This window comes from Artemia sp. Qi Xiang Cuo, chromosome 2 (assembly GCF_049724085.1).
Source record: "Artemia sp. Qi Xiang Cuo chromosome 2, ASM4972408v1, whole genome shotgun sequence".
NCBI classification, from domain to species: Eukaryota; Metazoa; Arthropoda; class Branchiopoda; order Anostraca; family Artemiidae; genus Artemia; species Artemia sp. Qi Xiang Cuo.
In genome coordinates this window covers 53,454,863-53,526,951 of record NC_142795.1, presented here as the reverse complement: position 1 = coordinate 53,526,951, position 72,089 = coordinate 53,454,863, and positions in this window count along the sequence as shown.

Sequence of the window (72,089 nt, the reverse complement as noted above, 5' to 3'; positions counted from 1 at the left end):
ATCATCATTACCCACCAGTATGCAAAAAGGTAGCGGACATTACGCTACGTGTTTGCGTTCAAAATCGTTGAAGTTTTGAAACATCTTTATGGAAATACTGGTGAAGTGGGAAGTTTAAGTTCCGCCACCACACTTTCTAAAGTCACTAGTGTTGGCACCAAAAGTGCGAAAGAGTATCTGCAAAATGAACCAAGTTATACTCTACATCGAAATCACAGGGTTCGTGGTAATCATTATAGAAAAACTAAAGCCTTTTCCAACTGCATATAATGCAAGCTGATCCCTTAACTCTAGATGAGATTCAAAGGCGTCACAATACACCCTACAAATATATTCTACTTGCAATCAGTTTCTTTTGTCGCTATGCACATTGGAACTTGGGCCGAACAGTATTGAAGCAAACTAAACTTCAAATAGTATCTATATCCTAGCCTTTGATATTCCCTTTGATTCCCTGAGTACCAGAAGGGTGAATTGAAAGTAATCAATAATTATTTCAAGTTAATGAAGAAACCGAGAAGCCTCTGGGATCAAACACGTAAGAGCTAGGAGAGTAAATTTCAAGCGAAAAATCTTTTTTTTACAAGCTAGGCAGTAAACTGGCCCCTAGAATCAGCTCAGCCGTTAAATTAGATAGTATATCCGAATTCTCGACCAAACTTTCCGGGATACCAAGGATATACTTGCTTGGGAATTTCTAGAGGGAGCATGGAAAACTAGACTTGGTTCAAACACACTTTCTATAGGCAACTAGGTGTTCCGGAGTCATAGAACAAGAACAGTTTCAAACTGGTAAAAAAAAAATCTAGTTTAAATCCGACACACCCATACTTTAATCAGATGTTGTAAGCGTGAGGCTAAGCAGAAGATTGATGATATTTATACAAAAATCATAGCAAAGAACGAACTCTACTCCATATTAACTAAAATAATCCATTGACAAGATAACTTGAAACATTCATATTTTTAAAGTTGCTTCTCTAAGGCATATTATAATAAGGATCAGTCTAGTTTATCATAAATGCAGATTATTTAAGTTTCATCGGTATCATGGCTTCAGAGATGGCTGAAACCTAGTAAAGAGCAAACCATTACAAATATTGGGTGTATCTAGCTGCCTGATTGTCTGAAGTTCGTTTCTTACTATTCCAACTAAGACAAACCCATAGAATTTTTTCCTTTTTGTGATTTTTATATTAATCAGGGTCGCAGCCGTAGCAAGAAACCTAGTAAAAGACAATCACTTCCCATTGTAAAATTTACAAAAGCCCATAACTCCTAAAAATAGTGTCAAATCAAAACAATAAGTATACAATTAGAACCGTTTTATTCGAAACCTCTATGTAGGAAACTTACCATCCATGGCTTGAAAAACAAGAAAAATCTATTGGCTTGAGAATTGTATAAAGGATCGGCATAGTTAATTATTCTAACAAAAATTCAGAGAATGTTGAGAGGAGTGCTGATCTAAATCAATTCAAATTGTTTGCATATGGGGTGTAACAAGGGTCTATTACTGGGATCTAGTAAGGAAAAAAACCCGGCACATAGTAACTAAAAGCAAATATAATACAATCCGGGTTGCAGCGGTAATTAGAAAATTAGTAAGTGACAATCACGTCCTATAGTAAAAAATTAAATAGCCCAAAGCTCTTAAAAAGAGATATAAGTCTAAATCGACCCATATAATACCTTTGCATGAGTAATGCTCAATAAGAGACTGAACGTGTGTCAACTGGAATATAAAAACAGGTTGGAGCAGTAGCTTGCAACCTAGTAAGAGACGATTACGTCCCATACTAAGAAATAGAATTGCCCTTGGTTCCTAAAAATAGAGTCAGATAAAAAAAAGTACACTATTAGAACCGCATTGACCATTAACCCTTTATAGGAAACTTACCGTCTCTCGGCTTGAACAGCAAGCTAAATCTGTTGGCTTGAAAACACGAAAAGTGGGTGCAACCACGATATTCTGCATCGAAGGCATCTTTTTTTGTTTTTTTTTCCTCAAGAACCAGCAGGGCACTGGAACATCATAGAAAGTTGTTTAATTGCTCATTTGAAAGGAAGTTGATTCATTTAAAAACCTTTTGCAATTGATAAAAATAATTTTCAAAGTACAATTTTTTTTAAGAAACACTGCATTTTTGTATAACACTGGAGTAGCATATGCGATTAGCATCATCTTGCATACAAATATAAAAATAGTATTTATAACATTGTAAAAAGCGTTTAGATATAGTTGTGTGAAATATAGTAATTTTTTAAGGGTTTTAACAAAAATCTGATTTGTCATTTGAAACTAGAATAATTCCTGAGAATTTTAGATTAAATAATTTTATTTCATCTCTCAGTTCAAAGTTATAATTAAGTCCTGGAGCCAAATTTTTTTCGGCTTAAATCCTAATATGAAAATCTCCATGGCAAAAATTTCAAATAAATCTTTTTTTATTTTAGTTCTCAGTTCAGAATCGCTATATTAATTATGTAAACTGCAAAAATATTTATGGTGTCTCCGCATCAACTTTAATTTTTTAATTCAAACTAGAAAAATACCTGAAAATTATAAAATATATTTTTTTATTGAATGAATCGAAACGTCATTTTGTGGGTGGAAATTTACTTTAAAAAGATAAGGTCTCAAGTTAACAAAATAAAAGAAAAAAACGAGAATCAGTTCCAAGCAGTCCAAATATACACGTAAAAAAAATACTACCACATAAAAATAGAGATTACTTCCTGAAATATCAGAGAATATATAAGAAAAAGTCTATTTAAAAAAGATAAAAAGGCCTCTAAAAGGAGTAAAGCTCTAGTACATGCGAGGATGGTTACTACTAAGTTGTCTTGTAATCCAGCTTTTAATAGAAAATATGACAGATCAAGGTTGCAGTGGTAGCTAGCCACCTAGAAAGAGACGATCACGTCTTAAGTAAGAAGTGAAATAGCCTATAACTCCTAAAAATAGAGTCAGATAAAAAAATGTATACTATTAGAACCACGTTGTGCAATACTCTTATATAGGAAACTATCCGTTCCCTTGGCTTGAACAACAAGGAAAATTTATTGGCTTGAAAAACACGAAACGTGACTAAAACCACGATACTCAGCATCGAGGGCATCTTTTTATAACTGGAAATATTTATGGTGTCTCAGCATTAATTTTAATATTTTAACTAAACTAGAAAAACACCTGAAAATTTTGAAATATTTCTTTTTATTGAATGAATCGATATGTCATTTTGTGGGTGGAAATTTACATTGAAAATATTTGGTCTCAAGTGAACAAAAAAAAAACGAGAATAGTATCAGAGCCAAGAAATACAAATATACGCGAAAAGAAAACACTACCACACAAAAATAGAGATAACATCCTGAAATATTAGAGAATATATAAGAAAATTCCATTTAAAAGAGATAAAAAGGCCACCGAAAGGAATAAAGTTCGAGCACACGTGAGGATGGTTACTATTAAGTTGTCTTTTGATCCAGCTTTTAACAAAATGAAATATGACAAATCCGGGTTGCAGTGGTATTGTAGCTGGCAACCTAGAAAGAGACGATCACGTCTTCAACTAAAAATTGAAATAGCCTATAACTCCAAAAACAGAGTCAGATAAAAAAAAAGAGCACACTATTAGAACCACGTTGTTCAATACTACTACATAGGAAACTAACCGTCCCCTTGGCTTGAACAACAAGGGAAATTTATTGGCTTGAAAAACACGAAACGTGGCTAAAACCACAATATTCTGCATCGAGGGCATCTTTTCTGTTTCTTTTTGTAGCTAGTGGGGCACTGGAACATTATAGAGAGCTGTTTAATGGCTCATTTTAAAGGATATTGACGTATTTAATAACCTTTTGTAATTAACAAATTAAATAAAATTATATTTTTACGAAAAACTGCATTTTTGTATAACACTTGAGTAGCAAATGTCATTAACATCATCTTGCATTCGCAGATCAAAATAGTATGATCAATATTATGAAAAGAATTTAGATATAGTTGTATAAAATGCAGTAATTTTCTTAGGGTTTTAACAAAAACTCTGACAATTGAAACTATAATAATTCCCGAAAAATTTACATAAAATAGTTTTATTTCGACTCTCAGTTCAAAGTTATAATTGTTTTCTGGAGCCAAGTTTTTTTCGCTTAACTTCAAATAAATGAATATACACATGATAATCAAAAACATGCTTATCTTTTGACAAGATAATATAAGAAAAACATTTTTTCAAAATTTTTTTCCCTGTTAGTCTTTGTAGCATTATCATGGTGTCAGTTCCTGGTGCAATAATTTTATATAAAAGATCGGTATAGTTAACTATAAATGGGGATTTTGTAGTTTTCATCGGTATAATGTCTGTACAGATTGTTGAAACCTAGTAAAGAATAAACCATGGTACTACATTCTTTACCGAATGGCCATGATTGCAGGTGAACTAAAGGATCGGTAAGGTGAACTATAAATGGGGATTATGTAAGTTTCATCAATATCACGGCCGTAGAGATTGCTGAAACCTAGTAAAGAATAAACCATGGCACTAATTGGATACGGGTTGCATCGGTAGCTAGCAACCTAGTAAGAGACGATCGGTTGCCGTACTAAGAAATAAAATTGCCCATAACTGTTAAAAGTAATGTCATATAAAGACAGATAATACACTATTAGAAACACCTTGTCCGATACCTCCAGCTCCTTGGCTTGAACAACAAAGAAAATCTACTGTCTTGAATAACAACAAAAGTGGCTGAAACCACGATATTCTGCATCAAATGCATCTCTTTCCGTTTTTTACACTAAAGAACAAACGCTAGCTCAGAATAACTTAAACATCAATTAATAGTAGTAAACTTAGCTTTAGTGGCAGTATTATCATCGGTAAACTTTTCTAGGGTATGGTGCCATATTTGGCTTACTTAGCTGCCCAATTCTCTGAGATTCATTTCTTAATGTACAAACTAAGAAAAGGCCGTAGGCTTTTTCCTATTTGTAGTTTATGTTTTAACAATAATGTTACATAGGGGATTGGTATTGCTAATTATAAATGGATATTATATAAAGTTCTCGTATAATACATTCATCTTTTGAAATACTGCTTCTCTTGGGTTTGGTGCTGTATCTCATCATATTTTCTGAATCCTTTTGGTTTTATAGTAATGAACAAACTCTAGCCCATAGTAACTGAGATATTGAAAAAAATAATCATTTCCGTATTGATGCATCACGCGTATCTTTTGACAAGATTTTAAAACACAATGTAGTTAAGACTGAATATAAACACAGGAGAAATTGTTTTACTATTAACTACTTTGGTAAAAATATAGAATGATTCAATTTAAGTAATATTATACAAAAGTTAACCGTAGTTCGAAATCTCTAAATTTAATATAAGGAAGTTATTGTGGTTTTAGAAACAGCTGAATCCTAGCAAAGAACACACCACGGCATATAGTAACTAATAGCTTTATAGTAAAGAACGAACTCCAGCCCACAGTAACAGAAATAACAAATTTAAAGTTGATTAAGGTCCTAGTTATTGTTAGGGTAATGGTAATATAGTCAAACAGACATCAATTTTTAGTTCTTCAGACAATTTTGATCATCTATTTAGTGTAATTGTTTATAAATAGGAATCAAGTAAGTTTTGTCCGTATCATGGTCGCAGAGAGAGCTGAAATCTAGTAAAGAAAAACTGTAACATATATTTGACTTACTTATACATAAGGGAATAGTATTGTTCATTATAAATGGGGACTATACAAATTTCAACGGATATAGCCGAAACCTAGTAAAGAACGAACCCATAGCCCCTAAAAATAGTTTCAGATCAAAACAAGAAGAACACTATTAGAATAAACTTGCCCGAAACCCCTGTATAGGAAACTAACATTTCCTTGGCTTGAATTACGAGGAAAAACCACTGGCTTGAAAAACAAGAAAAGTGGCTGCAAGCAAAATAATCTGCATCGAAGGTATCTTTTTCCTTTTCTGTTTTTCCTCCGCTGCTATAAGGATACTGGAACGTCAAACAAAGCTGTTTAATGACTTATTTTAAAGGATATTGCTACATCTAGTGCATTTTGTAATTAGAGAAAAATAGTTTTTAAAATGAAATTATTTTTTACGAAAAACTGCATTTTCGTATAACACTTGAGTAACAAACTTTTTAGGAGTCGAAATTGATCGGAGGGCAACTATATCCACTGGCTTTTTATTACTTTATTTTGGATTTTTATTACACTATATTTTTTTCAATGCTCTTTATTTTAGCTTCTTGGATTGGTTTCGTCTCATAGATGGCTGAGACTGATCATTTTCAAAAAGTGTGAACTTATGTTTTCCAGGTGACTCTCTTAGTCTGATTCCGTTTGACAGCTAGGTGGCTAGACATAAACTTCCATTTGTTCCAACAAATCATCTTTAATAACAATTTGTTCTTAACTAGTTAATATCTACAACTGGTAGTCTTTTTCAATACCAAGTTGTTTTCTTTTACTATGACCTGTGGTTTATTCTTTAGAATGATTTCTCAATTGTTAGCTATCTACCGCGGCAACCCGGATTATGTAATGAATTCAAGTCAATGATCTGCAAGTTTTTTATATTGTGTTTTCGAACAAGGCGATTCCAATAGTAGATTTTGTGTTTCGATCTGACTCTCTTTTTAGGATTTATGAGCTATTTTATTTTTTACTATGGGATGTGATCGTCTATTACTAGGTTGCTAGGTACCGCTGCAACTCAGATTGATAGCTACCACTGCAACCCGGATTATTATATAAAACTTTTTAAAAGATTCATTTATTGTATTCAGCTATAGCTATTATATTCCTTGATTTATTCTTTACTAGGTTTCACACATCTTTATAACCATCATATTGATGTCCACGTTTACATTGAGCTACACAGATCCTTTATATAGTTACAAAGTGGAAAATGCCTAAGGCTTTTTCTTAGTTGGAATAGTAAGAGAAGATCCTCAGTATGGCACTATAAAACAGACAAGAAACTTTTAAAAAGATGCTTGTATTGTCTTAACTTTTTATTACTATGTGCCGTCGTTTGTTCTTTACTAGGTTACAGCTGTATCCAATGAAACTTACATAGTCTCTATTTACAATAAACTATATCGATTCTATATGTAATAATACTGTATTTCTTGTTTCGATCTGACACTATATTCTGGAGTTATTGAGTATATTAGTTTTACTATTGGACGTGATCATCTTTTACAAGGTTGCTAGCTACCGCTGCAAACCCTGATACTATATGCTATAGTTCGTACTTTACTGTAATTAACTTTTTGTTATTATATCCCTTGGTTTGTTCTTCAGTTTCAGCCCTCTCTACAGCCATGATACCGATTAAACTAACATAGTTCCCGGTTATAATAGACTATACTTATCCTTATGCAAATAAATCAATCCTTTATATATCCTATCTATATGTGTCACAAAATCCTGCATATGACAATTTATTTTAAAATTTTATTTACTATGGTCCAGAGTTGTTTATTTACTACAATTTCTAGTATGGAACGTGATCGTCTGTTACTAGAGTGCTGGCTACCACTGCAACCCTAGTAGTATCCTTACAGGTACTTTTATGGGATCCCACCCCCTTTGAATCCTAATCCAGACACTTTTTTTAACTTGTAAGAAATGTAGGTACTAGGCTATTCCCATGAGAGCCCCGTTTCTACAGGTCGGCTGGTAAGATTCCCATGAGAGCCCCTCATTACTTTTTAATGGTCAGATGGGAATATAGCATGGGATTTTAAATGGTCAGATAGGAAAATAACATGGGATTTCAAATGGTCAGATAGGGGGTGTCCCTAGGAAAATTCCTCCCTAGGAAAATACCATTGGATTCCTGTGACATCCCTAGGAAAATAGCATAAGATGTCTATGACACTCCCCAGGTGTTCCAATATTTCCGCTAGCAAACGCCATTTGTCTCGATTCGTAGCCCTTTCGAATACATTGTTTTTCTATCCTCCCTCTAAAAATAGAAGCCCCCAAATAGGAGTCTATTCTGAAAGATGTCGAGTTCGTCCCTCTAAAAACAAAGGCCCCATGTAGAGCCCTTGTGTCCCGGGTACGGTATAAATAGCTGAGGGAAGGACATTTCTACATCAGTTTCGTTCAGATTTTTGAAGGTGATAGAACTATCTGAAAATGGAAACCTCAATAAATTTCAAAAGGGATATGACCCGAATATACCAAGAGGCAAGTCTCTTTTCTCTAATATTTCCTAGCCCCCTCCCCCAAGTCCCATCGCCCCCCCCACCACACCAAATTGTCTACACTCATTTTACAGCTCATATTATCCCCTATTTAGCATGTAGCAATCCCAATCCTCCTCCCCCATTCAATGATAATTAATGTTTCGAAAGAAATTATTTTTTTTGATAAATATCATTTTTCGAGAAAGTTAGTGTCTTTTGCCCCTCTTGTCTAGAGACGGTCGATTAAACTTTAGCACGCGATTCGTCAAATTTGACTCGTGTCTCTTGTGGTATAAGACATCTATTATGAACAAAGCGGAAGGGTTGCTTTGCTGTCTATTAATAAACCTTACGGGATAATGATCCATTTTTGTATCAAATTAGGTGAGTAATTCTAGTTTTATGTCTCGCAAGGCCCATATTAAATCATTTATTCCTCGTAAATTCTACGTTTTGCTTTTCTTGGGGGAATGAGACCGCGTGGATATTTTGAGGTCTGGGATAATATATTTAAATAGATTATCTTAATTTAAAATTGAAGCAATTTTTAGCCTCAGACTGATGAATAATGCAATTTTTTTAAAAGCCAGAGATAGCTGCATATAAGGCTGGAGGGCTATGAAAACCTGGGATATTTCCAGGGCGCGTACCACAAAATATTCCCTTTTTCATCTTTCACAAGTTATTAGTTTAATTCTAGCAACCCCTTAGCTTTGGTGTAATGACATGACATCGGAGAGGGTTTCTGGCAATGAGAAAACACCGGTCCAGGATAGTAAGGTTATATCATCCCCTAGATGAGTAATACCATATTTTAAAAGCTGGAGGTGGTTTTGGGAAATGGAGGATTTTTATAACAAAAAACTATGGCTTCTAGAAGGAAGCGCTATTTCCAATAAATTTTGTTTTCTTTTCTCTAGTATGTTTATCAAATGGTTCAGACTTATGTACTTTTTGCTTTTCTTGGGGGAATGAGATAGAGTCGATATTTTGAGGTTGGGATTTTATATTTAAATAAATAGTCTTAATTTCGAATTCTTGGATTTTATAGTCTCATAGACGAACAATAGCATATTTTAATAGCTGGAGAGGTTTTTTAGCAAGGAGAAAACATCACTCCTAGGCAATGGGGTTCTATCTGCACATTACACGATTAATGCATTAACTGGGTTTCTAGACAAAATTATATTTTCCATTAAATCTTCTTTTCTTCTCCTTCTTCTCTGTTTTATATTTAAATAAATGATATTAATTCCGAATTCTTGGATTTTATAGTTTCCTAGACAAATAATAGCATATTTTAATAGCCGGAAAGGTTTTCTAGCAATAAGAAAACACCACTCCTAGGCAGTGGGGTTCTATCCACGCACTAAACAATTAAAGCCGTAAGAGGGTTTCTAGACAAAATTATGCTTTCCATTAAATCTTGTTTTCTTCTGCTTCTTCTCTAGAAGGAGCGCTATTTCATATACTTTATACTAAATCTTTTTTATTTTCTAAGAATTCCCTCTCCTTCCCCCTCCTAGCAAGAGGGCTAGGGTAAATGAAGTGACTCCTGTAAGGGTATCTCGACCTTCCGTAATAAGTCGTGCTGGGTCGTCCAGGGGCACACTACACCAAGCCCCCTCGCCTTCTAAGCAACCTGCGATAGCAGAACCATTCACGCCCGCGCTCTACCAGCCCTCTGCGCCCTCCTTGCAAGCTGCAATGCTTGAACCATCCAGGGCTACACTCTACTAGCCCCCTGCACCCTCCATGCATGCTGCAATGCTTGAGCCTTCAAGAGCTGCTCAAGGTCTCACTAATCAAGCTGCAAAAACATCTAACGACAATGAAATGTCTGCACAAGTTCGTGCTGTCGCTGCCCCGGCTGCACAAGTTGATGCTGATTTAAATGTAAGCCAAATTATTCTTTCATAAAAATTATTTATTGGTACGATACAAAACTCACCGCTTTTTTCTAGCTAGTGTATATTCTTGTTCCAATCTATTCTTTTCATTCTATTTTATCAACCTAAATTCTTAATCTTTTAGAAGGGACCTAATAAAGCAATTTTCGCCAATTTTTTTTCAAACTAATAATGATGTTTTTTGTTAATTTCAAGTTTCCTGTCAGATAGCCTTTCTTTTCGCCATTTCAACCTAATTACGGCATTTTTCGCTATCACTTTTAATCTCTAGAAAGTTTAAGGCTTAAGGTTATATGCCAGCCCCCCTTAGTTTTTTAGACCCACCCCCCAGAAAAATCTAAAAATAAGACATTCTTTTCAACCTAATAGTTTTAATCTATTTTCACCTTTTCAAGCTGTGATCGACTTTTCACTCTAACAATGTAATTTTTTCGTCTTTTCAGGCTATTAAGGGACTTTTTATTCTTTTAAGTGCTTACCCGTTAGTTTTTATCAATAGTTTCGACTTTTCCCTATTTTTTTGTGTGGTTAGAATATTGATGGTCCAAGTTATATGACAACCCCCCTTAGTTAGGGCATCTCAAAAGAAATAGCTAAATCTAGTGTTTTACCGCTAAGAAGGTTATATCAGGGTTCCTAATCAAGGACAGGGATATCAACGGTCCCATGGGGGAAATGGGACATTCATTTTCACGAAATAACTCAGACCCTGCGTACAATCAGTTCTTTGGGGAAGGACCTACACTGACAGATGACAACACCAGTTATGAAATCCCAGCACGGATCATGGATGTGCTTGATGCAATTCCCCCTTCGTGAGTCTTAAAATTCTTAACTGTTGGTAGGGGGTTTGTTACATTTATAGCAGTAGTGTGGGCCAACAGAGGTATTTATATATATATATATATATATATATATATATATATATATATATATATATATATATATATATATATATATATATATATATATATATATATATATATATATATATATGTATATACATATATATGTATATACATATATATATATATATATATATATATATATATATATGGTCAGTAGTAGAGGTCTTAAGTGCCGAGGGGGTCTCGGTACCCTACTATGACTCATAATATAACGAAAGTATTCCAGCGAGTACTATGATCTCTACTAGGGCTCATCGCAACCTTCTATGCTCATTAAAGACTATTTTCACCTTTTTAATGGGGCAAAGTGTTCCAGTGAGCTAATATGCTCTTATTATTCCTCTAGGTGCAAATACCGTCATCAGGACCCTCTAATGAGATCCTGTCGCTTTTGGACATGCAAAAAGTCCCGGAGAGTAGTTAAAGAGAGGGGGATCCGAGTGTGGGAGTGAATCCGATTAGTATAGAGTCCCCCATCATTGATTATGACACCCTCTTGAGGGATCTTTGCTTCAGCAGTGACTTTTTGGAAAGTGTTTTAGATCAAATGCCACCTAGCGAGATCGAGAGGGTGATTAGGGCACCCATTCCTCACAGTGATTTCGGGGTTCAAAGTGGTGCCGGCTCACCACCAGTATTACCAGAGTTGTACTTAGCGAATGCTGCTTTGTGCAACATTCATGTTTATAGGGCTGAGTTCGGGGATACCCATCCAACTCCCTCAAAAGTGGTAGCATCCATATGGATACCATTAACCTAGTGCCCTCCTACGTCAGCAATATTCGGAGACTTCTCAAAAACCATATGCAGGAGGCGGAGGGCTGAGACGGCATTAAAGCATCCATAACGCTTAAAATAATTTTTTAAATGCATGTACGGGTGATTTACGCGATTATCATCTGCAAAAGAAAATAAAGACGCTTCGTCCATACTTGCATAATTTTGAGGAAGTTTTCTACGATAGAATAGGGGAAGTTTTTAATAGGATGGAGAGTAATAATGAAAAAGGGAGTTAGTTGGTAGTTTTATTTATTGAAATATAAAACTTAGTATAACTAAATTTAAAAAAGAATTTGTTTTATCGGGTGGGTTGAGGGAAGAAAAATTATACAAAATATAATGCAAATTTGATGGGTACTAAGGGTGTACAGCATTTTTGATTCGAAATGGGCATGGGGTGTTTCAAATGTTCAGTCCTTGTTGCGGGGCATAAACCGCGGAGAGATGATGTTAGTAAGACATATTTTGACGGTTTGGCAGTTAATGAGGGTGGGGATCAGGCAGAATCTCCTAAAGTAGATTTTAATTGTTTAAAGGGACATTATCCTGTAACATTAAAGGGGATTGACATTCTTTAGAGGGCAAACGAACATTTAAAGATTGGGATTACAGTGTGATGAAGAATATGAAGAGTGGGAACTTAGTAATAAAAAAAGGGTAATATATTCGGTAAGGGCTTGTCCATTGAGTCAGTGAAGCACAGGGTATGGCTTCTTTACGATCCTGGCAAAGATCCTGATTCAATTGGACTTTTCTTTCCCATCCCCAATACTAGCAGGTATTTAAGTGAGTGTAAGAATCGGGATGGGACCTGCTATTACTCTTCAATGTGTTTATCTAGAATCCGTAGCAAATTAAAAATTGAAAAACTACTTGAAACACTGCAAGCGTAACGGGTACCAGTCCGTGGAGACGGTTTCAGGAGACAATGCCACCTTGCAGTTCAAAAGTTTTCCGAACACGCTCCTGCAGAGCAGCAAGGTGACATTAAGCATTGAGGCTGCACTCACGGGTGTGTACGATCCATAAAATTCTAATCGTGTTAAAGAATAATAAGTGATTGCAGTCTCTTTTGCCCATACGCAAAGAGACTCTAGTTATGCCATGCAATTGGTAGATTTAGTTGGAAAATCGGGTGGGGAAGATTGTGTTGGCACAGCTATGGTTTCTCTTATTAAAACAACAAATACGGCAATTTCACGGCTGCTCAACAAACATTATCCAATTAATCTATCACCAGAAGCCGAGTGGGCTATTAAAAATGAAAATATTTGCTGGGTTTGTGAGAAGAAAATTATTGAGGGGGATGTGAAAGTCCGCGATCATGACCATTTATGGCAGGAAATTTCATCAAGAGGGAGTAACTTCCTGAGGGTTGCGCATAAATCGTGTACTGTAAATGTTAAGCAGCATTACTTTCTACCGGTTTTTATGCACAATTCTGACTACGATTTGAAATTCATATTACCAGCGTTGGCACGATTTCAGAAAAGGCGAAGTTGTAGATGGCGTATAGGTAGATGGTTTTATTTCATACAACATCATACCTATCATCTGAAAAGTTGCTAGTCTCAGAATTTAAACGGAAAACAATTGATAATGGTAAAACGTGCTTGAATAAAGTTCGTTTCTTAGACTCCTATAGCTTCTTTCCCAGATCTGTAAGCCAACTGATTCAAGTAAAAAAGCGATGATTTTAATAGTCTTCCCCCTCTTCAAAAAGCACTTTTAAGAAGAGGAACTGTATGATTTATTAACGTGTAAGAGCATATACCTGTACAAGTACTACAGCTCCCTCTCGAAGCTAAGTGAGGAAAAATTACCTCCCATCGCAATTGTGTGATTCATTTCGAGATCATCAATGCATCACTGCCGATTATGAATTTTCCAAGAGGGTTTGGACTAAGGGAAGGTGTAAAAATGGTGTGGTTATTGTAAAAGGTACCTGGCTGGTGATGTATTGACGTTGTTGGATATTGTCTGTAAAAACACAGATACAATTTACGAAGAATTTATGTTGGTTATAGGGTATTATTTTTCAAATCCTCGTCTGATCATGGATTTAATCCTTAAAATTAGTGGAGCAGAAATAGGTCTGATCGCTGACTTGGATCAGCACTTATTGCTAGAGAGATCCAATTGGGGAGGGTATGTTTTACACGGGGATCGTATCTTTGAAACCGACCCGACTGAAGAACACACCGGTGAAAAATCGAATGCAGTTTTCTTGGATATGAATTCCCTTTATCCATCGGCAATGTCTCACTTTTACTTACCATGTAGGAATTACCAATGGCTTGAAAATCCTTCTGCTCCAGATTTCCCCAACATTCATAATGTTTAAGAGAATTGAGCACAAGGATGATTTTTCGAAATGGACGGTGAAATACCTTTGACATGTCATGACTCTGTAAAAAGGGCTTTGTTTTCCATGCATACATAGACCAGCACCTAGGGACTGTTTTAGTCCCTACAATCTATCTTTGATAGAGAATATGGGTATGAACTGGATACCTTCAATAAAAAAGCTTATTGCCAACCTTGAACCGAAACGGGATATTGCTGTACACTACGTTCTTTTGCGGTGGATGCTTGCTAACGTTTTCAATGTCACAAAGATTCATAGAAACCTCAAGTTTGATCAAAAGCCTTACATGAAGAGGTTTGTTAAAACTTTTTTCAAGAAACAGTCTGAGGCGAAAACAAAGATAGAAAAAGAAATATTTGATCAAATTTTAAATTCGGCCTGTGGTAAAATGTGTGAGAGTGTGCGCAACAGGTGTCGTTGTTTTGTTGTAAATGACCCAAAAGAATGTGCCCGAATTATTGCAGACCCAAAAATAACATCGTTCACGATCACATATTCCAATATGGTCCTATTACATAGAACAAAATGTAGTTTTAAATAAAAACATTGCCATTGGCAGTGCCATATTAGAAACTTCAAAGAAACTCATGTTGGAGTTTTATTAAAATGTGTGTAAGCTCTAAAGGCCGGGGGAGTGACAAGTTAAGTGTATTATGGAGCCACTGATTCACTCCTGTTAAAAGTTAAAACAGAGAATCTGTTAGACTTTTTGCCAAATGGAGAGAACATTAGCTCCCGGATGGACTACACCAACTGGGACGAGTCCCCTTATCTGAAGCTAGTGAAGTGCCAGGCCCAAAGTCAATTGTTGAAATTATAATCCGAGACGGGTTGCGACTTGGGATCCCACGGTATGTTTCCCGGTCCGAAGATGTACTGCGTAGAAACATACAGTGAGGTTACCAAAAAAGTTTGCAAGGGGGTGCCGTCACACTATGTAATAGAAAATTCACCTTGAGTGTTTATAGGAACTGCATTGAATTTATTGTTGTTCCAAGGACAAGTGTCATGGCCATTCGCTCTTTAAAATTTAAAAACTATACAGTTCGGATCGACAAATATGCCATGTTCACTATACCTGACAAAGTCTAAGTACGCGCGGACGTTGTCTGGTTTCTTACAACGATATTCTTACCAATTTCCGATTTGATATTCCAATTTCTTACTTCTGATCGAGTTGATTGTGTATATTACAGGCTACAACTCGGCCTGGAGAAAGCCCTATAGCTGGTGGGAGGGAGGATGGGGCCTTCGGATGGGGTAGGAACGCAGTTTTTCTGTCTCCAGCTCAGCACTGCGTATTTTTTATGTATCTAGTCATTTACATTTATATATTTTATATTTTTTTTTCGTTCCGTAGAGCGGTAATTTTAAAGTGTTTATTTATTTTTACATTATTTTATTGCGTAAAGTATTTTTACTTGTTGCCGCCCCGTCGTGGCACTCCTCGTCCGCTAGCCAACGCGGGGGTATTGCCTGGCCTCAGCAGTACCCGCTGCGGCACAATCCGTCTACTGGGCGTTATGGGGCACCGCCCCTGTCATGGGAATATTCAAGTGTTTATTTTTAATGCTGTTTTTACTACCATTGTGTGTATATTTTGTCTTTTTGGAAAGTAAAGTTCATATGTCTTCACCTTTCTCAATAACAAATACTGTATGTAAACAACAAACGAATTGTCTAACTTACTGCTCTTGCCCTGTGGACTGCTGGGAGACATAATAGCCGAACCTTTAAATAATGCTAAACCAAGTAGCTCTCTTTCAATTTTGATTTGATATATTTCGGGGAATGATAGGCTTCGGGGAGGGGTCTGGCTGCTCTCCATTCACTTTTGACTCTTAAAAATGGAATTAGGACTTTTGATTTTCAATCAAATGAGCTCCATCCTTTCCGAAGATTAAACGACCACCCTTTCCCTAAAAACCTTATATGGCCCGGGGCATAACTTACAATTGTTACCCCTGGACTCGGGCACAGTTTATAGAATTAGCAGTATGATCATTCCCTATCTCACCCATTATAAAACCCGGACCAAGGTGCGAGTGCTCCAGAGAATGTTTTTGTAGAAATAAACATAAGCGGCATCAGATCTTTTCACAGGTAGACAAGTTAGATTTCTCTTGGACTCGAAACTTGGCTTCAACGTTGGAACACTAATTTTGAAGAAACTAATTTTAAATTAATTTATTCCAATAAATACATGAAAATCGGTAATTAGTAGTGCAATGTTATTATTAGATGTTTATAGGAATTAAAAATAGGTTTCGAAGTCTCAAGTTGGTTTCAAAGGCATTTTGAGAAAGTTTCTGCCAAAATACGTGTTCCAGGGTAATTGGACCGCATATATATATATATATATATATATATATATTTATATATATATATATATATATATATATATATATATATATATATATATATATATATATATATATATATATATATATATATATATATATATATATATATATATATATATATATATATATATATATATATATATATATATATATATATATATATATAAAGTTAGTTCAGATGTTTATAGGAATTAAAAATAGGTTTCGAAGTCTCAAGTTGGTTTCAAAGGCATTTTGAGAAAGTTTCTGCCAAAATACGTGTTCCAGGGTAATTGGACCGCATATATATATATATATATATATATATATATATATATATATATATATATATATATATATATATATATATATATATATATATATATATATATATATATATATATATATATATATATATATATATATATATATATATATATATATAAAGTTAGTTCAGATGTTTATAGGAATTACAAGTAGGTTTCGAAGTCTCGAGTTGGTTTCAAAGGCATTTTGAGAAAGTTTCTGCCAAAATACGTGTTCCAGGGTAATTGGACCGCTGATGGCAGATCAAATGAGAGGAGCTGTTTGTACGCGCCGATATATATATATATATATATATATATATATATATATAAAATATATATATAAATATATATATATATAATATATATATATATATATATATATATATATATATATATATATATATATATATATATATATATATATATATATATATATATATATATATATATATATATATATATATATATATATATATATATATATATATATATATATATATATATATATATATATATATATATATATATATATATATATATATATATATATATATATATATATATATATATATATATATATATATATATATATATACACTACGAAAACTGTACGAAAAAAAAGTTTTTTTAAAAAAAAAGTAAAGGCCATATTAAACTTAAGATCAGTAGAAATAAAATTTTCTGAAAGTTCCCTAAGAATTTTACGAAAAACACTTCTTAACAGACGTTTGGTATTTTCTTGGATAGGGCTATTATGGCAACTTTTACCACAGCAACCAATAATTAGAACCCAAGTCCTAAAATTGGTCTCAATCAGGAACCCGCTATCTAAATTCACAAAGTGCAAAGATTTTCAAACAGAGGTGTTTATTGTATAAAGTTCAGGAAAGGTCTGCCCATTTCATACGAAAACATTGATTGAAAACGAAAGTAGTCTTATCTAGAAGATAAATATCGTAAAAAATAAACATCACGACGTGAAAAAAAAAGGATAAACCATCCCGTGGCGGCGCCAGCGAGGGGGGGGGGCGAGGCGTGCCCCCCTATAGTAGTCTAAAGTAGCGTAATTTACCTAATTAACGCAAGTTTGCATTAATTAAACTTGCTCCTAACGTCAGTTTGTCGGCTCAACCTACTTTGCGCCCCCCCCCCCTAAAAAAATCCTGGATCCACCCCTGAAACCCTCACACCTACTCCACCACTTATTAGAAGAAGAAAAAATTCATTCTTTTCACAACATTTACCCAACTCTCCGCCCCCTTGGGGGGCCAATCCACAATATGATGATAAGTTTATGAAAATGGAGGTATATAAACGAATAAGTAAAAAGTTTTACATAAATTAAGTCATACCTGTGAGATGGGACACTTGCAAACCTCTTGGCTGGCTCACCAAGTTTTTTTTCTGCTTTTTCGCAATTACGAATAACGCACTTTGTAACCATTTCTCATTGATTGACGAAAACACACTAACCCGCTAATGCAGAAATAAGTGGGAGGAGCTTTTTGTTTGCACCGAGAATGAAGACCAGAAATGATCTGCGATAAACTTACTGGATAATTCTATAAACTGTGGACTCGGGGGGCTGTGTCCACCCTGAAAACATTGTTGTATGCTCTTTGAACTATTGTGAACAAAATGACCATCTCACAATTATGATCGGATGCGTTTGGGGAAACAAGGAGGGCGGGGGGGCAGGGGGTTGCTACTGGGTCTCCATCACTTTTGACCCTTAAATGGTAACTACAACTATACAAGTCTAATCAAAATAGAAATATACATTTCCTAGCCTCTTTTAAAGTCCACACCACAAGCTCTTCCATTAAAAGCTTATCATGTGTCTAGGGAAGAACTTACGATCCTTGCCTCCAGACTCTGGGAGGTTTTGTCAACACCAAAGGCCTTGTTATGTGATCTTAGGACTGTTTTTTGAACAAATGGCAAAATTTTCTATTTGGTGCATTTGAGGAAAATACAACGCGGGACAGGGGGTTAGCTGCCCTTCATTCACTTTACGCTTAAAAAGGACACTAGAGCTTCTAATTTCCAATCCAATGAGCCCCCTCAGAAGTTTATGCGACCATTGTTTCCATAAATACCGTATATGCCCCCGGGGCAATACTTAAAACTCTTTCCCTGAGGGCTTTGGGGGGGGGGGTTAATCTCAAAGACATAAGTTCTGGACTTTTTAACTACGCTGAACAAAATTGCTATCTCAAAATTTTTATTGGATGTGTTTGGGGAAATGATAGTTGCGGAGGGCTGGTTGCCCTCCAATCCCTTTTGACTATTAAAAAGGGTACAATATGGAATGTGTCTTTGTAAGAATCTTCCCTCCCTTCTCTACACAATAGCCTACTGCCCCTCGTTTAGGATAGCTGATGCGCAATTATACATCACTAAACGTATTTTTGTTAAAAATAAAGTAAATCAACTTGGTTAAATCAAGCATAAGATAAACATCCATATTAACCATTAATTTTGTATGTACTACTTGACTTTTTAAGAACGATTCCGCCAGTATTTTCGTCATTTGCGAGGAGTTTCCGGGCTATTTATCAAAATCTTAATAGTTTTGTTTAAAAAAAAGTTCTACTATTAAGAATAATCGTAATAATAGATATTATTGTGAATCAGGTACAAATGTCGGTTCTTACTCACTAGACAGTTCTGTTCAAACGTACTACATTTAAGGGAATCAAGTAATAGAATCAATCAAATATGACATCATCTGCTTGTCAAAAGAAGCATGTGTTATATCATTTTCTATATGAAGATGTAGTTCATGTTTGTTAAAACTGCATTTTTTCTAATATTATTAGCATTTCAAATCAGCCTTTAACATCTCTCTACGTTGATTCAGCGTCCCACAAGTGGTGACAGAAACAAAGAGGGGCTCATGTGAAAAACAGATTTTCCTTGTTGCTCAAGGCGGAGGACTGCCCCCCTTTTATTATACTAAATCTGGTCTTTGTCTGGTACTTGTAAGATATGCGCCCTACCTAATTTTCTTCTAATATGTTTCTCTGGCACTCAATCCTAATGAAATATACCAAAGTAAGATAAAAAATATAATACTTTAGAAATAAATTTGGGCTATGTATTTGCACGTTAGGGGGGGTGGGGGTAAAGTGTAGCGGGTCGGAATTTCTAATGTGGTAGGTACCATTAATATGCATTTTATGTAGTAAGAATTGTTTTCTAACTTCACAATGTCCAAATACTTTACCCCCCCCCCCCCCGAGTCTGCCAATATACAACCCAAATTATATATTTCCCATCTATTCTATCACTTCTCTTTGTCTTGTCTCACGCTAAGCTGAAAGAAACTAACAAAAAAACAACCAAAAACGTATGTATAAAGCGTCAATGAAGGAACAACTTGAGCGGTAGGGGTTCATCATGCAAGTATCCTTCGTCTATGGCTATCCCAATTTAATTTTAATCTGACATGATTTTGTGGGGTTTCAATCTATTTACTGAAATTTCCACAAATTTGATTTCCCAACGACATTTTACCATTAAGATTTAAGAAAACAACAAAACTTGCCATTCCTGATTCATATGCCATTCTTCCTCACATGACGATTCTTTTTTTCGTCTTTAATTTCTCTGTTATTATAGGCTATATTTTGTCCTTTAATATACTGCCCCAAAGGGACAACCATAATCCGACAATATTCTTAAGTCCTGCACTATTATTCTTTTCCTGAAGAGAGGGCCAATAATCCGAAAATTTTCGAAAAATTCAACATAGTGGAACTAATTGTAATACATCGTATCGCTAAACCCACTTGGGCTAAGACAGCTGCTGCATTCCATCCCTCCGCTCGAATCAAACAACAAAAGCACGAAGAACAATAGGGAAATCTTTTTGCAAGACAGTGGAGATAATTTGAATGAAAGTTTCGGCCCTATGTCCAAGGGCCGTCCCCAGCAAGACAAAAATATATAAAAGAAAAAAGACGCACAACAACATGTGACCAATAAAATTAAAATTTAAAAATTTTTCAAAGCAGTCCTAGCATCCTTACTTCAGTGAAGTTCAACCAGGACTGATCAAAAGTAAGTTAAAACAAGACGATTCAATGAGATGAAAGAAAAATATTTTAAAAACACATTCTTATTGCTAATTCAGCCTTTTTGGCAGCTAACCTCAAAGGTCTTTTTGTGACCGGTTCTGTGTTAATGTCTATTGTTTTTTTTAAATATTTTGTAAGATCATTCTTTAATTAAATTTGTGCATAGAGCATTTAGTGTATATTCCCCCAAGTCCCTATTTAAGGAAATATTATTATTAATCTGATTTCTGATTAATAATAATTTATTTTTCTGATTGACTATTAGTCTGATTTCAATTGATTCTCGGACTAGCTGCTTTATGCCTAGGGCATTGCTAATAACGGCGAATTCATCAAAAAGTATATTGTGGCTAGGATTTTCAAAAATATGGCTGAATCTATCCGAATCCATCAGACTTAAGATTATTAATAATATTTCCTTAAATAGGGACTTGGGGGAATCAGAGGCAACGCTGTAGCGTTGCCTATAATAAAGGCCATACGGCTCCAATGTTTTATTATTATTATTATTTTTTTCCCCAGAGGCACTTCATACGGAAGGGGTCGTCGTAGAAACGTAAAAGGAGGCTCATTCGATTGGAAATCGAGAGTTCTAGTGCCCTTTTTAATCGTCGAAAGTTATTGGAGGGCAACTAGCTTCCCCCCCCCCCCATGCCCCACCTGCCCCAAAAACCCACCAATATAATTTTTGAGGTAGCCATTTTGTTCAACGTGATTTATTTCCAGATTGAAAGTATAATTTTGAGGATGACACTCCCCCACAATCCTCACAGAAAGTATGTACAGATATTCCCTGGGGGCAAAAGAGATTTTTATAGAAGGCGTTGTCGTAGAAACTTCAAAACAGGCTCATTTGATAGGAAATTAAAGGGCTAGTGCCCTTTTTAATAGTCGGAAGTGATTAGAGTGCAACTAGCCCCCCCAAGCCCATATCTCCCCAAACACATCCAATAAAAATTTTGAGATAGCCATTATGTTCAGCGTAGTTGATTTCCAGATATAAAATATATTTTTGAGGAGGATACTCCCCCACAACCCTCAGGGCAAGGGTTTTAAGTTATGCCCTGGGGCATATAAGGTTTTTATAGAAAGCGTTGCCGTAGAAAATTCAACAAAGGCTCATTCGGTTGGAAATTGAAAGGGCTAGTGCCCTTTTTCATAGTCGAAAGTGATTGGAGTGTAACTAGCCCCCTCCCCCCACGCCCATCATTTCCCCAAACATATTCAATCAAAATTTTCAGATAGCCATTTTGTTCAGCGTAGTGGATTTCCAGATAGAATATATATTTTTTATGAGGAAACTCCCCCACCACTCTCAAGGTAAGGTGTTTAAGTTATGCCCTGGGGGCATATAAGGTTTTTATAGAAGGTGTTGTCGTAGAAACTTCAAAAAAGGCTCATTTGATTGGAAATTAAAGGGCTAGTGCCGTTTTTAATCGTCGAAAATGATTAGAGGGCAACTAGACCCCCCCCACGCCCATCATTCCCCCAAACACATTCAATCAAAATTTTGAGATAGCCATTTTGTTCAGTGTAGTTGATTTTCACATAGAAAATATATTTTTGAGGAGGATACTCCCCCACAACCCTCAGGGCAAGGGTTTTAAGTTATGCCCTGGGGGAATATAAGGTTTTTATTGAATGTGTTGTCGTATAAAATTCAAAACATGCTCATTCGTTTGGAAATTAAAGGGGTTGTGCCCTTTTTAATATTCGAAAGTGATTGGAGGGTAACTAGCCCCCCCCCCAACGCCCATCATTTCCCCAAACACATCCAATCAAAATTTTGAGAAAGCCATTTTGAGAAATATTGGATATAGATGGCTCTCGCGCCGTTGAGGCTGCAAGTCATTCTATCCTAGTTTAACTTGTTCAGTGCCTTGAAATACTCCTCTCTTTGCGATGAAAGTGGTATTAATCAAAACTGTATTAATAGTGCTATTCTTTGTGACTGAGGCTGCTGCTGAAAACTGGATTGATCAATGCAAAAAAGCTACTTTCATTTCTTTTGCTGTTTTGGCGCCATCTGTCATAGCCACACTCGTCACTGAGAATTTATAAAAATACAGATGACGTTCCCTTCGTTCGCAAGCGAACAAGAAGAGGGCGCAGAGGTGGCAGAAATAAATTTAAGATTGACGTGTTAGTCACCTACGAACGATTGGCCAGCCAAAAGCCTAAGCGTGAGAGTTGTTTAGTCTCAATCCCGTGCGTGAGCCTACCGCCCCGGCTGATTCCTGACAACAATGCTCCTACCAATGATTTCGGGTCTGATTGTCCTCCAGTATTATCGCCGCAGGTTCTCTCTTGTAAACACCAACATCCAAACTTCCTTCTGAGCAACGTCCGCTCACTAACGAATAAAGTAGATGAGTTAGATGTCATTCTACGTCAGAATAACATCCACATCGCCATAATTACCGAAACATGGCAGCTCGACGAAACAAGTCGAAGGATTGCTGGTTACAAGGTTTTTTTGAACACTAGAACAGACAGGATTGGCGGAGGTGTTGCCCTGTATGTACGCGATGATATCCCCTGCAAATATTTAGATAACTTCAATGACCTTAACCATGAAGCGATCTGGGCATTATGCAAGCCAAAACATTTATCACGAGATGTCTCTTGCATCATTATCGCAAGTATCTACTATCCTGAAAGCGCCAAGAACAGACGCCTGTTGGTATCCTACCTTCAGTCTACGTTAGACACATTACGTCAGCGGTGGATGTGTTTGGGGAAATGATTCCCTCACGCCCATCATTTCCTCAAATACATCCAGTCAAAATTTTGAGATAACCATGTTGTTCAGTGTAATTGATTTCCGGATTAAAAATATATTTTTGAGGAGGATAATCCCCCAAAACGCTCAGGAAAATGGGTTCAAGTCATGCCCTGGGGGTATAAAAGGTTTTTATAGAAGGTGTTGTAGTAGAAACTTCAAAACAGGCTCATTCGATTGCAAATTAAAGGGCTAGGGCCCTTTTTAATAGTCGAAAGTGATTGGAGGGCAACTAGCCCCCCCTCCACACACCCATCATTTCCCCAAACACATCCAATTAAATTTTGAGATAGCCATTTTCTTCAGCGAAGTTGATTTCCAGATAGAAAATATATTTTTGAGGAGGAAACTCCCCCAGAACCTTCAGGGCAAGGGTTTTAAGATATGCCCTGGGGGCATATAAGGTTTTTATAGAAGGCGTTGTCGTAGAAAATTCAAAAAAGGCTCATTCGATTGAAAATTCAAAGGGATACTGCCCTTTTTAATAGCCGAAAGTGATTGGAGGGTAACTAGCCCCCCCCCACGCCCCTCATTCCCCCAAACACATCCAATCAAAATTTTGAGATAGTTGTTGATTTTCACATAAACAACATATTTTCGATGAGGAATAGCCACCACAACGCTTAGGGCCTTGGTTTTATGTTTTGACCTGGGGGTATATAAATTTTTTATATAAGTTGTTGTCGTAGAAATTGCAACCAGGCTCGTTTGAACAAACATTCCATGAGATAGTGCTCTTTGTAATAGTCAAAAGTGATTGGAGGGCAACTATCCCCCCCCCTACGCCCATCACTCCCCAAAAAACATCCAATAAAAATTTTGAGATAACCATTTTTGTTCAGCGTAGTTGATTTCCAGATAGGAAATATGTTTTTGAGGAGGACACTCCCCACAACCCTCAGGGCAAGGGTTTTAGGTTATGCCCTGGGGGCATATAAGGTTTTTATAGAAGACGTTGTCGTAGAAACTTAAAAACATGCTCATTCGAATGGAAATTAAAGCGCTAATGCCCTTTTTAATAGTCAAAAGTGATTGGAGAGAAACCAGCCCCCCCATCGCCCCTCATTACCCCAAACATATCCAATCAAACTTTTGAGATAGCCATTTTGTTCCGTGTTGTTGATTTCCAGATAGAAAATATATTTTTGAGGAGGACAGTCCCCCACAACCCTCAGGTCAAGAGTTTTAAGTTATGTCCTGGGGGCATATAAGGTTTATATAGAAGGCGTTGTCGTAGAAACTTCAAAACAGGCACATTCAATTGGAAATTCAAAGGGATAGTGCCCTTGTTAATAGTCAAAAGTGATTGGAGGGCAACTAGCCCCCCCCCCCCCTTAACGCCCATCATTCCCCCAAACACATCCAATCAAAATTTTGAGATAGCCATTTTGAGAAATATTGGATATAGATGGCTCTCGCGCCGTTGAGGCTGCAAGTCATTCTATCCTAGTTTAACTTGTTCAGTGCCTTGAAATACTCCTCTCTTTGCGATGAAAGTGGTATTAATCAAAACTGTATTAATAGTGCTATTCTTTGTGACTGAGGCTGCTGCTGAAAACTGGATTGATCAATGCAAAAAAGGTACTTTCATTTCTTTTGCTGTTTTGGCGGCATCTGTCATAGCCACACTCGTCACACTGAGAATTTATAAAAATACAGATGACGTTCCCTTCGTTCGCAAGCAAACAAGAAGAGGACGCAGAGGTGGCAGAAAGAAATTTAAGATTGAAGTGTTAGTCACCTACGGACGATTGGCCAGCCAAAAGCCTAAGCGTGAGAGTTGTTTAGTCTCAATCCCGTGCGTGAGCCTACCGCCCCGGCTGATTCCTGACAACAATGCTCCTACCAATGATTTCGGGTCTGATTGTCCTCCAGTATTATCGCCGCAGGTTCTCTCTTGTAAACACCAACTTCCAAACTTCCTTCTGAGCAACGTCCGCTCACTAACGAATAAAGTAGATGAGTTAGATGTCATTCTACGTCAGAATAACATCCACATCGCCGCAATTACCGAAACATGGCAGCTCGACGAAACAAGTCGAAGGATTGCTGGTTACAAGGTTTTCTTGAACACTAGAACAGACAGGATTGGCGGAGGTGTTGCCCTGTATGTACGCGATGATATCCCCTGCAAATATTTAGATAACTTCAATGACCTTAACCATGAAGCGATCTGGGCATTATGCAAGCCAAAACATTTATCACGAGATGTCTCTTGCATCATTATCGCAAGTATCTACTATCCTGAAAGCGCCAAGAACAGACGCCTGTTGGTATCCTACCTTCAGTCTACGTTAGACACATTACGTCAGCGGTATAGCCGCCCGGGCTTCATAATAGCTGGTGACTTCAACCAAACAAACAAACGGAATGTGGGTCGGTACTCACTGCTTCAGCGAAGTATACAACGAAAGCGATGTCAACAGGAAAGCAGAAATATTTCAGTCCCTACTCTATGACAAATACTTCGAAGTTTTCCTGGAAAAGCAATTTGTCGTGAGCGAATCTGACAAGCCCTGGATCACTCCAAAATAAAACAGCTGATTCGCGTAAAAAACACTGTAAGGCAGTCAAGTGGTGACGCAACGTCGTTACGATTATTAAGAAACAAAATCGTTAGCCTTTGTCGCGAGGCAAGCAAGTCCTTCGGAAAATCCCTTTCGGACCCTGAAATAAAAAAGGATCCCCGTAAAGTCTAGTAAGGCAGATTGCTGGAAAAACAGTATCATCCAGTATCCGTATTCTGAACGATGATGGGTCACTCGTGAGTGCAAATGACGTCAACAATTACTTTACTGACATTTGTACATCCTTTCCTGCCCAAACTAACACTTAAATGGTTAATCTACTGTCAATATGCCCTGACGAAGGTGAAATCGAAATAGTTGAGTATCAAGTTTTCAAAGAGCTGAACAACTTGAGTCCATCCAGTAGCTCTTTTCCTGAAGAGCTGCCTATAAGGTTAATACGAGAGTTCTCTCTTTTTCTGGCCATGCCACTTGGACACATCATCAGAGAATGTTTCGCCTAGTCAACTTTCCCGTCGTGCTGGAAACGCGAATTTGTGCGTGTTATACCAAAGACTAAAACACCCAAATCTTGCAAAGAGTTACGACCGATATCAATCACATCTACCTTTGCAAAAGTCACCGAGTCATTCTTCCTGCGTGAATTGCTCAAGCAAACGCGGGAAAACATAGACCGTTACCAGTATGGCGGCCTCAAAGGTTGCAATACCTCGATATACCTCGTGCGCCTAGTCGACATTATCTTTAAGTGGCTTTACTAGGGCAGTACTTTCATCGACCTAGCTCTCGCCGGTTTCAGGAAGGCATTTGACCTGATTTGTCATCTTACGGCAGCAAAAATATGCGAGCAATGGGCGCACAGAAGCGGTCTTTTGAATTAGTGATGAGCTTCCTTCAGGACAGAATGCAGTGTGTATTTCCATTGTTTGAAGGTGACTTGATCTCATACTGGTCTAAACTTACCTGTGGAGCCCCTCAGGGTACAAGACTTGTTGGTTTCATATTTATCTCCCTCATCAACTTCTTTCTTCAGAATTTCGGAGAGCGACTCAAAGTCGTTAACGATTTATCATTTGTCCTGAAAGACCTCGTGAGAGAAGGCGTAATTGAACGTCAGTTCAGTGAGACCCTTCTGACGTCCTTCTCTGAGGTCTGTGACCGTTACAAGCTGACACTGAATGCAGATAGATCAATGATCCTCAGGTTTTTCCCCTTAAAACGTGATCTTGAATTCCCGCAAGTCCCTTTCCCTGTTGTGCCATCTGCAAAAATCCTCGGAGTCACATTATCGATGAACTGCACATTCACTGAACATGTGGAGAAGGTTATTAAGGCTGGCAATGCATCACTTCAGACCCTAGTCCTGATGCGCAGGTTTGGCTGCGACACTCAAAGCCTAAAAAATGCCTATATTACGTATGTGAGACCTCTACTCGAATACGCCGTCGCTGTCTGGGGACCTTTTTTCCAGAGCACCCACTACCTTTGCGATAACCTTGAATCTTTGCAGAAACGAGCTGTTAACATAATCGTTGGTAACAGAAGTGATGACTGCAACAAACTCTTGCAAGAACTAAACCTTGATTCTCTCAGCTACAGACGATTATCACTGATCATGTCCCTCGGTAAGTCACTGCTATCTTCGCCCCATCACAGACTGATCCTCCCACCCGATGCTCCTGTTAACCAAAGAACCAGATCCCAGTCAAAGCTACAACCCCCAGTCTGCAGGACCAACCGCTACAAAAACACGTTTGTCCCCTTTTTCGTAGAAGCATACAAAAAGACTCAGTGTTATTTGTATTCACGTGATAGTGTTCTTTTAGTGTTATTATAGTGTTATTTGAATTTTTTTTCCATATTGTTGTAAAGACTACATAAATTAGCCATGGCTACGCTGTTCGATATTAATAAACCTATGTCTATGTATCTGTCTAATATTCAATTTGATTTTGTTTATACTTTCCAAGAGTGTTCAAGACTCATATAGTTTTGCCATTTTTTTTTTAACTCTGCCCTTTTTTTTAACTAATCGTGTTAGTTTGTTATGAAAACATTCTATGGCTTCTAGGCATTTCTATTTGAGTGGAAAACTGCACCACAAACTTTGTGGAACATGCATTTTCTTGCATGAAACTCCAAAATATAATAAAATGTCGAGTTTCGGAGTGTTCCACCACTCGCAAGCAGGTGCCATTGGTATTTTTGAATCCGCATGGTCAATTTAGGGAGTGGAGGGTTGGCTAATTCTCGTAGCATCCCCATTCCGTCGTGGTATGGTTCACATTTTCAACACCTGGCGTCTGGACTATCATATAATCTACCATAAATATTAGAGTCAAACTCAAAACGAGCATAAATTAATGTGAGTAGGGTTCAAAACCCCTATGCTTTCTAAAAGCCAGAATATAATTTGTACTTTACTGAAAAAAAAATGTGCATTGTCAATTTAATATAAATATGCTGATATTTATTCCCTAAAATCTTAATCAATTTTTGATTTCTTAAAGTCACAAAAGTGAAAATATTTCAAAGAATTGTTTTCAGTAGAGCGCCAATGACGCAGTACGTTTTAGGCTTCTGCAGTGAGACGATACCCAAACTCTTGTTTGTAGTTATTTTTATTCGATTCAAACTTGATTTGCATATTCAATTTAAGTTTCACTCGTTTTAAGATTTATTTATTCATTTACATTAATATATATTGTATGTTTGTTCTCATTGATTGTTATTTAATTTCTGTTCGTTTTAAGTTTCATTTATACTTTAATAGCAAAATATTTGTTTTCGTTTTAAGCTTGATTTTCATATTCAATCTAAGCATTAATCGCTTTAATATCTATTTATTCATTTATATTATTAATTGTTGTATGTTTTTTTCTCTGATTGTTTATTTTACTTTTGTTGACTTTGGATTTAATTTATGCTGTAATAGTAATTTCTGCCCGTTTTTAGGTTTAATGCTAACAGGTATTTGTATCTCCTGAGCTTAAGTTTAAAATGGTCTTTACTTTTCTTTGAAAAACTTATTTTTCGGAAAGTTTCTTTTTAATTAATATACACTAAATGCTCAATCAACAAAAGAACCGGTCACAAAAAGACCTTTGAGGTTAGCTGCCAAAAAGACTGTATTAGCAATAAGAACGTGTTTTTAAATTATTTTTCTTTCATCTCATTGAATCGCCTTGTTTTAACTTACTTTTTTATCAGTCCTGGTTGAACTTTGCTGAAGAAGGATGCTAGGACTGCTTTGAAAAATTTTAATTTTTGGTTTTAATGGTCGCATGTTGTTGTGAGTCTTTTTTCTTTTATATATTTTTGTCTTGTTGAGGACGGCCCTTGGACATAGGGCCGAAATACTCATTCAAATTATCTCCACTGTCTTGCAAAAAGATTTCCCTATTGCTCTTCGTGCTTTTGGTATTTGTTATGGAAAGGCAGTGTGGTCTTCGTCGTTATTTCCGCTCGAATCAGTTGCTTCTCCCTCCTTTTTAATTCCGACTTCTGTTAAATATTTCATTATAGCCTCTTGTTATCCTAGTCTAACACCTCTCGATTTTCGTTTGGTCACAAATAGATGGCGGAAAAGACAAGTACCACTGAAAGTCCTATTATCATTCAGTACGTAAGGTACTAACTTTACTATCTTTTTTATTAACTCATAAACAGGAAGGTTACTAAGAATACTGTCTATTCAAGACAGTACACCAAGAAATTAAATTACATTTCATATATGATGCCTATCTTCACGTTTATAGGTCAGGGTCTGTCAGCGAGGAACCAGTGAGTAGTATCCCAACTCTGTTTTTCACGACAGCCCTATCTCTTTCCCCATACGAATCCTACGGGAACCCTCTGACTTCACAACATCCCTGTCAAGATTCTGACAACATCCCTAGGAAATTAACATAGGATTCCCGTGACAGCCATCTGACGTTACGACATCCCTGGCAAGACTATCACCCTGGCAAGATTCCGACAACATCCCTGGCAAGATTCCCACCTGTGGCAAGATTCCGAGCGCATCCATAAGAAAATAGCATGGGGTTTTAAAGTAATCCATATTGAAAATAGCATAGGATTCCTGTCAAACCTTCAGGTGTTCCAATTTTTTTTTCAGTATTGGCAAGATTCCCACCCCTGGCAAGATTCCCGGAATTCCAGGTTGAAGCAATTTTGTTTCAGTAATGGCAAGATTATTACGGGAGCCCTGTTTCTACCGGTCAGCTGGCAAGATTTCCAGAATTCCAATTTTGTTTCAGTATTGGCAAGATTCCGAGCGCATCCCTAGGAAATTAACATAGGATTTCAAGCCAAGCCTTGTTTCTAACTGGTAGGCTTCCCTTGACACTCCCAAGGTGTTTCAGTATTTTTCAGTATTGGCAAGATTCCGAGCGGCTGGCAAGCTTCCTGGGATTCCAGCTGACACTATATTTTGTACATAATTAATCGGAGTGTGGTTGGGGTAATACACAAGTAGTAATAATAAAGGTTACTAGCCCATGTTTTCTAATATAGGGAAAACATCTGGCTAGATCCCCATGACAACCCCTTGCACTCCAATGATGTCATACGACTTACCCCGTTTTAAACCGTCAAATTTAATATGGATGACGCAATTTCATGTAACCTTGCGACAGGACCTATGGGAACTCCCCGTTTGTAACCGAGCAGAGACACACGTGGGTGCTGCGTAATGACGGCACTCATATTTGGCAATGACAGTGCACACATCGCTGTCACATAATACTGTTTCGGATTTTATTTTTCGCCCGAAACGTTCAACGCTTTTTTTCTTTCTATCTTTCAATGCGTTTTTTTATTCTTTTCTTTTTTCTTTAGTTCTTTCTCCTCGCTAGGACTTGAAAGGTCAATTCCCTTCCAATGGGACAGCGCTCCAACCATCCGTAATAAACTGATATTCTCTGTATTTTGTCCTACTCATTACATTCTAGAATTAACCTATTGCGGGGAACCTGAGATTTTCCCATTTTTCGCACACCTAGAATGTCATGTTTACAGCCAAAATTTACCACGCAGTCGGAAAACATTATTTCCAGAAATTACACCTCTTCATTAAGTAATACTTTTTAGGGAGTGATGCCAAATAATATTATTGATTGTTCTCAAGATATTTCTTAAAGACAGAAGGAGTCCTTAAGTTGCGCAAGGACCTAGGTCGTCCTAAACAATATTGTATATCTAAAGGATTATACTTATTGTAATAAAAGTTTTATTATATCAAACAATTTTACAAATAATATTAAAAGACAGAAAAAAGACTTAAAAAACACTTCAAACAAAAAACAAAATGTGAAAAAAGGCTTATAAAGAATAAAGTATAAGCAAAAAACAATGCATTAAAGCAAAAATAAATCTTAGCAATCATTTTCAGACGGGCAAGATTGATATTAGAGTTAAATTTAAGCCCTATTGACTTTTTTCTGAGGACTTTTAATGAAAATATCTCATTTCTTCGAGATAAACTTATGAATACTTCACAACATTGCGAAAATATACGACTCCCCCCTCACCCTCCTAGCAATCATTTCCAGAGGCAGGACTCATACTAGAGCTAATTTATAGCTAAATTTTTTTGAGTGCATGTTAGATTGTTTTTTGTCCCCCCCATTCCCACCACGGAAAAATTCTTTTAGTACCTCCACATTTGGTGGGAGTCCTAGCACGCGCCTCCAGAGGAGGGGGGATTATATCAGAGGTAAATTTTGCATGCTCTACTGATATATTACCAAGAGCCTTATTGAAATACAGCGTTTTTGAGACAGGACTACGAGAACGGTAAAAACAAAACATGAAAAGGCTTATAAAAGGATGAATTATTAACAAAAACATGCCTGAATTGAAGAAAGATGGGGGAGGTTCTAGCAAGCAATTCAATCAGGACCCAATCACCCAGTTCAACCAATGCTCTAAGGAGTTGTTCCAAAGGATGGCCCGAACCTAACCATCGGAGGACCCTAGCGAGCAATTGGAAGGGGACCCCTAGCAAGCAATTTTACTGACAAGACGTTTCAAAGCATTTCAAAGACTACAAGATAAATGACTTAATTCCATATTTTATCTGTTTTTTTTCTCTATAGTATTTTCTCACAGTTTCGAGCTAATGACACATTTTAGAAACGACCACGCCTCGTGCATAATTACTGCCTCTGCAACTCGAGGCACAAAATAGATATAGATTTTTGAATAGATTAACTATCTCAGAATTTTCAAGCAATAGCCTTTTGAGATTTTTTTTTAGCTAGAATCGCTGTTTCGTACCACAAATCACCTGAAAAAAACCCTTTCAACAACAAATCACCTGAAATCACCTGAAAACACAGAATTTTTGGCTAGAAATATTTGTATATGTTAACCCTTATTTTATAGGACTACCTGCACCTTTAGAAACGAACGCACCTCATACGCCATACCCACCTCTGAAACTCAAGGCACAAAATGGATATAGATTTTCCAATAATTTAACTATCTCAGAATTTTCAAATAATAACCTTTTGAGATTTTCTTAGCTATATTTGTCGTTTCGTATCACAAATTGCCTGAAAAAGCCGCTTTTCTGAGGGACCAACTTTTTTGGCTCGAAGTAAATGTATACGTTAACCCTTATTTTATAGGACTACTAGCATCATTAGAAACGAACGCACCTCATACGGCATTGCCACCTATGAAACTTGAGACACAAAATGGGTTTAGATTTTCGAATAGATTATCTATCTCAGAATTTTCACGCAATAGCTTTTTGCCCTTCTTTTGGGTAGAAATGTTGTTTTCACACCTGATTCTTATTATTTTTGATTTTTTACTTTTTTTCGTGAAACTTAATTTATCACGATGTTTTTCTTTCTAGAACTTGTTACATGTTGTAGTTTTTTTCTTTGTGAAACATGATACTTGTTGTTTTTGGTTCGAAAGTAAGTAGACTAAATTTAAGTGAATTTAATTTGAACTGTAACCAAAAAGTAAGCAAAAAGTCTTGATATCTAAGGTTTGATCTGGATTTCTATGGTTTGGTCTGGATTTTTAGGGATGCCCCTAATTTTATGAATTCGTCTGGATTTCTAAGCATTGCTTACGAAGTCTACGGATTCTCGCTGAATATTATTGCATTGATTATCATTTCTAGGGTTTTTTCTCGATTTCTACAGATCAATTACGTTTTTTATGATTTTGTTATGAGGTCTCTGGATTGGTCTTGATGCTTTGGGATGATCTTGATTTGTACAAATTTGTGAGGATTTCCGTTCAACAATTTTGAGTTCCATTAGTTCCACTAGGTTTTAAGCATAGGCTGTGTTTATTAACAGTTAATGTGAATTTTCATGTATTAGTCAGGATTTTTTAGAGTCTGGGCTTAATTTTTAAAGTTTGCTATGGATTTCTAGAGTTTACATTTTAGTTTTATGAATTTGTCAGGGTTTCTTTGTTTTGGTAATGATTTTTAGAGGTTGACCGTGATTTCTGTACTTTACTCTTGATTTCTACGGTGGTCTTGATTTCGAGGATTGCCTCTGATTTCTACAGTTTGCTCTTGATTTTTATGATTTTGTCAGAATTTCTTTGTTTTGGTAATGATTGTTTAGTGGTTGACCATGATTTCTACACTTTGATCATGATTTCGATTTTATGGTCTTGATTTCTATGGTTTGGTCCTAAGTTCTAGGGTTGACTTTGTATTGTAGATTAGCACCTTATGATTTTTTCTTGAAACACACCGCCTTTCTTGGCTTTAATAATTCATGGCGATAAGGCATAATCGGAGGTAAAAGAAGACTAAAACTTATATTCTATACATGAGTCGCCTTTGTCTGTTCTTGCTTTGTAAGAACGTCAGGGATTATGATTGTTTTTCCTCGAAGACCAGCCTTTCTTGGGTTTGATACTTCTTGACAATAAGGCGTAATCGTGTTTTGTGGAGGTAAAGGAAGACTAAAACTTTTATTCTTTAAACGAGCTGTTTTCTGATAGAAGTAGCAAGTTTTTCTTTGAACTAACAAATTTTCTCTTCGAAGTAACAACTTTTTCCTCGATACTAGCAAACTTTTACTTAATATTATCAAATTTCTCTTGGAAGTAACAGGTTTTTCTTACTAGTAACAAATTTTTTCTAATTAAAGCAAGTTCACCGTCAAAGATAAGATATTTCTGATAGAAGCAAGAATTTTTCTGTCTATGATAAAAAGGTTTCCAATAGAAGCATGAAGTTTTTCTTAACACTACCAAATTTGATGTTCAAAGTAACAACTTTTTCCTTAATACTAACGAATATTAACTTAATATTATCAAATTTTTCTTAGAATTAAGAAATTTTTTCTAATAGCAGCAAGTTTCCGTCAAAGATAACACATTTCTCGAAGAAGTAACAAATTTTTGTTTATGATAACAAGTATTCTTTCAGAAGTGGCAAGTTTTTCTTAACACTAACAAATTTTCTCTTTGAAGTAACAGCTCTTTGCTTAATGCTGACAAACTTATACTAAGAGATTTTTGATAGTATTAAGTAAATTTTATGTTAGTTTTAAGGTAAAAGTTGTTACTTTGACGAAAAATTTTTTAGTGTTAAGAAAAACTTACTACTTCTAATAGAGGACTTGTTATCATAGACAAGAAAAATGTTACTTTTAAGAGAAATATCTTATCTTTGACGGTAAACTTGCTGCTATTGCAGAAAATGTGTTACTATTAAGAAAAACCTGTTACTTCCGAGAGATATTTGATAATATTAAGTAAAAGTTTGTTAGTATTAAGGAACAAGCTGTTACTTCTAACGGAAAACTTGCTATCATAAACAAAAAATTATTACTTCTAAGAGAAAACTTGTTAGCACAGACAAAACAAACTTTTACTTCTAAGAAAATATCCTATCTTTGGCAGTAATTATGCTGTTATTAGAAAAAAAAATGTACTATTAAGAAAAACTTGTTACTTCCGAGAGAAATTTGATAATATTAAGTAAAAGTTTGTTAGTATTAAGGAAAAATTTGTTACCTCTAAGAGAAAATATTTTAGTGTTAAGAAAAACTTACTACTTCTAACAGAAAACTTTTTATCATGACCAGAAAAGTGTTACTTCTAAGAGAAATTTGCTATCTTCGACGGAAAACTTGCTGCAATTAGAAACAATTTGTTACAATTAAAAAAACTGTTATTTCCAAGAGACATTTTATAGTATTAAGTAAATGTTTGTTAGTATTAAGGAAAAAGTTGTTACTTCTTATGGAAAACTTGTTATCATAAACAAAAATTGTTACTTCTAAGAGAAAACTTGTTAGCATAGACAGAAAATTGTTACTTTTAGGAGAAATCTGGTATCTTTAACGGAAAACTTACTGCTACTAGAAAAAATTGTTACTATTAAGAAAAAAACCTGTTACCTCCCAGATAAATTTGATAATATTGAGTAAGTTTGTTAGCATGAAAGAAAAATTTGTTACTTTGAAGAGAAAATTTGTTAGTGTTAAGAAAAAAATTGCTACTTTTAGCAGGAAACATGTTAGCATAAAGAGAAAATTGTTAATTCTAAGAGAAATATCTTATCTCTGACAGAAAAATTGCTGTTACTTAAAAAAATTGTTATTATAAACAAAAATAATTGTTACTTCTAAGAAAAATTTGTTATCTTTGATGGAAAACTTGCTGCTATTAGAAACTATTTGTTACAATTAAAAAAAACTGTTATTTCCAAGAGACATTTTATAGTATTCAGTAAATGTTTGTTAGTATTAAGGAAAAAGTTGTTACTTCTTATGGAAAACTTGTTTACATAAACAAAAATTGTTACTTCTAAGAGAAAACTTGTTAGCATAGACAGAAAATTGTTACTTCTATGAGAAATTTGTTATCTTTAACAGAAAGCTTACTGCTTCTAGAAAAAATTGCTACTATTAAGAAATAAACTGTTACCTCCCAGATAAATTTGATAATAATAAGTAAGTTTGTTAGCATGAAAGAAAAATTTTTTACTTTGAAGGAAAAATTTGTTAGTGTTAAGCAAAAAATTGCTACTTTTAGCAGGAAACATGTTAGCATAAAGAGAAAATTGTTAATTCTAAGAGAAATATCTTATCTCTGACAAAAAAATTGCTGTTACTTAAAAAAATTGTTATTATAAATAAAAATAATTGTTACTTCTAAGAAAAATTTGTTATCTTTGATGGAAAACTTGGTGCTATTAGAAACTATTTGTTACAATTAAAAAAAACTGTTATTTCCAAGAGACATTTTATAGTATTCAGTAAATGTTTGTTAGTATTAAGTAAGAAGTTGTTACTTGTAACAGAAAATTTGTTTACATAAAAAAAAATTGTTACTTCTAAGAGAAAACTTGTTAGCATAGACAGAAAATTGTTGCTTCTATGCGAAATTTGTTATCTTTAACAGAAAGCTTACTGCTTCTAGAAAAAATTGCTACTATTAAGAAATAAACTGTTACCTCCCAGATAAATTTGATAATAATAAGTAAGTTTGTTAGCATGAAAGAAAAATTTTTTACTTTGAAGGGAAAATTTGTTAGTGTTAAGCAAAAAATTGCTACTTTTAGCAGGAAACATGTTAGCAGAAAGAGAAAATTGCTACTCCTAAGAGAAATATCTTATCTCTAACAGAAAAATTGCTGTTACTTAAAAATTGTTATAAACAAAAATAATTGTTACTACTTAGAATTTTTTTTTATCTTTGACGGGAAACTTGTGGCTATTAAAAAAAAATGGTTACTATCAAGAAAAAACCTGTTACTTCTAAGAAATATTTGTTAGTATTAAGTAAATTTTTGTGAGTATTAAGGAAAATTTGTTACTTCTAAGAGAACTATCTTATTTTTGAGGGTAAACTTGCTGTTATTAGAAAAAAAATTTTTACTAATAAGAAAAACCTGCTACTTCCAAGAGAAATTTGATAATATTAAGTAAAAGTTTGTTAGTATTAAGGAAAAAGCTGTTACTTTGAAGATAAAATGTGGTAGTGTTAAAAAAAACTTGCTACTTGTAACCGGAAACTTGTTATCATAGACAAAAAATTGTTACTTCTAAGAGAAATTTGTTAGCTTTGACGGAAAACTTGCTGCTATTAGAAAATTTTTTTTACTATAAAAAAAAACCTGCTACTTCCAAGAGACATTTGATAGTATTGAGTAAATGCTTATTAGTATTAAGGAAAAAAGTGGTTACTTCTAACGGAAAACTTAATATCATAAACAAAAAGTTGTTACTTCTAATAGAAAACTTGTTAGCATAGACAAAATATATTATTACTTCTAAGAGAAATATCTTAACTTTGACGGTAAACATGCTGTTACTATAAAAAATAATTTACTATTAAGAAAAACCTGTTACTTCCAAGAGAAATTTGATAATATTAAGTAAAATTTTGTTAGTATTAAGGAAAAAGTTGTTACTTCGAAGAGAATATTTGGTAGTGTTAACAAAAACTTGCTACTTCTAACAGAAAGCTTGTTGTCATAACCAAAAAATTTTTACTTCTAAGAGACATTCCTTATCTTGGACGGAAAACTTGCTGCTATTAGAAAATATTTGTAACTATTAAAAAACCTGTTACTTCCAAGAGACATACGAATTTTCAGACATTTCAGACAATTTTCAGTATTAAGTAAATGTTTGTTAGTATTAAGGTAAAAGTTGTTACTTCTAAAGGAAAACTTAATATCATATACAGAACATCGTTTGTGTCAGTAAAAAAATTGAAATGTCTTGTCCGTGAAATTGCTTGCTAGGGGTCCTGTTGGAATTGCTCGCTAGGGTCCTCCGATGGTTGAGTTGGGGTATCCGTTGGGATTACTCGCTAGGGCAGTGGCTGAATTGGGTTACTGGGTCCTGATTGAATTGCTTGATAGGACGAACCCCCGATCTTTCTTTAATTTACGCATGTTTTTGTTTATATTTCATCCTTTTATAAGCCTTTTCGTGTTTTGTTTTTTCTATTCACGTATTCATGTCTCTAAAACGTTGTATTTCGTTAAAGGCCCGCAGAAATACATCAATAGAGCGTACAAAAATTACCCCTGATAACACCCCCCGCTTCATCTGGCATTGCTTGCTAGGACTCCAAGCAAATGTGGAGTTATAAAAAAATTTTTTTCCGTGGTAGGAATGGGGGGACAAAAAACAATCTAACATGCACTCAAAGAAATTTACCTCTAACTTAGCTTTAATATCAGTCTGTCCTCTGTAAATGATTTCTAGGATGGTGAGACGGGTGAGTCGTATACTGTCACAAAGGTGTGAAATATTAATAAGTTTAGCTCAAAGAAATGAGATATTTTCATTAAAAGCCCTCATAGACACCTCAATATGGCTTAATTTTAACTCTAATATCATTCTTGCCCGTCTGAAAATGATTACTAAGATATATTTTTTTTTTAATGCATGGTTTTGTTTTGGTTATACTTAATTTTTTATAAGCCCTTTTTCACATTTTATTTGCTTCTCGTGTTTTAAAGTTTTTTTTCTGTTTTTAATATTATATGCTTGAATTAATTGAATTAATTGATATTATATGCTTGAATTAATAAAAATTTTATTGCAACAAGCTTAATCCTTTAGATATATTGTTTACGACGACCTATGTGTTTGCACAATACTAAAATAAGATTGGAATTCCGGGAATATTGCCAGCCGACCGGTAGAAACAGGCCTCCCGTATGAATCTTGCCAATATTGAAACAAAATTGCGTCCCCTGGATTTCCGGGAATCTAGCCAGTGGTGGGAACCTTACCAATACTGAAACAAAATTGGAGCACCTGAGGATGTCACAGGAATCCTATGCTATTTTCCCTATGAATGTCTTTAAAATCCCATGCTATTTTCCCATTGATGCGCTAGGAATCTTGCCAGGGATGGGAATCTTGCCAGGGATGTAGTCGGAATCTTGCCAGTGTGGGAATCTTACCAGAGATGTCGTAACGTCAGAGGGCTTTCATGGTAATCCTATGTTAATTTCCTAGGGATGTTGTCGGAATCTTGACAGGGATGTTGCGACGTCGGGGGGTTCCCGTAGGAATCCTATGGGAAACGGGATAGGGCTGTCATGAAAAGCAAAGTTGGGATACTACTTCAGTGTGGTCCCTCCAGTATTCATCAGAGTAAAAAGGGTCATTTTAGTAACATCTGGTACATGCAAATATTAACAAACTTGAAAAAAATTACTAGGAAAAGTAAAGCTATTGAAAATTAACTTCCTTAAAATATTCTATACTGCTGTTAAATAATACTTTTTCCATAGCCTTTGTTGTATACAAATGTTTATTGTTTTTGTAGTGACTGAGTTCTGGCCGAGCTACTTCATTATTCTGAGGCCTAAAGCATCCCCCTACCATTTCTATATTCCTTACAATTTCCACATGACTACATGGTGAGAAACGTATATAATTTTTATGTTTCGGTGACGTTTCATAATCCATAGCATAATTCTGAACACAATCCTTTTCTTCTCGGTCATGATCATGGTTTGAACCGAAAAGATGTCCCACTTCGTGCAAAATTGTGTGAATGTTTTGATGTGGCTCAATCAGACCAGCAGCAGGTTTTATGTCTTTAATTTCAACAGCAGCTACATTGTTCACCCCTGCACAAACTTCTTTAGTGAAAGCAATGCCAAGTGTATTGTCGTCGCCAGGGAAATGCTGGTAGGTAATAATAATGCTTGCACTATGTCCATTTTCTCTCTCGATATTGTTAAACACATCAATAAAATTATCTAACTGTTTTACAGATTGAGGTAAATCATCTTGTAGATCATGTAAAGTGACTAAATATAATTGTATTTCTTTCTATTGTAAACGAAGGTTTTTGATTTCTTTTGATTCGCCTTTAGAAGAAGTTAATCGGAATATTTAGTAGGTAGGTAGAAACATAAAGGCAATATAAGAAATCAAATGATTTCTTTTTATTGGGCTGTCCAGAATTGAACTATGTCCTACTATTTTAATCTCAGATACATTTTTAGATGGATCAAACGGTATTCGAGCTTTTTTGTCTTTACCTTCGTCTAAACACTTCGGTTTCTTTTCCTGAAGTTTCCTCATTCTTTTGTTGGAATACAAAATAAGAGACTCGTCGTTTTTTTCATTGATATTATTTTCTGCATGATGATACCAAGGCTCAATATTAACCACCATATTATCATCAGCTTTAAAATTTCCCAATACCAAATCTTTGTCTAAAAAGAAATACGCATAATTAACAGAGGTAGTTAGGTTTTTGCCTGCCCTGATGCCTTTGCTCGTCCTTATTACTTCTCCTGAATAAAATTTGTTCTTGTGAAAAACATCGTTTATAATAGTTGAACCACCAACATAACTATATATAAAGTCATCGTGGAATATATCAGCAGCAGTTAGCAGTTCAATAGTAAAGTGTCCAAAAAGATGTCCATTTATCTCCAGCAGTAGATTGGAATTTTCTAGTTCGATAATTTTCATATCCTTTTTATATTTATGATTTGATAGGACGTTTCTGTATCTTCGTCAATAGTAGAGATGCCTCGGGAGGTCCTGTCACGCACCCCTGCTGCCACCTACAACTTTTTTTACGTAATTTATGTCTGTTTGTTGTCAGTGAGAATGGAAAAACAGGAATTTTGTCACATTTATGTCTGTTTTCTTGGCTAGTTATGTGTGTTTGTCGATTTATTTTATGATGGTAATGTATGTTGTATGGTTTTGTTAGTGAGAATATGAAAACCAGGTCCCTTGTACTATCTTTGTATGTTCCAATTTTTTTTTTAATTGATAATTTGAAAAAAAAGTAACTTTTTAAAGTTTATGTATGATTTATTGTTTTTTTCTGTGAGAATGAAAAAATAGGAACTTTCTCACATTTATGTGTGTTTTTATGGATTTTGTCAGTGAGAATGAAAAAACAGGAACTTTCTCACATTTACGGATGTCAACAGCAATTTATGTCTAGGCCCCTATTGATCCGACGAGAACCACGTGGTTTATGGTTTTCTCAGTGAGAATGAAAAAACAGGAACTTTCTCACATTTACGGATGTCAACAGCAATTTATGATACTGTCAACATTTCTCCAGGAATAGATCCAAGTTATTAATGTCTTTGCCTCGGAAACAACTCTTTTGGTCAAACTCTAAAAGATATTAATAACCAAACGCCATGGAAACAATTCTCAAAGAAACATCTTAGCGATGAATTGTTTTAGCGCGGGAATCAGGGTTCTTATTAATTTGAAATGCCTCAGTGCAGAGATGCCAAAAACAAAAGGAACACGCTGAATTTACGTTTAGGGATTATTTGGGCGAAACTGTTTTAGACAGGTTATGGAATTATTTCGGCGAAACAGTTAGAGACATTTTAAAAGATGATTTTAGAAGATGATTTTAGAAGAGGATTTGAGGGTGAAACTCTGGGGTCCTTATAATACACAAGTTCCATTTGAACAATGTTGTGAGGTCCCCTACCACAACCCCAAAGGGTTCCGATCCCTCCACCCCAACCCCGAAGGAAGCCACCGGTCCTCAAAGGTCCCCCAAGCTCCCAAAGGCCCCCCCAGACCCCCAAAGGCCCCCTCCCCCCTTGGCCCCCAAAGGATCCCCCCTCCCTCTCCTTCCCCCTCCTCACCTTCCCCTCCCCCATCCCTCCTCCCCTCCTCCCCCTCCCCTCCTCCCCCATTTTTTAATATTTTATGATAGTGACTAAGTTTTAGTTAAGAGTTTCGAGTTTTAGCTTAGAGTCTTAGCTTAGAGTTTTTTTTGTTAGAGTTATAGTTTAGTTTAATTTTAGTTAAGAGTTTGGTTTTTTACCTTTGAGTTTAAGTTAGAGTTCTATTTTAGTTTAGTTTTAGTTAAGAGTTTGGTGTTTTAACTTATAGTCTTAGCTTAGAGTTCTAGTTTAGTTTAGTTTTACTTAAGAGTTTAGAGTTTTAGCTTAGAGTCTCAGCTTAGAGTTTTTGTAAGAGTTCTAGTTTATTTTAGTTTTAGTTAAGAGTTTAGTGTTTTTAGCTTAGAGTCTTAGCTTAGAGTTTATGTTGAAGTTCTAGTATAGTTTAGTTATAGTTTAGAGTTTTAGCTTAGAGTCTTAGCTTAGAGTTTTTGTTAGAGTTGAAGTTTAGTTTAGTTTCAGTTAAGAGTTTAGATTTTTTTTTTGTTAGAGTTCTAGTTTAGTTTAATTTAAGTTAAGAGTTTGATTTTTTACCTTTCAGTTTCAGTTAGAGTTCTAGTTTAGTTTAGTTTTAGTTAAGAGTCTAGAGTTTACCATAGAGTCTTAGCTTAGATTTTTAGTTAGAGTTCTAGTTTATTTTCGTTTTAGTTAAAGTTAATAATTTAGAGTTTTATTTTAGAGTCTTAGCTTAAAGTTTTATTTTGTTTTTTTTTTAGTTAAGAATTTAGATTTTTTAGCTTAGAGTTTTTGTTGAAGTTCTAGTTTAGTTTAGTTTTAGTTAATAGTTTAGAGTTTTAGCTTAGAGTCTTAGCTTAGAGTTTTTGTTAGAGTTCTAGTTTAGTTTAGTTTTAGTTAATAGTTTAGATTTTTTAGCTTAGAGTCTTAGCTTAAAGTTTTATTTTGGTTTAGTTTTATTTAAGAGTTTTTTTTTAGCTTAGAGTCTTAGATTAGAGTTTTTGTTAGAGTTCTAGTTTAGTTTAGTTTTAGTTAATAGATTATAGTTTTTATATTATAGTCGCAACTTAGAGTTTTATTCAGAGTTCTAATTTAGTTTATTTTAGTTACAGTTCAGAATTTAGAGTTTTAGGTTAGAGTCATTGCTTATAATTTTACTTAAATTTGTATTTTGTTAAAGTTTTAGTTACTAGTTTCGAGTTTTATCCTAGATTATTAGATCATAATTATTTTTAGAGTTGATGTTTAGTTTAATTTTATTTAAGAATTTGATTTTTTACATTTGAGCTTATGTTAGAATTCTATTTTTGTTTAATTTTAGCTAATAGTTTATATTTTTTATCTTAGAGTATTAGCTTAAAGTTTTAGTTTGGTTTAGTTTTAGTTAAAAGTTTAGAGTTTTTTTTTGATTAGAGTCTTAGCTTAGAGTTTTTGTTAGAGTTCTAGTTTAGCTTAGTTTTAGTTAAGATTTTAGAGTTTTTAGATTATAGTCTTAGCTTAGAGTTTTATTAAGAGTTGTAGTTTAGTTTAGTTACAGTTCAGAATTTAGAGTTTTAGCTTATAGTCATAGCTTATAATTTTACTTAAAGTTGTAGTTTGGTTAAGTTTTAGTTAAGAGTTTCGAGTTTTAGCTTAGAGTCTTATCTTAGAGTTTTTGTTAGAGTTATAGTCTAGTTTAGTTTTGGTTAATAGTTTAGAGTTTTACCTTATATTCTTATATTACAGTTTTTTTTATAGTTAAATTTTAGTTTATTTAAATTTAATAATTTATAGTTTTATCTTAGAGTCATAGCTTATAGTTTTACTTAAATTTTTAGTTTGAATAAGTTTTAGTTAAGAGTTTCGAGTTTTAGCTTAGAGTCTTAGCTTAGAGTTTTTTATTAGAGTTCTAGTTTAGTTTAATTTTAGTTAAGAGTTTGATGTTTTACCTTTGAGTTTCAGTTAGAGTTCTAGTTTAGTTTAGTTTTAGTTAAGAGTTTGGTGTTTTACCTTAGAGTCTTAACTTAGAGTTCTAGTTTAGTTTTACTTAAGAGTTTAGAGTTTTAGCTTAGAGTCTCAGCTTAGAGTTTTTGTTAGAGTTCTAGTTTATTTTAGTTTTAGTTAAGAGTTTAGTGTTTTTAGCTTAGAGTCTTAGCTTTGAGTTTATGTTGAAGTTCTAGTATAGTTTAGTTTTAGTTTAGAGTTTTAGCTTAGAGTCTTAGCTTAGAGTTTTTGTTAGAGTTGAAGTTTAGTTTAGTTTTAGTTAAGAGTTTAGAGGTTTTTTTTTGTTAGAGTTCTAGTTTAGTTTAATTTTATTTAAGAGTTTGATTTTTTACCTTTGAGATTCAGTTAGAGTTCTAGTTTAGTTTAGTTTTAGTTAAGAGTTTAGAGTTTACCAGAGAGTCTTAGCTTAGAGATTTAGTTAGAGTTCTAGTTTAGTTTAGTTTTAGTTACAGTTCAGAATTTATAGTTTTAGCTTAGAGTCATGGCTTAGAGTTTAACTTAAAGTTATATATTGGTTGAGTTTTAGTTAAGAGTTTAGAGTATTTAGCTAACAGTCTTTACTTGAATTCTAGTTTAGTTTTAGTTAATATTTTAGAGTTTTAGCTTAGAGTCTTAGCTTAGAGTTTTTTTTAGAGTTCTAGTTTAGTTTTAGTTAAGAGTTTGGACTTTTTAGATTAGAGTCTTAGCTTATAGTTTTAGTGGGGTTTAGTTTTAGTTAAGAGTTTTTTTATCTTAGAGTATTAGCTTATAGTTTTTGTTAGAGTTATAGTTTATTTTTTTTTTACTTAAGATTTTAGAGTTTTTTTTTTTGTTAGAGTTCTAGTTTATTTTAATTTTATTTAAGATTTTGATTTTTTAACTTTTATTTTAAGTTAGAGTTATAGTTTAGTATATTTTTAGTTAAGAGTTTAGAGTTTACCATAGAGTCTTAGCTCAGAGTTTTAGTTAGAGTTCTAGTTTAGTTTAGTTTTAGTTAAGAGTTTAGAGTTTTAGCTTAGAGTTTTAGCTTACAGTTTTAGTTAGAGTTGAACTTTAGTTTAGTTACAGTTAAGAATTTAGAGTTTTAGCTTAGATTCATAGCTTAGAGTTTTACTTAAAGTTTTAGTTTGACTAAGTTTTAGTTAAGAGTTTAGAGTTTTGGCTTAGAGTATTAGTTTCGAGTTTTTTGTTAGAGTTCTAGTTTAGTTTAATTTTAGTTAAGAGTTTGATGTTTTACCTTTGAGTTTCAGTTAGAGTTCTAGTTTAGTTTATTTTTAGTTACAGTTCAGAATTTAGAGTTTTAGCTTAGAGTCATAGCTTAGAGTTTTACTTAAAGTTATAGTATGGTTAAGTTTTAGTTAAGAGTTTAGAGTTTTTAGCTTAGAGTTTTTGTTGAAGTTCTAGTTTAGTTTAGTTTTAGTTAATAGTTTAGAGCTTTAGCTTAGAGTCTTAGCTAATAATTTTTGTTAGAGTTGAAGTTCAGTTTAATTTTAGTTAAGAATTTGGCTTTTTACCATTGAGTTTCAGTTAGTTTTCCTGTCTAGCTTAGTTTTAGTTTAGAGTTTAGTTTTTTACCATAGAGTATTAGTCTAGAGTTTTAGTTAAACTTATAGTTTAGTTTAGTTTTAGTTAATAGTTTAGAGTTTTTAGCTTAGAGTCTTATGTTAGAGTTTTTGTTATATTTCTAGTTTAGTTTATTGTTATCTAATATTTTAGAGTTTTTAGCTTAGAGTCTTAGCTTAGAGTTTTTGTTGAAGTTTTAGTTTAGTTTAGTTTTAGTTAATAGTTTAGAGTGTTAGCTTAGAGTCTTAGCTTATAGTTTTTGTTAGAGTTGAAGTTTAGTTTAGTAATAGTTAGGAGTTTAGAGTTTTAGCTTAGAGACTTAGCTTAGAGTTTTAGTTAAATTTAGTTTTACTTAAGAGTATAGAATTTTAGCTTAGAGTCTCAGCTTAGAGTTTTTGTTAGAGTTCTAGTTTAGTTTGGTTTTAGTTAAGAGTTTAGTTTTTTTAGCTTAGAGTCTTATTTTAGAGTTTTTGTTGTAGTTCTATTTTATTTTATTTTTATTTTATAGTTTTAGATTAGACTTATAGTTTTAATTAGAGTTCTAGTTTAGTTTAGTTTTAGTTAAGAGTTTAGAGTTTTTATCTTAGAGTCTTAGCTTAATTTTATTTAGAGTTCTATTTTAATTTAGTTTTAGTTAAGAGTTTAGAGTTTTACCATAGAGTCTTAGCTTAGAGATTTAGTTAGAGTTAAAGTTAAGTTTATTTAGAGTAAAGTATTTATAGTTTTTGCTTACAGGCCTAGCTTAGAGTTTTAATTCAAGTTACAGCTTGGTTAAGATTTGGTTAAAAGTCTCAAGTCTTAGCTTACAATTTTTGATAAAGTTATAGTTTAGATTAGTTTTAGTTAAGAGTTTAGAGTTTTACCTTAGAGTGTTAGCTTAGAGTTTTTGTTAGAGTTCTAGTTTAGTTTAAATTTAGTTAAGAATTTGATGTTTCACCTTTGAGTTTCAGTTAGAGTTCTAGTTTAGTTTACTTTTAGTTAAGAGTTTAGTGTTTTACCTTAGAGTCTTAGCATAGAGTTTTAGTTAGAGTTCTAGTTTAGTTTTAGTTAAGAGTTTAGAATTTTAGCTTAAAGTCTTAGCTTAGAGTTTTTGTTAGAGTTCTAGTTTAGTTTAATTTTAGTTAAGAGTTTTATGTTTTACCTTTGAGTTTCAGTTTGAGTTCTAGTTTAGTTTAGATATAGTTAAGAGTTTGGGGTTTTACCTTAGACTCTTAACTTAGAGTTTTAGTTAGAGTTCTAGTTTAGTTTAGTTTTAGTTAAGAGTTTAGAATTTTAGCTTAGATTTTTAGCTTAGAGTTTTGTTCTAGTTCTAGTTTATTTTAGTTTGAGTTAAAAGTTTAGAGTTTTTGGCTTATAGTCCTTTGCTTAGAGTTTTTGTTGAAGTTCTAGTTTAGTTTAGGTTTAGTTAATAGTTTATAGTTTTATCTTATAGTCGTAGCTTAGAGTTTTTTTTAGATTTCTAGTTTAGTTTAGATATAGTTAAGCGTCTGGAGTTTTAGCTTCGAGACTTAGCGTAGAGTTTTAGTTTAGTTTAGTTTTAGTTAAGAGTTTAGAGTGTTAGCTTAGTCTTAAATTAGAGTTATAGTTAGAGTTGAAGTTTAGTTTAGTTATAGTTAAGAGTTTAGAGTTTTTAGCTTAGAGTCGTAGTTTAGAATTTTTGTTAGAGTTCTTGTTTGGTTTACTTAAGAGTTTAGAGTTTTATCATCGAATATAATCTTATAGTTTTTGCTGAAGTTTTAGTTTAGTTTTGGTTAAGAGTTTAGAGTTTTTTAGCCTAGAGTCATAGATTAGAGTTTTTGTGAGAGTTCTTGTTTAGTTTACTTTTAGTTAAGAGTTTGTTGTTTTACCTTTAGAGTTATAGCTTAGAGTTTTAGTTATAGTTCTAGTTTAGTTTAGTTTTAGTTAAGAGTTTAGAATTTTAGCTTAGAGTCTTAGCTTAGAGTTTTTGTTAGAGTTCTAGTTTAGTTTATTTTTAGTTAAGAGTTTAGAGTTTTTAGCTAAGAGTCTTAGCTTAGAGTTTTTTTTGAATTTATATTTCAGTTTATTTTTAGTTAAAATTATATCTTTTTAGATAAGTGTATTAGCTTAGAGTTTTTGTTAGAGTTTTAGTTTAGTTTAGTTTGAGTTAAGAGTTTAGAGTTTTACCTTAAAGTCTTAGATTAGAGTTTTAGTTAGGGTTGAAGTTTCGTTTTAGTTAGAGTTATTGTTTATTTTAGTTATAGTTATGAGTTATAAGAGTTTATAGTTAAGAGTATATATTTCCCTAATTACAAGTCAACATTGGTGCATCATATTCGCCTTTCGAATAAGGTCATTAGATGCAGGATTTCCAAGCTTGCCTCCGTAGATTCCAGTTAATGCTTGGCAAAGAATATAAGCGTAATGAAGAACTGACATCAATATCTTTTTAGAAGGCTATTGTTTGAGCAAATCCTTCAGCACTAAATAAATAAATATTATATTAAAGTCTTATTAGAATCCGTTAAGCGAGAAACACCTTCACATTAATAGGGAAATCCTTGTGGGTTTTACTTAGTCGCCATTGGACATGCACAGGGTTTCAATCCATATATCTTAACTAATTAAATGGTTTTAAAATTTTACGTATTATTTTCGAGATATTATTCCACACCCGCCATGGAATTATGCAAGTAAAACTACCAATAGGTTGTTTGGTTGTTGTTACCCATAGTTTTCTGTTGGCGTAAAAATTACTCGAGGGGTAGGAACACGGATGAATAAGGTGTATGCCCAAAATAATTATAATCTGCACTAAGATAAAATATTTAATATAATTAGACGCTTCTGTACTGGTAGTTTGTTTTTTATTTTTTTTTTTTATAAAGCTGCCAGATATAAGGGTATAGCCAACTGAATTGCATAGTTTAAAAACTAAAATTATTTTCAAAATACCCGACGCTCCGAATTATTCGTGTTTACTTCAGCTAATAAAAACAAATTTGCTCTATCAAAATATACTAAAACTGGCTGAAATTTGTACGGGTATAATGGGGGTGAAGAAATATAGGTTTCAAGAGGAAATCTTTTTGGTAGTCACTATATCAGAATTGGATAATTTGATATACAGGTTGCTCAAATAATTTTCGCATAAACTAAAAACGGGGGAAACAGGAAAAAAAAATTTACAAAGATAAACGTTTTTCACTAAATGAAGCACAGTCTTTTCAAGTTAAACATAAACCTTAGTCTAACTTAAATAAATTATCAGGTTCTAAATAGTTTATTGGGATAATTAAATTTTAGTTAATAATTTATTGAGAAATTATATTTTAATAAATAATTAAAGTAAAAAATTGAGTACGAATTGATTATTAGAATAATTAAATAAGAATTTGACTGATATTTTAAGCAAGAAAAACGAACAAAACGGCAAGTAAAAAGGATGACTAAACATTAAAAACCTAAAAATAGAGCAAAACACGATTCAGATCAAGCTCTAGCTATGAATAGTGTCAGATTATCGAATTTTTATGTCAAATTAGGCATATCTGATTTACTTTTGATTAATTTACTTCATAGTTTAAATTTTTTTTCCAATCTTCACGTAGAAGGCAATTTCAGTATGGATTCTACATCTTAAAAACTCTTATGCCCGTTGTAGAGAGGCGACTTCGCCTCGACTTAATCTATGTATAAAACTATTAGTAAAGATATCACCGTCATCACCTTGCAGTCTTTTTATTGGTAGAAATTAAACGATTAGTAAAATTTTTTTTTTGATGACATCAATTTTTGTTTGGACCTGGGTCGATTTTTCGTAGAAAATTCGAGGGGGCCTGAGTCAGTATAGGTAAGATATAATCGTGACTGACTCGCAAAAATAAGTCACATAAATTAGAGCACAATAAATTTCATAGATAAACGAATGAAATTAAGGAACATTTTTGTCACATAACTATAGAGCAGTGATGTCTCTGTTATTGTCTACGTCATAGGTATAAACTAATGAAATTAAATTTTTCTCCAAGGAGCTAAAGACGTTAATGCCTCTGTTTCTCTTTGAAAGTAATGTTTAACACAGAGCTGTAGGACAGCATACGTCATAGATATAATATAATGAAATTAAAAAGTTTTCTGTTTTTTTTTCGGAGCTATAAGAAAGTAAACTCTCTGTTTCTCTTTCAAAGCATTCAGATCCAAAAACGAAAACTTAGCTCACTGAAGTTTCTATTCAACCTTTATGTATTGTTTTGACTGGCCCTGATTGGCGTAAAAATACTAATTTCTTACACTTGAAGGACTGAGAAATATCCCTTCCTACGGTCGTTTAAAAAAAATTACAAAAAACAATCATGGGCCTTGAGTTCCTCCCCAGGCTTCCCACAAGACGTGGTCCAACGCCAATTGTCGTTCTCAGTAGACCACTAGCTTCCTACCTTTGGCTATTTTCTGTGATCGTCAACGTTTTGACATCACTTGTATTTTTTTTTTCATTAATATTGACTTGGTTAACTTTACTTGCACACTGTTAAATTTATTATGGTGTTAAATTTATTATATTTGAAATTTGTCTTTTCATTAATTAGGGATATTTCCATCTGTTAGGTTTTCTAACCGTTCTACCTGAGTGTGTCGTGCTTTTCAACTCGGGTTCGTTCAGTTTTCTCTTATTCGGGGTGTGAATCACAAAAGTGTCAAAATTGTTTTTCTTTTTTTTAAAAAAATATTTCCATTTGTATATAATTTTTTTAACTGGTTAGGATGCTGATGTAGGCCTTGATTTCCCTATTTCTTTAGCTACTATATGGTCTGATTCGCCTTCAGACTCTTCGGAACTAGTTTCCGACGAATCCGGATTAGAACTTTTAGAGGTGGCACTTCTTGAGGTGTCACCTGCCCTTCCTTCGTAAGTTTCCACTCCTCTGGAAGTAGAAGGTTTATTCTCTAAGTCCTCGCCTTGGGTTCTCAACTCGGGGGATTTGAAAGATTCTTGAGAGCTGTGGGAGGACTCAATAGTTTTTGCGGGGTTCCTCCATTGTTTGAAGGCCATGTCCTCAGGGGGATGAGGCATTTTTTGCACTAGGGTTTCCCTCCATGAAGTCCACTGTTTAGGTTTGGCCTTGGATACAGTTATATCATGATATTGACCTTGCTGGTCATTCGTCGGAGTTTCATTCTTGGGCAATGTACTTTGACTCGTTTTTATGGGAAAATTTATTAAATCCATAGCTTCTCGCAGGTTTGTTTTAGTTAAAGCTTTGAGAGGAGTTTTCTTCACAGTAATACTGGGGGTTTCTACAGCTCTGTTTAATTCTTCTTGTAAAGACAGGGGCCTTTCTATCGGTGTTGCAGGGGAAACCATATCGTCTGGAAATCTTTTGGGGGGACATGGGGTAGAAATTCTATCGGGGAAAAATTGGGTTTTTGGAGATATTGTATAATCTAAATCTCCCGCGGTCGCCGATAAATAACCTTTTGGACTTTTTGGCGTTTTTTTTTCAGGAAAAAATCCTGGTATTAGGGATTTTTCTTAGGAACAACTAGATTTTCCATTGCTAAAAATTCTTCAAAGTTTTGTTCATCACTTTCATTTTCAAAATAATCTTGTTTAAAATTAAAGGGTTTTAGCTCTGCCAGTCTTGACCTAGGGGGCTCATTTTCCGAATCTGACGAATCAGTAGAAGAGGGATGTGACATCCATCTCTCTGGAGATTTTGCTCTTTTTATTCAGCTAACATGCGCCTTGTAAGTTCTTCCGCTATCGGGGTTTTCCATTTTAAAGGTATATTCATTATCTTACTTTTTGACTATTCTGTACAGTCCATAATATTTTTTGGAAAGTTTTTTTCCTTCCGTTTTTGCCTCGTTCTTTAGGTAAACGAAGTCTCCTACATTAGAATCTATATTCCCCTTAACTTTGGGTTGGTTTCTTAGTTCTTGGTTTATTTTACATTTTTCCAGCTCTTGCCTAACTATTTTATAAGTTTTCTTCATTCTATTTATGAATTCTTGTTTGTAATCTTCTGAGTCGTTATAATACTGTCGAGATTCAATAACTTCATCATACGGGATTCTAAAATAACGACCAAAAAGTAAATAAAATGGATTGTCTTTGGTTGCTTCGGAATAAGCAGTGTTGATTACGTTAGTTAAGTAAGGTAAGAATTTATCCCAGTCGCTACTATTGTCTTTAGTATAAATACTTAGAACGTTCGAAAATATTTTATGTCTGTTTTCTATTTTTCCATTAGCTTGTGGATGGTACGGCGCTGTTACGATTTTCTCTATATTAAGACAACTCATTAAATCTTTTGTTAATTTTGTAACAAAATTGATACAGTTGTCGCTAAAAATTTTGTTAGGAATGCTAAATTGTAAAAATAATTTTGCTAATGCCTTACTTGAGGCATAAGCACCTTGATTTTTTAATGCTTTTGCAAAAGTAAATCCTGAAAAATGATCTATAACCGAAAGAATACAAGTATTACCTCTGCTAGAAACAGGTAAGCCTCCACTTGTCCCGTATAGGTCAAATGAGATAATATCAAAGGGGTGCTTTGCTACCGGGACCCTTCCCATTGGGGGATTTGGATAAGCCGAGGGGATTTTTCTCAATTTACATGCTTCGCATGTGCTTAAAAATTCTTTAAGTTTTGTCAGTGCCGATTGTATGTAAAAGTATTGTTTTAGCTTGTATAAAGATTTTATAATTCGTAGATTTCCGCCTGTATCCGAATAAAGATATTCAAATGCAGGCCCTATTAAGTTTTTTGGTAGCACAGTTATGATCGATGTTTGGTTTCTATTTGTTTCAGCAGTCACGATTCTGCAAAGTATTTCTTCACCAAGGTCGTAATAAAAACTATCTATCTCTTTTCTAAGAGTTTTGACTTTACCCGGTAACGCTTTGTCATTCACAAAATAATCAATTAGTGCTACACACATTTCTTCCTTTTTTTGTTTTCTTTTTTTATTTTCCTAAGACAAGGGACAATAGTTAATCGTATTTTCTTTTATTACGTCCTTGATTTTTTTTTTGTTACATCCATTTTTGCTTTAAGCATTAATAGCATTGAGTTCATTTTCTTCAGTGTTCGGCGGACTATTTTCTTGACATCTACTCAAAAAGTCGCAAACTACGTTTTGTTTTCTCTTTAAATATTCAAATGCATAATCTAGGTCTTGGATTTTCATAATCCATCTAGCTAGAATGCCCGTGGGGTTTTTAAATGTGCGCAGGTACTGCAAGCTTTTATGGTCTAATCGTAGTATAAATGTTCTACCAATCAAATAATGCCTAAATTTGTCCAAGTGGCATATAATAGTTGACAATTCTAAGTTCAAGGAAGAATAACTACTTTTGCGCTTTGATAGAGTTTTACTTGAAAAGCATATGGCTTTTTCTATTTGTTGAGGCTATCCCAGTAGTGGGTTAGGGTCTTATGCCGGGATTATTTGCGAAAGAATTGCACCAATGCCTTTTGAACTGGCATCAGTGGTAACCACAAATTTTCCATTTTTGAAATCAGGGAGGGACAAAATTGGTTCAGAAGTGAGTGCCTTTTTGAGTTGGTCTAGGGAAGTTTGAGCTTCCTGGGACCAGGTAACAATATGGGAGTTTCCTTTGGTGAATTCTGTGAGGGGTTTCGCAATTTGGGCATAATTGCGTACGAATTTTCTAAAGTAGCCAGTAAGGCCTAAAATTCCCCTTAATTCTTTTATAGTTTTGGGGGGTTTGAGGTTTTCAACACATTTTATTTTATCAGGGTCTGGGGATATCTCTCCCTGGGTTACTACTACTCCTAAAAATTTAATTTTGGATTGAAATAAATTTACTTTCTCGGGCCGGCATTTTAAATTGCCTTGCCTGAACTTATCGAACACCTTAGCTAAAGTTGCTAAGTGTTGCTCAGTGTTTTTCCCCACGCATATAATATCATCAACAAAATGAATTATATTCTTTAATCCTCTTAACAGGTGCAACAGGGGTCTACATAACGCGCTTGAACTTGTTTTAAGCCCAAATGGTACCCTTAAGTATTCATAAGAGCCATATTCGGATGCTGAAAATGCGGTTTTATGGACATCCTTTTCGGCTATTTTCGCTTGGTGGTAGCCTTGGCTAAGGTCCAAAGAAGTAAAAATTTTGTTTTTGCTTGAAATTGAGTCAAGAATTTCATCTATTCTTGGTAGAGGAAATTTTTCGCTAACTACTTGTTTGTTGAGACTATAATCTACTACGAGTCTAAGATCGCCATTCTTTTTTGGTACTAAGATCACTGGTGCGCTATACGGACTTATACTTGGGCGTATAATTTCGTTTTTTTCTAATTCATGGATTTTATTTTTTAACTACTCTTTGTGCTTATATGGCACACGGTATGGCTGTTTTGCAACGGGATTACCAGTCGTAAAAATTGAATGTTCATAAAATTGAATTATCCCGATATCATCTTCAGATGCAGAGAATACATCCCTAAAATTCCATAATAATTCGCATAATTTTTTCTTAAGTTCCATATTCGTAATATTATCCATCTTAAATTTGTTTAAAAATTGCGATTTAGTCAAAGGATATTCGATATTTGAAGTTTTAATGCCGTTAACTAGGTTTCTTTTAGAATTTTCCTATCTATTTAAATCATTTTCCGTTAAAACCTGGATTTGGACTAAACACGTCCCCTTTTTAATTGTAATTGTATCATTTTCATGGTTATTGGTTACCCAAATAAAACCTTCCCCTCTTTCATAAGATATAATCTGTTCCTCGCATAACAGATTTTCAGGTATTTCAGACGGTGTCGCAAACCATATTTCTGATTTGCTAACTATTGGCTCGATCATTTGTGATATTTAAATTTTTTGCATCGTTTTGGGAGGGATTTTTGTTTTCCTTATCGCAAATCTGTAATATTTCTCATCATTATAATTATTTATTAAATTCATACTGGCGCTATGCTGCGCCATTGCGGCATCTTATGGTGTCACGTTGGGTTTTATTATGTTTTTCCATAATTCCGCTATTTTATGAATTTCGTTTCCCCTGTACTGTTGTATATTTCCTATTTTTATTTTCGCCGCTTCAATACTGTTATTATTTAAATTTACTTCATTTCTTCAATATCTCATAGGGTAATTGAATAAATTTCCAACCATGCCATGTCTGTGCGGGTCATGAGGTTCAATATATTTCGACATTATACCATTGGGACTTTTGTTTACTTTTATGTTATCTTCGTAACATCCGTTAAGATTTCTTAGGGTAGAAATTTCTTCCCCTACCTTGGCTGGGTATACAAACTTCTCGTTGGCTACGTATAATAGTATTCTATTAGACCTTAGAAAATTTGCCCCTATAATAGCTTCATATGGGAGATTGTCACATATAATAAAATTTGTCATGAAGGTTCTAATGTCTCTTTTTACGTTTAGGCAAATTGACCCTTTTGCATTTAACTTATGACCTGTCACGCTTGTTAAGTTGGGATTATTAGGGTTCTTTTGTCACCTAATTTGCAGAGGCAACATATTGAATATTCAAGAGTTTATGATATTTACGGTATCTCCGCTGGCAACTAATTCCCTAAAGTAAACGTTTTCTACACAAAAATTATTAAATATATGTAACTTGTCAGTAATATCACTACAAGAAGGCACTAGTACTGTTTGTGACCTATTAAATATTCCTGGAACCCCCTGAGTCCAACTTATGTTTTTGAGGGGCCAGAAGCGTTTCCCTGAGAATTTATTTCATTTGTCGGTGCCTGTAATTGATATTCAGACGTATTAGGTTCCGTAGGCATATTTAAATGATTTACATCTGCCTGTCTTCGACGTGTATTATTATGGTAACGTGGATGTCTCGTGTCAGTGCCGTTTGCTGGTGCTATTTGCCAGTGCTGTTGGCTTGTAAAATTTTCATTTCTCATCGGCCAATTTTCATTATTTTTATATTGCATTCTCGCATTATATTGGCCTTGGCGAGTATTTGGGTTTTCAAACCGATAATTAATTTGCCTGTTGGGGAAAGGGTTATACAAATTTTGTTGGTACGCATTATAAGGTACTGATTGGCGCAATCCCCCTTGGCTATAGCCTATTGCACGACCGGTGCTAAAATTTGTTCTTCCGAACAAATAGTTGCCATAATTTTGCGTATTACCGACAGCATTTCTTGGTATGGGATTGGGGACGTAGGGGCACTTTCGCGCTCTGTGGCCAACATGAGCGCAGATCGGAAACAGGATCATGATAAGACTTAACTGTAGAGCACAGATTTAATTCTTCTGGGTTGACACGGGTATATTGTTGATTTTTTTCTATGGGGGGGTATCACTTGGCAGGACATTTCGTAATGCCTCATAAGCCGTGAGAATTGTGTTCGCGGTTCTGTTGCCGAAGCTATTTATTTTTTCATTGACATTATTAACAATCATTTTATAAAATTCGATTAGTCGCTCTACCTCTTGGACTGCAAGATCCAACGTCTGAATATTCTTGGATATTACTACTCTATATAGTTTTGGGGGTAGCCCTTGAAAAAGGTATTTAGTATGACTTTTTCATACAGTTGCCCCGAACCACTTCCGTATTTTGCTTCTACAGAAATGCGTATGTTATCGAGATATTCCCTTATATTTTGTGAAAAATCAAAGCTTACTACTCCATGTTTTAATTTATTTATAGAACTGGTTTCTATAAATCTCTCTTTGAATGCTTCTAACAAGTCATCAACCGTATTTATTGGCAAGTTGGCGTTTTTGCCTATGGTATGTTCGACCTGTTTTAGAAAGGTTAAGGCCTGGCCTCGTAATCGTAGAAGCAGCATGTCTTTTAACGATCCAACGTCTGTTTTTGTTAATTGTACAAACTGGGTCAATTGAATATTAAATTCGTCAATATCTGACTGACCATTGTATTCCGGGATAGATTTTGCAATCTCTATATTTTTTGCGACTAACTTTTGCACTATTAGTAATTCATTTAGATCGTCCATGGTTTTTTTTTTGCGTTTATATCAACTTAAATATTGCTTAAACTGTTTTGGGGTAGGCTATTATATCCTATGAGATATAAGGGGTTTCCTATCGTAGCCTAGCGGTTATAGGCCTAATCAATTTTCTTATTTCTGTATGTTTCCAACAATTAAATTCAAATTACAAAGTTTAAATAGCCTAACTAGTTCGCAGTTTTCCTCCAATTTCCGACACGCGCCATGTGTAGCGGTAAAAGATTTATTTATTGTGGCAATAGAAATTTCTCCGATTGCGCCGCTTATAGCGCTGGAGATTGTGTCAACTAGGCTAGCGCCGCTCTCAATTAATGAGAGAAAATTGAATATGTAGACATACAAATGTGGCTTCTTCTTTCTTGAGCTATCTGGAGATCAGATTCCTTTGGGAGCATTTACCTTGGAGACTTGCGAACTAATTACCTATTATCGGACTAGACGCAGACATATAAATGAAACAAACACATATAAAAAGACAATAGATTTATTGAACTTACATGCTTAGTTGTACAGCAACGGGTCACTTCAATGACAATAATGGTGACCGAGATTATTTACGGTACTCATCGTTTTAGATCTGACTTAAGATTAAAATTAAATAACACATTTACCCCACACCCAAACGCAGTTCTTTTGTCCTGCGCTGTAGGGACTGCCTGCCATTGGACCAAGTGACCCAAGGATGCCAATCTTCTTCCAATAGTCTCTTTAAAATTTTTCAGATGATTCAGGAGTTCACACAGTTTTTTTGCCTTTTAAACTTCCTTAGAAATGTTGTGCATTGCATTTTTTTGCTACAATTATCTTAGCGAAATTCGAACGACTAGCGTCGTTGTTTGACTGAAGATAGAACGCAGTTTCTCTTTTTGCTGATTAAAAATTTAGACTCTTGGAAGCGGTATTTGAACTCAATTAGGGAACGTTTAATTTCTGCCCGAATCATCTTTAGAAGGAAAGAATCTTGTGCTTTAAATATATGGTATTCTACTGATGGTGCAGAGGTTTCTTGTCTTAGGTGCAGTAGGGACATTGTTTAACAAGTTGGACTGGCAGGAAGCACAGGTCTTGAATACTGTAGCCTCGTCAGGGGTTTGGCAACTGAAATAAGTTGTTTTTGCAACGAAATTGGTTTGGCAGGACACATGGGACGTGGTTGAGGGGGGACTGTCCTGGTGCATGGAACTGGTTTGGCAAGGAATTGATTTGAGAGACGAAAAGGGTGATGACCTCACTTCTTTCAAAATGTTGACTAGGTCACTTCCCAATGGGTGGCGTGGAAGTGTCTTAAGGGTAGACGGGGTCTGGGTGGAGCAACGCAAAGAGTCATCAGAAGGTACTACCTTGTAATTAGTATCATCTTTTTTAGTACAACATAGGCAAAGCCAATTTTTTGACCACTTAAAATGTTCTAGACCAGAGCAATGTTCATGGAAGTAAAACTCACAGGTACTGCACTGAATAGAGTTAATAGTAACTCCTAATCTGCATTCTTGGCATACTCTCTTTGCCATTTTTTGAACCGAAATGGGTTTTGATATATTATTGCTGATTAAAGATGAGTTAGCTAGGGTCACTGAATTAATTCATGTTCAAAGCTCTTAATTAATTCTGTCCAAAGTGAGTGAATCCAAAAAGGTGTTTCCACTCTGAAGACTAAATGAAGACGTATTTCTTAGCATTGGACGTGATCGTCTCTTACTAGGTTGCTAGCTTGCGCTGTAACCCGAATTAGTACGAGTATTTCAAACAGAATAAAGCCTATTGCTTTTTCTTAATTCAAATAGTAAGAGACGGCCTGGCTACAACCTATGATTGTGACATCATTGATCAATCTTTAACATGATTCGTTACCACGAACTGTTTGATTATCATTTATTTGATTCTCGGTCTGACCTGATCGGTCTGATCTGATCTGTTCTTTGTTTGATGTGAAATTACAAACAGGAAAAAGCCTATGGCTTTTTATTAATTGGAATAGTAAGAGACGACCTGGCTACAACCTACGAGTATGACGTCATTGATCAATCTTTAACATGAAATATGCAGTTTTTCGTTAAAAAATCTGATTCTATTTTATAAATGATTTGTTTTAATTGCAAATTTTTTTTAACCTCATTAATTTCGTTTAAAATGAGCCATTGAACAACTCTCTACGATGTTCCGGTGCCAAGCTATCTGTAGAAAAGAAAAAAAAGATACCGTTTAGAGAGAATGTTGAAGTAGTTGCTACTTTTCTTGATTTTCAAGCTAATATATATCCCTTGCTGTTCAAGCCAAGGGACAGAAAATTTCCTATATATGGGTTTCGGACAAGGTGGTTCTAATGGTGTACTTTTTGTTTTGATCTGACTCTATTTTTTGGAGTTATGGGTTAATATATTTCTTAACATTGGACGGGATCGTCCCCTACTAGATTGCTAGCTACCGCTGCAACCCGGATTCTGTTAAGACTTCAGTTACTATGGGATATAGTTGGTCCTTGAATATAAACTTATATATAAAGCACACCCCAGAACAGCAAATTTTTAAAAGACGCTTGTATTATTATTAACTTAAAGTCACTATATGCCGTGGTTTTTTCTTTAATAGGTCTCAGATATTTCTATAGGCATGTTGCCAATGTCCACTGTTATATTGAACTATACCTATTTATCACGTATCCTATTTATATGTATTGCATAATCATGCATGCGATGATTTTTTTTTTTTAATATTTCAGTTGCTATGGGCCGGGATCCGTTTTTTATTATAAAAGTTTTTCAAAGCACGTTATTTAACTTTTGGCTATTATGGGCTACTGTTAGCTTTTTACTAGGTTGCATCTACCGTTGCAATCATGATCTGGGGTAGACTTTGCCAACAAAATCATTTGCCATAATTTATATGAAGTTGTAAAAGATAGTGCAAATGTTTCTTATCGATAATCAATGTGCGGGAACAAGAAAAATCCTTGACGTAGAAGGTGTATGCTTCGGTAGTATCGTTATCTTAAATGTGCTTGAACTCACACCCTTCGAATATGAAAGAGAGTCATTTCAACTGTGCTGTGGTAACTGATAATTAAGTATGTGTTATGGAATATGTGATGAATATGGATTTATAGAGATATTTATATAAAGCGTTGTATACTAGCCTACCACTAATATTTTAGTGACATCTGCAGCTGTATCTTAATAAAGCACACCATGGCCCGTAATTACCGAAAAAGCGTTTAAAAAAATTGGCAAGTGAGAAACGTCATTTATAGCTGATGTAGGAATAATAAATATTATATAAACTAGTCTTAATAGTAATGTGTAAATATACAATTGTTTTATATAACCCCCAGTTATAATAAACTTTACCGATCCCTTATGTAATTAATTAAAAAAAACTTTTTCCACAAAATAAGTTTTTCAAACAAAAGTAAAGAACTGCATTAAAACAAAAATGACCAAAAATAAAATCAAATAATATACCAAGCGTGAAATTACCACAAATTAGCAGCGATAAATAAATGAAACCGAAAACAAACAGAAATTACAATAGATAAGCGAATCAAACTCAAAACGAGTAGAAATTAACATGAGTAAGGCTCAAAACCCCTATGCCATCCCAAGGCCAGAACATAATGTACACAACTTTTGATTGGATGTGTTTGGGGAAATAGTAGGTGTGAGAGGGGCGTTAGTTGCTCTCCAATATCTTTTAACTATAAAAAAGGACTAGCCCTTTCAATTTCCAATAGAATGAACCATTTTGAAGTTTCTACAACAACCCTTTCAATAAAAACCTTATATGCCCCCAGGTCATAATTTACAACCCCTTACCCTGAGGGCTGGGGGGAGGGGGGTTTGTCCTCCTCAAAGACCTAATTTCCAGAACTTTCAACTACGTTGAACAAAATTGCTATCCCAAAATTTTGATTGGATGTGATTGGGGAAATGGTTAGTGTGAGAGGAGGGTTAGTTGCCCTCCAATCACTCCAGGGCATTAGCCCTTTCAATTTCCAATCGAATGAGCCATTTTCGAAGTTTGTACGACAACGCTTTCTATAAAAACCTTATATGCCCCAGGGCATAACTTAGAACCCTTGCCCTGATGACTTTGTTGGGGGGGGGGTGTCATCCTTAAAGACCTCCAATTACTGTCGATTATTAAAAAGGGCACTAGCCCTTTTTACTGTGATTGGAAGTTGCCTTCCAATCACTTTAGGCTATTAAAAAGGGCACTAGCCATTTCAATTTCCAATCGAATAGGCACTTTTTGTAGTTTCTACGACAACGCTTTCTAAGAACCTTATATGCCCCCAGGGCATAACATACAACCCTTGCCCTGAGGACTGTGGGGGGTTGTGATCCCCAAAGACCTAATTTCCAGAACTTTCAACTACGTTGAACAAAATTGCTATCTCAAAATTTTGATTGGATGTGTTTGGGGAAATAGTGGGCGTGGAAGGGTTGTTAGTTGCCTTCCAATCACTTTCGACTATGAAAAAGGGCACTAGTCATTCCAATTTTTAATCGAATGAGCCCTTTTCCAAGTTTCTACGACAACTCCTTCGATACGATGTGCCCTGGTTTAAAGGAAAAAATAATAATACATTTTGCCAACATCGTTCTTCAGTTAGGCAGCGCGATTGTGCTGCCTATGATCTACTTTAGATTGACAAATGAGATCGTTTGTTAAAACCCAAAAATTACTATATCTCCATGCTTTTTATAATGTTAAAAATCCTATTTTGATCTTCGTATGCAAGACAGTGTTAATAACATTTGCTACAACAGTGTTATAGAAAAATGCAGTTTCTCTTAAAAAATGATTTATTAGTAAAATTATTTTGGTTAATTACGAAGGCATTAGACGTAGCACTTTCCTTTCAAATGATCCATCAAACAGCTCTCTATAATGTTCCAGTGCCCCACCAGCTGCGGAGAACAAAAAAAAAAACGGTTAGAAAAAAAAGATGTCGTCGATGCAAAATATCATGGTTGCAGCCACTTTTCTTGTTTTCTTGTTCCTTGTTATTCAAGCCAAGAGACGGCAAGTATCCTTTATAAGGTTCTTAGACATGATGATTCTAATAGTGTACTTTGTGTTTTTATCTGACTCTTTTGCTTAGGCGTTATGGGGTATTTTGTTTTTTACACGGGACTTGATAGTCTCTTACTAGGTTTCTGGCTACCGCTGCAACCCAGAAAATGAATTTATTGCAGCTACAGCTTCAACCATGATACTGATATAACAACTAACCAGGGAAATAAATTTTTTCAATATATTTTTATTATATTATCCTGTCGAAAGATAAGCATGTGTTTTATCATCATGTTTTAATTATTTGTTTTAAATACTTTAATTACCATTGGCTATATTTTGTTCTTTAATATAATTTAGGTACGCCCCATGATAAAACTAAAATAATCCTCAACTCCTAAAAATAGAGTCAGATCAGAATAAGAAGTATTTCATTAGATCCACCTTGTCCGAAACCCTATGTAGGAAACCTTACTGTCCCTTGGCTTGAACAACAAGGAAAATATACTGGCTTGAAAATCAAGAAAAGTGGCTGAAGCCAAGATATTCTGCACATACGACATTTTTTTGTTTCCGTTTTTTTCCTCCTCAGCTAGCTAGGCACTGGAAAATCAGTGAGAACTGTATAATTTTAAAGGAACTTTAAATTTTAATTTTAATTTTAAATTTAATTTTAATTTTAAAGGGCTTATTTTAAAGGAAATTGCTACATCTAGTGCCTTTTGTAATTAAAAATAAAATTGTTTTTAAAATAGAATCAATTTTGAAAAAAAACTGCATTTTCGTGTACAAGCATAATGAATGACGTTATAATCGTTTAGGTTTTAACCATATATGACGTAATAAGTGAATGCAATATTGATACACGCTTATTTATTGAGAAGATAATAATATAAGAAGTACATAAGTACAAGAATATTTCTGCATAAACGGCATCTTTTTCTTCCGTTTTTTTCCTCGTCAGCTAGCTGGGCACTGGAAAATCATTGAGAGCTGTATCATGGCTTATTTTAAAGGAAATTTCTATGTCTAGTGCCTTTTTTAATTAAAAATGAAATAGTATTTAAAATAGAATCAATTTTGACAAGAAAAACTGTATTTTCGTGCACGAGCTTGATTAATGACAATATCCTTGTATAAGTTATAACCATATATGATGTAATAATTGAATGCAATATTTATATACGCATATCTTTCGACAAGATAATAATATAAGAAATACATTACTACAACAATAAATTTTGTACGAAAAACTGTCTTTATGTATAACACTGTAGTAGAAAATGTTATATTTATCAACCAGTTCGTGTTAACGTACTGTACAGTAAGAGCGACTCGTCTCAATAGTAACCGAAACTCTATTTAGCCTATAGCAAAGAATGAACTTTTACCCGTAATACATTAAAAGACGATCACTCAAAGAACATACCATTGCATATATTGGACTTAGTTATCTGCCCGATTCCTTGAAAAAAAAAATCTTATTTGTCAACTGAAACTGAATAATGAATAATTTCCATTTTTTAATTCAAACCAGAAAAAAACCTGAAAATTTTACAATTAGTTTGGTTTTCCTTTTGCTTCAATTGAATCGTTACGCCATTTTTGTACGCCAATAATTTTATTTTATCTCAGTTCAAAGTTATTATTGTATCCTAGAACCAAACTTTTTTGGCTTAACCCGTAAAGTACGTATCTCTATATTGTCATCCTATATTTCCAATGAGAAAAAATTCAATTTTTTATATTTTAGTTTTCAGTTCAGAATCGGTAATCATAGGCAGCGCAAGAGCGCTGCCTAAGTAAAGAATGATGTTGGCACAATGTATTATTTTTTTATTTATTTTTTATCCTTTAGACCAGGGCACTTCGTATCGAAGGAGTTATCATAAAAACCTCGAAAAGGGCTCATTCGATTGGAAATTGGAAGGGTTAGTGCCCTTTTTAATAGTCAAATGTGATTGGAAGGCAACTACACCCCTTCCACGGCCACCATTTCCCTAAACACATCCAATCAAAATTTTGAGATACCCATTTTGTTCGACGTAGTTGATTTACAGATGGAAATTATGTTTTTGAGGCAGATACTCCCCCCATAGCCCTCACGGAAAGGGTTGTAAGTTATGCCTTGGGGTCATATAAGGTTTTCATAGAAAGCTTTGTCGTAGAAACTTCAAAAAGGGCTAATTCGATTGGAAATTCAAAGAGCTAGTGCCCTTTTTAATAGTCGAAAGTGATTGGAGGGCAACTAACCCATCTCTCACGCCCACCTTTTTCCCAGACACATCCCAGACTTTCCCCCAGCCAAGAGACGGTAAGTCTTCCTATACAGGGTTTCGGACATGGCGGTTCTAATAATGTACTTCTTGTTATGATCTGATTCTATGTTTAGGAGTTATGGGCTATTATATTTCTTAACATTGGACGTGATCGTCTTCTACTAGGCTGCTAGCTACCGCTGCAACCCAGATATGGATCTTCGTACGGAAGATAATTTTGCTACCAGGATGTTGAATAAAATACAGTTTTTCATAAGAAAAATTACTTCATTTTTAAAATTAGTTTTGTCAATTTACCACGGACAACTACCCTTAACATCTCCACGCGTAAAACTGAGTTGCAAAAGAGAAAGCAAGACATACGAAGAATTTCGTATAGAAATTCTGGCGAATTCTCCCAGTGTAAAATTTCCCTTGAAAATTTCACTCCCTGGAATATTCCCTCCCCAAGGAAAATTCTCCCCGTAGGAAATCCCCCCAGCGTAAAATTCGTCCCCTCCCCACCCGAAAAATGTATGCATACTTCCCAATAACAAATACTAAACGTAAACAATGGGCAACTTTTATAACTTAAAGACCTTTGCCAAGCGGCTGTGATATGACGTGTTATCTCCAACGGCAATGTTGTTTGGCCTTTCAACAATGCTGAACAAAAAGGCTATCTCAAAATTTTGATCGGACGATTTTGGTGCGTGAAATTATTTTAACCAAAATAATTTTACTAATAAATCATTTTTTAAGATAAACTGCATTTTTCTATAACACTGTTGTAGCAAATGTTATTAACACTGTCTTGCATACGAAGATCAAAATAGGATTTTTAACATTATAAAAAGCATGGAGATATAGTAATTTTTGGGTTTTAACAAACGATCTCATTTGTCAATCTAAAGTAGATCATAGGCAGCACAATCGCGCTGCCTAACTGAAGAACGATGTTGGCACAATGTATTATTATTATTTTTTCCTTTAGACCAGGGCACATTGTATTGAAGGAATTGTCATAGAAACTTCGAAAAGGGCTCATTCGATTGGAAATTGGAATGGCTAGTGCCCTTTTTAATAGTCAAAAGTGATTGGAAGGCAACTAAGAATCCTTCCACGCCCACCATTTCCGCAAACACATGCAATCAAAATTTGAAGACAACTATTTTGTTTAGCGTAGTTGAGAGTTCTGGAAATTAGGTCTTTGAGGATGACAACCCCCCACAGCCCTTGGGGTATGGGTTTTAAGTAATGCCCTGGGGGCATATAAGGTTCTTAGAAAGCGTTGTCGTAGAAACTACAAAAAGTGCCTATTCGATTGGAAATTGAAATGGCTAGTGCCCTTTTTAATAGCCTAAAGTGATTGGAAGGCAACTTCCAATCACATTAAAAAGGGCTAGTGCCCTTTTTAATAATCGACAGTAATTGGAGGTCTTTAAGGATGCCCCCCCCCCCCAAAGTCATCAGGGCAAGGGTTCTAAGTTATGCCCTGGGGCATATAAAGTTTTTATAGAAAGCGTTGTCGTACAAACTTCGAAAATGGCTCATTCGATTGGAAATTGAAAGGGCTAATGCCCTGGAGTGATTGGAGGGCAACTAACCCTCCTCTCACACTAACCATTTCCCCAATCACATCCAATCAAAATTTTGGGATAGCAATTTTGTTCAACGTAGTTGAAAGTTCTGGAAATTAGGTCTTTGAGGAGGACAAACCCCCTCCCCCAGCCCTCAGGGTAAGGGGTTGTAAATGATGACCTGGGGGCATATAAGGTTTTTATTGAAAGGGTTGTTGTAGAAACTTCAAAATGGTTCATTCTATTGGAAATTGAAAGGGCTAGTCCTTTTTATAGTTAAAAGATATTGGAGAGCAACTAACGCCCCTCTCACACCTACTATTTCCCCAAACACATCCAATCAAAAGTTGTGTACATTATGTTCTGGCCTTGGGATGGCATAGGGGTTTTGAGCCTTACTCATGTTAATTTCTACTCGTTTTGAGTTTGATTCGCTTATCTATTGTAATTTCTGTTTGTTTTCGGTTTCATTTATTTATCGCTGCTAATTTGTGGTAATTTCACGCTTGGTATATTATTTGATTTTATTTTTGGTCATTTTTGTTTTAATGCAGTTCTTTACTTTTGTTTGAAAAACTTATTTTGTGGAAAAAGTTTTTTTTAATTAATTACATAAGGGATCGGTAAAGTTTATTATAACTGGGGGTTATATAAAACAATTGTATATTTACACATTACTATTAAGACTAGTTTATATAATATTTATTATTCCTACATCAGCTATAAATGACGTTTCTCACTTGCCAATTTTTTTAAACGCTTTTTCGGTAATTACGGGCCATGGTGTGCTTTATTAAGATACAGCTGCAGATGTCACTAAAACATTAGTGGTAGGCTAGTATACAACGCTTTATATAAATATCTCTATAAATCCATATTCATCACATATTCCATAACACATACTTAATTATCAGTTACCACAGCACAGTTGAAATGACTCTCTTTCATATTCGAAGGGTGTGAGTTCAAGCACATTTAAGATAACGATTCTACCGAAGCATACACCTTCTACGTCAAGGATTTTTCTTGTTCCCGCACATTGATTATCGATAAGAAACATTTGCACTATCTTTTACAACTTCATATAAATTATGGCAAATGATTTTGTTGGCAAAGTCTACCCCAGATCATGATTGCAACGGTAGATGCAACCTAGTAAAAAGCTAACAGTAGCCCATAATAGCCAAAAGTTAAATAACGTGCTTTGAAAAACTTTTATAATAAAAAACGGATCCCGGCCCATAGCAACTGAAATATTAAAAAAAAAAATCATCGCATGCATGATTATGCAATACATATAAATAGGATACGTGATAAATCGGTATAGTTCAATATAACAGTGGACATTGGCAACATGCCTATAGAAATATCTGAGACCTATTAAAGAAAAAACCACGGCATATAGTGACTTTAAGTTAATAATAATACAAGCGTCTTTTAAAAATTTGCTGTTCTGGGGTGTGCTTTATATATAAGTTTATATTCAAGGACCAACTATATCCCATAGTAACTGAAGTCTTAACAGAATCCGGGTTGCAGCGGTAGCTAGCAATCTAGTAGGGGACGATCCCGTCCAATGTTAAGAAATATATTAACCCATAACTCCAAAAAATAGAGTCAGATCAAAACAAAAAGTACACCATTAGAACCACCTTGTCCGAAACCCATATGTAGGAAATTTTCTGTCCCTTGGCTTGAACAGCAAGGGATATATATTAGCTTGAAAATCAAGAAAAGTAGCAACTACTTCAACATTCTGTCTAAACGGTATCTTTTTTTTCTTTTCTACAGATAGCTTGGCACCGGAACATCGTAGAGAGTTGTTCAATGGCTCATTTTAAACGAAATTAATGAGGTTAAAAAAATTTGCAATTAAAACAAATCATTTATAAAATAGAATCAGATTTTTTAACGAAAAAATGCGTATTTCATGTTAAAGATTGATCAATAACGTCATAATCGTAGGATGTAGCCAGGTCGTCTCTTACTATTCCAATTAATAAAAAGCTATAGGCTTTTTCCGGTTTGCAATTTCACGTCAAACAAAGAACAGATCAGATCAGACCGATCAGGTCAGACCGAGAATCAAATAAATGATAATCAAACAGTTCGTGGTAACGAATCATGTTAAAGATTGATCAATGATGTCACAATCATAGGTTGTAGCCAGGCCGTCTCTTACTATTTGAATTAAGAAAAAGCAATAGGCTTTATTCTGTTTGAAATACTCGTACTAATTCGGGTTACAGCGCAAGCTAGCAACCTAGTAAGAGACGATCACGTCCAATGCTAAGAAATACGTCTTCATTTAGTCTTCAGAGTGGAAACACCTTTTTGGATTCACTCACTTTGGACAGAATTAATTAAGAGCTTTGAACATGAATTAATTCAGTGACCCTAACTAACTCATCTTTAATCAGCGATAATATATCAAAACCCATTCCGGTTCAAAAAAGGGCAAAGAGAGTGTGCCGGGAATGCAGATTAAGAGTTACTATTAACACTATTCAGTGCAGTAGCTCTGAGTTTTACTTCCATGAACATTCCTCCGGTATAGGACATTCTAAGTGGTCAAAACATTGGCTTTGCCTAGATTGTACTACAAAAGAAGATACTAATTTCAAGGTAGTACCCTTTGATGACTCTTTGCGTTGTTCCACCCAGACCCCGTCTACCCTTATGACACCTCCACGCCACCCATCGGGAAGTGACCTAGTCAACATTTTGAAGGAAGTGAGGTCATCACCCTTTTCGGCTCTCAAATCAATTCCTTGCCAAACCAGTTCCATGCCCCAGGACAGTCCCCCCTCAACCACGTCCGATGTGTCCTGCCAAACCAATTTCGTTTCAAAAACAACTGATTTCAGTTGCCAAACCCCTGACCAGGCTACAGCATTCAAGACCTGTGCTTCCTGCCAGTCCAACTTGTTAAACAATGTCCCTACTGCACCTAAAACAAGAAACCTCTGCACCATCAGTAGAATACCATATATTTAAAATATAATATTCTTTCCTCCTAAAGATAATTCAGGCAGAAATTAACTTTTCCCTAATTGAGTTCAGATACCACATACAAGAGTCTAAATTTTTATTCAGCAAAAACATAAAATGCGTTCTATCTTCAGTCAAACAACGACGCTAGTCGTTCGAATTTCGCTAAGATAATTGTAGCAAAAAAATGCAATGCACAACATTTCTGAGGAAGTTTAAAAGGCAAAAAAACTGCGTGAACTCCTGAATCATCTGAAAAATCTTAGAGAGATTATTGGACGAAGATTTGCGTCCTTGGGTCACTTGGTCCAATGGCAGGCAGTCCCTACAGCGCAGGACGAAAGAACTGCGTTTGGGAGTGTGGTAAATGTGTTTTTTAATTTTAATATTAAGTCAGACCTTAAACGATTAGTACCGCAAATAATCTCGGTCACCATTATTGTCATTGAAGTGACCCGTTGCTGTACAACTAAGCATATAAGTTCAATAAATCTATTGTCTTTTTATATGTGTTTATTTCATTTGTAAGTCTGCGTTTAGTCCAGTAATAGGTAATTAGTTTGCAAGTCTCCAAGGTAAATGCTCCCAAAGGAATCTGATCTCCAGATAGCTCAAGAAAGAAGAAGCCACATTTGTATGTCTACATATTCAATTTTCTCTCATTAATTGATAGCGGCGCTAGCCTAGTTGACACAACCTCCAGCGCTAGAAGTGGCGCTATTGGAGAAATTACTATCGCCACAATAAATAAACCTTTTATCGCAAACGGCGTGTGGCGGAAATTTGAGGAAAACCGCAAACTAGTTAGACTGTTTAAATTTTTTCATTTGAATTTAATTGTAAGAAAAACACAGAAATATAAAAATATTGATTAGGCTTAGAACCGCTAAGCTACGATAGGAAACCCCTTATATCTCATAGGAGATAATAGCCTACCCCAAAACAGTTTAAGCAATATTTAAGTTGATATAAACGCAAAAAAAAAACATGAACGATCTAAATGAATTACTAATAGTGCAAAAGTTAGTCGCAAAAAATATAGAGATTGCAAAATCTATCCCGGAATAAAGTGGTCAGTCAGATATTGACGAATTTAATATCCAATTGAACCAGTTTGTACAATTAACAAAAACAGACGTTGGAGCATTAAAAGACATGCTGCTTTTACGATTAAGAGGCTAGGCCTTAACCTTTCTAAAAAAGGGCGAGCATAACATAGGCAATAACGCCAATTTGCCAATAAATACGGTTGACGACTTGTTAAAAGTATTCAAAGAGAGATTTATAGAAACCAGTTCTATAAATAAATTAAAACATGGAGTAGTGAGCTTTGATTTTTCACAAAATATAAGCGAATATCTCGATAACATACGTATTTCTGTAGAAGAAAAATACGGAATTGGCTCGGGGTAACTGTATGAAAAATTCATACTAAATACCTTTTTCAAGGGTTATCCCCAAAACTATATAGGTTAGTAATATCCGAGAATATTCAGAGGTTGGATCTTGCCGTCCAAGAGGTAGAGCGATTAATCGAAGTTGATAAAATGGTTGCTAATCATAGTAATGCAAAAATAAATAGCTTAGGCAACTCAAACTCGAACCTAATCTTCAAGGGCGATCAGGGATCCCCAAATTTCCTTTCAAAGTATAATTCCCCAGTGGCACGAAGAAATAACACTCCAGTACCCACTAGGCAGAAAACAGTACGTTCTCAGCCCATTAACCCTACGATAATAAGGTGCTATAACTACAATCGTGTTGGCCACAGAGCGAGAGAGTGCCACTACGTCACCAATCCCATACCAAGAAATGCTGTCGGTAATACGCAAAATTACGGCAACCATTTGTTCGGAAGAACAAATTTTAGCACCGGTCGTGCAATAGGCTATAGCCAGGGGGGATTGCGCCAATCAGTACCTTATAATGCGTACCAACCAAATTTGTATAACCCTTTCCCCAACAGGCAAATTAATTATCGGTTTGAAAACCCAAATACTCGCCAAGGCCAATATAATGCGAGAATGCAATATAAAAATAATGAAAATTGGCCGATGAGAATTAAAATTTTACACGCCAACAACACTGGAAAATAGAACCAGCAAACGGCACTGACACGAGACATCCACGTTACCATAATAAGACACGTCGAAGACAGGCAGATGTAAATCATTTAAATATGCCTACGGAACCTAATACGTCTGAATATCTATTACAGGCACCGACAAATGAAATAAATCCTCAGGGAAACGCTTCTGGCCCCCCAAAAACACGAGTTGGTCTCAGGGGGTTCCAGGATTATTTTATAGGTCACGGCCAGTCTTAGTGCCTTCTGGTAGTGATATTACTAACAAGTTACCCATATTTAAAGATTTTTGTGTAGAAAACATATACTTTAGGGCATTAGTTGACAGCGGAGATACTGTAAATATAATAAACTCATGAATATTTAATATGTTGCCTCTGCACATTAGGCGACAAAAGAACCCTAATAATCCCAACTTAACAAGCGTGACAGGTCATAAGTTAAATGCAAAAGGGTCAATTTGCCTAAACGTAAAAAGAGACAATAGAACCTTCTTGACAAATTTTATTATATGTGACAATCTCCCATATGAAGCTATTATAGGGGCAAATTTTCTAAGGTCTAATAGAATACTATTATACGTAGCCAACAAGAAGCTCGTATACCCAGCTAAGGTAGGGGAAGAAATTTCTACCCTAAAAAATCGTAACAGAGGCTACGAAGATAACATAAAAGTAAACAAAATTTCTAACGGTATAATGGCGAAGTATTTTGAACCTCATGTCTCGCAAAGACATGGCATAATTGGAAATTTATTCAATTACCCTAAGAGATATTGCAGAAATGAAGTATATTTAAATAATAACAGTATTGAAGCGGCGAAAATAAAAATAGGAAATATACAACAGTACAGGGCAAATGAAATTAAAAAAATAGCGGAATTATGGAAGAACATAATAAAACCCAACGTGACGCCGCAAGATGCCGCAATGGCGCAGCATAGCGCCAATATGAATCTAATAAACAATGAAAATGAAGAGAAATATTACGGATTTGTGATAAGGAAAACAAAAATCCCTCCCAAAACGATGCAAAAAATTTAAATATCACAAATGATCGAGCCAATAGTTAGCAAATCAGAAATATGGTCTGCAACACCGTCTAAAATACCTGAAAATCGGTAATACGAGGAACAGATTATATCCTATGACAAAGGAGAGTGTTTTATTTGGGTAGCTAATAACCATGAAAACGATAAAATTACGATTAAAAAGGGGGCTTGTTTAGTTCAAATCCAGGTTTTAACTGAAAATGATTTAAATACATGGGAAAACTCTAAAAGAAACATAGTTAACTGTATTAAAACCTCAAATAACGAATATCCTTTAAATAAATCGCAATTTTAAAAAAAATTTAATATGTATAATATTACTGATATGTAAATTAATAAAAAATTATGCTAATTATTTTGTAAATTTAAGTATTTTTTTTCTGAATCTTATTATGATATCGGGCTAATTCCATTTTACTAAAATTCAATTTTTACGACCGGTAATCCCGTAACAAAACAGCCATACCGTGTGCCATATAAGCACAAAGAGTGGTTAAAAAAATAAAATCAATGAATTAGAAAAAACGAAACTATACGCACAATTACAAGCCCTTATAGTGCACCAGTGGTCCTACTACCAAAGAGAAATGAAGACATTAGAATTGGAGTCGATGAGAGTGTTCTCAACAAACAAGTATGGAGTGATTAATACCCTTTGCAATGAGCAAATGAAACTAATCAATCACTTTGATACACAAACAAAATTTTTAACTCTCTGTACCTCGCCCAAGGCTACGACCAAGCGAAAATAGCCGAAAAGGATG